General features: G+C 30.5%; 5 protein-coding genes across 6 annotated transcripts; 2 read left to right on the forward strand and 3 right to left on the reverse strand.

The window, feature by feature from the left end:
- The first annotated feature begins 658 nt into the window (after positions 1-658).
- LOC112593020 (pyrroline-5-carboxylate reductase 1, mitochondrial) lies at positions 659-8,813 on the forward strand. 2 transcript variants are annotated; one of them, XM_025337234.1, is made up of 7 exons: positions 659-958; positions 1,063-1,251; positions 1,398-1,468; positions 1,577-1,759; positions 5,289-5,501; positions 7,217-7,382; positions 8,593-8,813. In XM_025337234.1, the coding sequence occupies exons 2-7, from the start codon at positions 1,182-1,184 to the stop codon at positions 8,703-8,705; spliced, it is 816 nt and encodes a 271-aa protein (XP_025193019.1). In that variant the 5' UTR covers positions 659-958; positions 1,063-1,181; the 3' UTR covers positions 8,706-8,813. The 2 variants fall into 2 exon arrangements, with proteins under 2 accessions (XP_025193019.1, XP_025193020.1); XM_025337235.1 differs by having other exon boundaries at positions 659-953.
- Positions 8,814-15,311: 6,498 nt separating this feature from the next.
- On the forward strand, positions 15,312-26,972 carry LOC112592966 (peroxidasin homolog). The gene is made up of 17 exons (XM_025337145.1): positions 15,312-15,583; positions 19,407-19,547; positions 20,317-20,393; positions 20,516-20,606; positions 20,726-20,917; positions 20,984-21,180; positions 21,251-21,424; positions 21,521-21,745; positions 22,386-22,513; positions 22,577-22,690; positions 22,788-22,920; positions 22,985-23,315; positions 23,680-23,849; positions 23,931-24,039; positions 24,128-24,227; positions 25,119-25,714; positions 26,210-26,972. Exons 1-17 carry the CDS (start codon positions 15,561-15,563, stop codon positions 26,883-26,885), a joined length of 3,477 nt encoding a protein of 1,158 aa, XP_025192930.1. The 5' UTR covers positions 15,312-15,560; the 3' UTR covers positions 26,886-26,972.
- Positions 26,973-27,110: 138 nt separating this feature from the next.
- Positions 27,111-28,208, reverse strand: LOC112592967 (eclosion hormone-like). The gene is made up of 2 exons (XM_025337146.1): positions 27,758-28,208; positions 27,111-27,670 (listed from the first exon to the last, which is right to left on the reverse strand). Exon 2 carries the CDS (start codon positions 27,635-27,637, stop codon positions 27,386-27,388), a length of 252 nt encoding a protein of 83 aa, XP_025192931.1. The 5' UTR covers positions 27,638-27,670; positions 27,758-28,208; the 3' UTR covers positions 27,111-27,385.
- A 3,939-nt stretch (positions 28,209-32,147) lies between these two features.
- On the reverse strand, positions 32,148-32,685 carry LOC112593001 (eclosion hormone-like). The gene is made up of 2 exons (XM_025337190.1): positions 32,592-32,685; positions 32,148-32,515 (listed from the first exon to the last, which is right to left on the reverse strand). The coding sequence occupies exon 2, from the start codon at positions 32,486-32,488 to the stop codon at positions 32,234-32,236; it is 255 nt and encodes an 84-aa protein (XP_025192975.1). The 5' UTR covers positions 32,489-32,515; positions 32,592-32,685; the 3' UTR covers positions 32,148-32,233.
- Positions 32,686-36,055: 3,370 nt separating this feature from the next.
- LOC112592979 (putative uncharacterized protein DDB_G0267716) lies at positions 36,056-56,427 on the reverse strand. The gene is made up of 5 exons (XM_025337159.1): positions 56,323-56,427; positions 39,679-39,774; positions 39,395-39,552; positions 39,162-39,297; positions 36,056-38,853 (listed from the first exon to the last, which is right to left on the reverse strand). The coding sequence occupies exons 2-5, from the start codon at positions 39,737-39,739 to the stop codon at positions 36,926-36,928; spliced, it is 2,283 nt and encodes a 760-aa protein (XP_025192944.1). The 5' UTR covers positions 39,740-39,774; positions 56,323-56,427; the 3' UTR covers positions 36,056-36,925.
- Positions 56,428-72,089: the final 15,662 nt, after the last annotated feature.

Genomic DNA, 72,089 nt, shown 5'->3' on the forward strand with positions numbered 1-72,089 from the left:
ATTCTATTCTATAAGCGTAGATTATACTGACTATTATTATTTAAACTGTATAATGGATTGTACACTATTATACCGATCGCGGTGACGTATTTTTTACTGTACTAGTCAATATTGCGATAAAAGTATAATACTAGGTAGGTAGTATTCATAAAATATAAGTTTATTGTCGAAACAATTTATTAAATAGGTAACGAACAACGGCAGTCAGGAAATACTCAATATAAATTACAGTCTCAACGTAATTGTACAATAATAATATGTTACATGACAAGTGTAAGCTTATATTATATTATTTTAATCAGTGGCGAATGTTGTAATGATAAATAAATTTATCTATCGGTTTAAACGGCGGTCGATTCGAATAAAAATTTTAGAAGGTAGGTAGGTACTCGTTAAAATATTATACTAATCAACCAATATAGGTGTCCCGTACCGTAACGTATTCGCGATATTCCGACATTCAAAACACTTGAAATAATTAAATGTAGGTTTACGTACGCGTACATTGTAAAATGTTTTTGCGTGTTTATGGTCCGCGTTTAAGGTATGTATATATATATATACAATATATAGGCTTTCGATGCGGTGTAATCTCAATCTTATGTATTTTACGAAAGAATCAGTCAAACTATATACTACCTATACCTATTATATTATATACAAGCGAGCGCGCGCACACACATACACACAAACACACTCGCACAAAATTTGATGCTATTAGTGAAAAACAAAAAAAAAAAAAAAACACTCGTTCGCAACTTGTTATCGTAAAAAACGTACCTACGTATCTACTTATGAATATAATTAGGTGATTACTTGTATGTTTAACGTACGTTTGTTATATCCGTGTCCGTGCATAATATATTTTATTATTGTACGGTCATATATCCAAACGTGCTTATCGAAAACCAACAGAAATTTTAAACGGCAGGCGGCACGGCTATCTGAATAAGGTAAGGTAAGGTATACTGATTGCGCTAATCAAAGGTTATAACTTATAATAAATAATAATAATGTTTTTTTTTTTTTTTACACACACACACACACACACACCACACATAGGCCACTACCGGTGTTTCGTTCATCGTCACGCGTTCAGGCCGTAGTTCACGTTTAGTAGTCAAGTGCCGTTGAATCAACATTGAGTAACAAGGAAAAAAAATTATACATTTACTGCGAATATGTTGAAAATCGGATTTTTCGGTGCCGGCAAAATGGCTCAGGCGTTGGCCAAAGGCTTCTTGACAGCCGGTGAGTTATTTCGGTAAATCCGGCGATTTTTCGATGTCCGGTCATATTCATTTCTAGTATCATACTCATCGCTATTCACACACACAAACACACAAACACACACACATATAAATATATATATTGCATTATTATTTATTTCTACTTAGGTCTCGTCAAAGGAGAAAACATCACAGCCAGCTGCGCTCCACAAGACACGCAGTGCGTGAAAGCTTTCGAGGTGAGTGTTGCGAGAGCCGTACCCGAGAATTTGGTAACCTAGGTACCCGTAAGTCGAATATTAATACTAATCACGGTATCGGTCGAATTCGACATTGATCGATAATAGGAATTCGGATCGAAGGTGACTTTCGACAACCGGTCGGTGGTCGACAACGCCGACGTCCTACTGTTGGCTGTCAAACCGTCCGTGGTCAAGACGGTGCTGGACCAGATCCGTCCGAATTTCACGTCCAGCAGACACCTGCTGCTGTCCGTTGCCATGGGTGTCACCGTAGATCAGCTGGAAAAGGTGCGTACTATCAATACATTTTTCCTTCTTTTAGTCATCGCCATTACACAATATTATCGCTTGAATCAAGTGATTTACTATAACGGACACCGTAACAGAGATTTCTATATAGGACTGAAGAGGTCGCGTTCTGCGAGCAAAATTTCTTTTAAGTGGCGCAAAAGTTTATAACTGAACCCGACGCGCGAACGCACAGGTGTCGCATTGGTCGTGTAAATTATATAGGTACGTAAGACGATCGATGATCATTTCGCCGTTTGACTGTTATGCTCGCGTATGCATATGTTACTATTAAGCGTTATACGTTTTATATGAGTGTTTTCTGAAATAAAACAATATTGCGGATGTCGATTTGAAAGTTGCGGAGGGGAGAGCGCCCAAACCATATAGGATATAGCGTCCCGATGATATCAATTAAAATATTATTGTTTATTTTACTTATGCTTGCACGTGCACGAGGATAATTTAATTCAATAAAACTCTAAGGGTGACTAATTGAACGATAAACGTATATTAAAATATGACGCGCGAGGTAGTTAGCGTCTGTCATTGTTGATTATTAATGTTATGTTTTCGATAAAATCGTGACGTGTTAAATAGGCCAAAATTGGTTTATGACGCTCGAAAGTTTATATTCCTCACGGTAGATAACTGAAAAACTTTATGTACCGACCAGTAACCAGTAGGTAATTATTATAACGATAGAGACATAATATTAAATAAGTTAAACCGATAATTATCTAAATAATTATATTTTATCCTGTAGTCGAAGTCCTCTCCAGAGTGTTGACAGGCATGACGGAAAATTATTGTTTCCTAGTAGTAAAAAAAATTATAATATAGACATTAATATCATTGAGATTTAAAAAAAAAAAACTAAATTTCATAGTGTGTATTTTATGTTGTAGGAATTTAAGTTAAAAAAAAAAACATTTAACCCTATTTCTGGTGTCGAATCTCATAGTTATTATTATATGTATTTGTTTTTACAGTCTATTATTTTGTAAACAAAGTCGATTGACGTCAATGGTATGGTCGATTGAGTGTATAATCGATAGCGTTAATTAAAAGGTTTAGGTTACGGAACCGAGACAAAAGTGGTACACGTTAAAAAAATAATTCTTACAATACGTAGGTCCTCGATAAGTTTACACAAGTTAGTAGGTAATAGGTATTGTCAATAAAATTTAATTAGTTATAAACAGGGCTGTAAATTATACGCACTAATAAATTGTTGAATATATTGCATACATTTATACGTATTAAAAATTAGATCCTAAGATCCAAAATTAATTGTTTTCAAATAGAATAATATTAGTTAGTAATAAATTATAATGAATTTGTCAAGGTTATTGTTTTTTACGATATCTATCTCTTCTATTTTATTATTTATAAAGTTATTCTATGTTTAAAGATATCAATTATTAGTATAATATGTAAGTGTATTACGTGATATTTTATCAGTTTTTTATTTGCCGACAATAAGCACTGTTTTCAATAACAATAATTTTTATTTATTAAAAAAAAAAATATTTATTAAAATTAAAAACAACATGTGATTAAACAACAGTTATTAAACAGAAATGTGAACTAAAGTTTGTATTTACTATTTTTATTAGGTATATGGTATAGGTTTATACTTTCATTACACTATATAGTAATGTAATGTAAATTAAATTTTTATCATATTTGATCTTATATGTTTAATGTTTATAGTAACGAACACAATATCTCATATGAATACATTTAATTCACACCCTAGATTATAAACGATGTAAGTTGCTATTTTTGAAATATTTTAAATTCCATATAAATATTTATTAATACAAGGCTTATTGAAACCATATACCTTAGTAATTTTCTTATTATTTATAATATGGTTGTTAATCTAATAATCTAATAGTTATTAGTACTATAAGTATTAATTATAATGAGTCCTAATCATGTACTCGAGTATTCAAATTCAAAACTTATTTTGCTTTGTTTTGAGTATTATTAATTATTTGTTTTATGAATATTTGTTTTAGTAGGCAATGGAAAAAAAATACAAATAAGTTTAAATTAAATTAATTCCTATACCACTTCCTTTTGTGGTATCTAGTACGTAAAAATAATTCGACTAATTTCTAATAGGTTTTACTTAAAAATATTTTATTTGGTACATATTATTATCTATGTGTTATTAAGTACTTATTATATGTACTATTTAACCGCATAAATACACCAATTGTAATGCTTGAGAGAACGTGGAGTGTTAAAGAAACGATTTATTTTTAATTATTTCTGTATATAGGTACTATATACCTATAATGACAATACAGCATGCAATAACAGTTTGAAAAGAAAACTATTCTATTGAGTTGAGATTTTATAGACTATTGTTAGACATATTAAATGTACATTATGATAATATAGTGATTTTATCTGTGATAATAATTTATAAATGACTAACAATATTGTATATGCAATTATACCTGTTGGTATATTTTTTTTCGACGGGAGCCGTTCGGAAATCTATCTGTTCGTAAAACCTTTTTTGACGAGAGCCGTTTGGAAATAGGAGATTGTAAACTGCGACAAAAAAAAAAAAAATTATCATTATACAATCTGCAACAACCGATAAAATATACATTGTATAAACTGCGACAATTCATTATATATATATAATATATAATATATATAGATACTATGTACACGCCAATACGATAACACATATACATTAATTATTTAATTAAATATAGTGTATCTAATATCTTAATATTTAGTATTAAGAACTAATACCTTAGTTATGGTATAGCTATGTACCTACCTATAGGTACGCATTTGATCTGTGACTAACCTTCCTGATCGATAACGTTTGTACATCGTTTGATATCTTGTAACATACACATATTGTTTTTAATAGATTCAAAAAATTTAAAAATTGAAATAATAAATTAATAATAGGTACTATAATAATTGTTAACTCTAATTTATTTAACATGCATGTGTATACTTAAATATGTTATCGTATCGGCATGTAAATAGTATCAATGCATATATATATTTATAAAATGAATTGTCTCAGTTTGTATAATGTATCTTATCTGTTTTGTTGCAGTTTATGTAATGTTAATCTTTTTTTTTGTCGTAGTTTACATATAGACTTTTAGAAAAGGTGTAATTTTGTCACAGTTTACATACAGCCTTGGAAATAAGCAAACAATAGACGGGAGCCGTTTGGAATCCGACAATGGCCAAGCCACCAATAGTCTCCTCGGGTATTCCAGTTGTATCGATGTACATAAACATAATACCATAGATTAAATTAATATACTAGTTTATTTAATTTATGATAGTACTGTCAAACAAAATAAAAAACGAATTTTCGTCAAATAAAGAGTATCGATGTTTTAGACATATTATAGGTATTCTCGCGTTAACCACTTATTGACTAAGCAGATTTTCGTTTTATCTAAGAATATATTAGCGCTAACGCAATTTGATTACTTATACTTCAACATCATACATTTTTTATGATTTTTTTCAGCTCTTACCGGACGACTCGAGGGTAATGCGAGTAATGCCCAACACGCCTGCGTTGGTTCAGTGTGGTGCTTCCGTGTACGTACCAGGTAATCGGGCGACGGATGAAGACGAGAAGCTGACGGCAAAACTTTTGTCGTCCGTGGGCACAGCGGAGCGTGTGCAAGAGTACTTGATGGATCCGATCACTGCGCTCAGCGGTTCCGGTCCGGCATATGTAAGTCTAACGTGTGAATCCATATAAGCATATCCAGGAAGAGCACAATGAAAACGGTTTCCGGGGTAATTCAAACCGTCAAATATTTCGGTTACATATTATACTCATATTATACAGTAATTTGTAAATGGTTCGTCGGAATCTTATTTAATATTATGTTTTGTCATGAAACGGTATTGGAAAATTATTAGGTGAAACTATTTATTACGTATTGATACAACAATAATTAATATATTATATCGATTTTTTCGAAATGAAACAAACAATTGCGTGTAGGTCATCATAAAGATTATATGTGGCGAGCTATGCATGTTATATATTATAATATCTTGTTAAGTTGTAAGTATCCTTTATTTTATACTCTTTTATAACGCGACTTGATAATATTCTATATTCTGACCGTTTATAATTTTGCGCATTCTGTATGAAGTATACAATAATAATATTATTGTAAAGCGTTTCAGTCGTTATTCTTATGACTTGCCAAATCATTTGACTTTAAATTTTAATATTTCTTGACAGTTATTGAGATCATAACGAATTTGAGAAGTATAACTAACTTTTGATATTCATGCTCGTGCGACATACGGGTTTACATAATACATATCAGTGGAATTTGAATTTTACAATATAGACAAGTAGGGAGAAAATCAATGGAAAAAAATCGTTGATTGTAATATGCTCAGTATGATATTGAACTCTTACGCCAAAATTAGTATGAATGCTTCAATACTACTTGAGTAACTTTGTTCGATCAAAGATCATTATATTGTATACGACACGTTAATTTATACGAGTATTTGACATACGTGAAATCGTGTCCATGCTAATGACATAATCGCATGTAATGTCGATGTAAGTAATAGCATAACGTTTTTTAACGACTTAAAATTATTAATATTCTAACTAAACTAAATACTGAAAATTTATGTTTTAATGATGGTCATATTATTTATGATGGTACAATATAAATACACGATACGTTCAAATCCGCCGTTGTTGCTTGTCGGGCGATGCTCCAAAACATCGAGTGCAGGTCGATAGTATACTGTATAGATATTATCAGTTACGCGATTATAAAATCGGTTATCAAAAAATTATACATGTTTTATTACGACAGAGTACCGAAAAATTTCAGCATGTGTCTGGTTCCTGTACAATTATCATTTTTGACGAATGTAAAACACAATAGCTGTCATTATATTCATATTATATGATTTTTATTATTGTAGGTAATAAATGATCTGTAGTCTTACGCAAGGACTGTAACATGATAACATGCAGGTTTATTATGTGTGTACACCAATATAATATAAACATATGCGTATGGGTTGTATGATACATAGATAATGTATACCGAGTGATTAATTTATAAATTAATTATATAATTGACCAAACTATAATTTTCTCCGACGATTTTCTGATTTTTTAAATTCTAACAAATTATGCTTATTTTTCATGAAAACAATTATTTTGAATAATTTTTAAAATTATTAAAATTAAATAACATTGTTTTGGTTTAGGTATTTATTTTGTAATTAAGTACCTAATGTATATTTTTTAACTTCGTAAATCGAAAGCAAAATATTTTTCTAAACACTATATCGATACTGATATCGAATACCTATACTCAACAAATGGTTTTTCCTTGACGAACATCGTATGGCGTGATTTAATATTATATTTATATATCAACGTACTTGCTATACTTACAGGTATACGTTATTATCGAAGCGCTGGCCGATGGTGCCGTTCGCATGGGCGTGCCTAGAGACATGGCTTATAGATTGGCGTCGCAGACTGTTCTGGGCGCGGGGACAATGGTTCGAGATACCCAAGAACATCCTGGAAAACTCAAAGATGACGTTACTTCACCAGCGGGTGAGTTGGGTTTTACACATGGAATTCGATTCTGTTTACAGCCAATAATCGTTATTATTTCAATAGAGAGTACTACAATTTGAAATACGCACAATTATTAAATATAATCACGTCAATTTTCTTTGATGTTATTTTTAAGTTTAAACACGTGGAGGTAGAAACTAGACGAATGTCATAATACATTAAAATAGTTTGTTGGTAATTGTGTATGAGGATTAAGCTCATCACTATGTGATCTATATTATTATTATTAAATAACATTATTTTATTATTCAGACAGTGTAAAATAATATGCCTTTACAAGTAGGTATGTCATGTGCACGAATGATTCAGTTGGTGCATGATACCACAAAATCATATTATATCATCAAATATTTCACGTCTGTAGTTATATAATTTCCAGACACACGATAAGTGTACCGTTTTGACACGGATTAACCATCAATTTTAGAAAGTATAGGAATTACTGAATATGGTTTAAAATAAATGTAGTGCTCTGAAAGTTTAATAAAAGAAATTTATTTATTGTAAGTACATTTAAACGCCTGATTAATTACAACTATAAGATTGAGTCTTGACTAATATTTTATGATCGATCATATTTAATTTTTGCGTTAGATTTATGTATTAACGTTTTAATGCAGTTGTTTCAATTTTATGCTTTAAATTTAATTCAAAAACACAACAGTCGCGGGGATTTACACATGCATTTTTCCCGTCTAAAGCTAAAATGAACAATAAATTGTAAACTGTTGATGTGTGATTAAATAAAAATTCGTTGACCTACTATTGATGTATTGATATTTCTCGCGTTATTTTTTATGCAAATATATAATATTTTCCATATTGTGTTTCAACAGTTCAAGTTTATTCGTTATGAATTATATTCATTTATTTTGGTTAAAAATATAAATAATTTTTGCTGTGTGTTTTTAATGAGGAGAAAAAGATTATAGATTTACAAGTCTTAAAATAGTAGTATATTAAAATAATATTAATGATTTACAATACTAGAAAAAATTAAAATTATTATAATACAATTTTTAGTTTAAAGTTTCATTTATGATTTTAAATTATTTTATTTTGAATTGTTTGGATTATGATAAAATCTTTATGATAATAAATAAAATTATTTATTATTAATCATATAAATGTTAAAACCGATATTACAAAAAATGTTATTAAAATAATTCGATTATGATTCTTATAGGTTCCACGGCAGCCGGTCTCTGTGCTCTAGAAAACGGTGGCCTAAGGTATACAATTATCGACGCTTTGGAAAAAGCTACCGCAAAATGTAAGGAAACATCAAAGGCGCTTTAAAAAAATTGACTGTGGTAAAAATTTATATTTAATGTAATATCTAGTCTAATTGTCTACGCCTTTTTCAAATGATTTAACTGTTTAAATTTGTATCATAATTATTCATTATTTTTTATTTTATTATTAATTTTATTTTATTTTTTATGATTGTGTTTAAAGTACATTTGTTCTTATATATTATTTATTGTATATTTTCTTGATTAAGCAAATCACCTACTTATATAGTTCAAGGTTCATCAATATTTTTTTCTACAAAATCTTCAGAGATATATTAATATTTTATAAATGTTATAGTCATAGAGAAAATGGTTATTAGGTATACTGGATTGATATTTAGACGATAATTATAGTTATAAATCGATAACATACAAATTGATGAATTATATTATCTAAATAATGTTTGTAATTTAAATTATTTTTTTTTTTATTTAAAATGAACGCGGATATTGTTCATACAATAATGTTTAATTTATTATCTAATTGATATTATTGCAGCCTAAGATATTATTTTGTAATGAGTATGTTATTGTTGCATTAATTACTGATATATAATGTTAAGGTTGAAGTCACAATTGCTTTAATATTTATTATCTAAATGAACTATACGGTCATCGTTGGCCATGACAAAAATCAAAAACAATACCTCCGGAACAAATACTATACCCATAAATATATTTTTTGTTTTTTAATTTTCAACGAACCTACCTACTAATGTTATTATAATATATATTTATAGATAGAAAGATATCAATTCATTATTTAAATTTCTTATACTCACCTAGTCATCTTTATAATTTATATCAAACAATTAATATAGGTATATTATAATGCCATGAGTCATGAAAAATTTCTCAAAAATACTCAAAAGAGTCGGATCAATGTCATATAAAAAGATCTAAAAAACCTAGGAGTGTGGAAATAAAAGTATATATATAAATAAAGTACAATACAAATAAAAATAAAATGATTTAGTGATGGCAATAAAAAGAGAGTACTAAAAACTGAAAGAAGAAGAATAAGAATAATTATTTTGAATATATTTATCAGTGTAACTAAAACTATTAATTAAGTAATTTTTGTGTATGTTTCCCTGATATTAGTTAACTAGGTAAGTATGCTATGGGTGATATGTTCTGAAAATACTGCGAGTTTTTCACAGAAGAAAATGTCAATAATGTAAAATTCAAAATATTGTTTAATTATCGCCTTTCTTGATTCAATTTGTTGTCATACACAAGATGGGTCACAATATTTTCCATTTTCCATATGATTGATACTTATAAGGAAATGAAAAAACATGGCAATTTATATATCAGAGTTATTCGCCGAGCATGTAAATACACCTGAAGTTTTTCTTTAAAATACATACATAATATTTTTGCTTTAATGAGTAAACTAAACGGACATTTTCTAATACACGGATTTATTTCTATACTTTTATGAGCGTTTTGTGTTGATAAAAGGTATTAAATTTCTTTCTTTCAAACAAAAACCATTTTTTTATTTTTATTTTTTACTGTTGATCGTCGAGCAGACGATTTATAGAAAAGTATAAACGTTTCAATGGACATAAATCAAAATACGGACGATCGTTCCTGTGCGTGGCCACAACAACAATATACGAAATTCATCTAAATCCGTCGAGACGTTGTTCACCATTGCGTCACGGAAAAAATTGGACGCGGTCAATATCATCGCGACAAACTGTAACAATTCCGTCAGTCGTGTACGTCATGCGTGATATTATATTATTATCTGTATTGTATGTATGTGTATGTGATATGTTAATTACGTCGTTTAGTCGGCAGGTAATGGCGGACGTCACGGGAAAATAGTAAAATCGAAATGAATTATGATTATAATTGCTTATTTCTAAAGTGACGTTTTCACGCGCTTATACTCACACACACATACACACAAAATTTAACAACGTATTTATGTTGTCGGTGTACCTCCACAATGACATAACGATAATATTACAGTTCTATGTCGACACACGTCGTATCGTAACGATACAGCGTCGTGCGTATATATATATGTATTATTATAATATAACAAATATATATTATATTTTCAACGATGAATAATATATTTATATTATGTTATATACAATAACAATATAACCGTCGGTTAGTGTAACAGCAGTGTAGTATAATAGTAGATAATACTATGTTATATATTATATTGATCGGTCTTATAACCCGCATTGAGAAATCCTACACATAGTCGTTTCCGTTGTGCAATCGACTCGGATTTACGCAGACGTGGAAAAAAAAACGATCGAAAAAACAAAACGGATTTTACGGACTACTTGGCAAACCAACTGAAATCGGGTGACGCGTTTCACGTGTCGTCCAATAGGAACGAGACGCGTATTACGAAAGGGCCGCCAGAACGTGAGACGGTGTAAAAAAAAAAAACAAAAATTAAATTAAAAAGTTTTTCGTATATTTATTCTCTTTATCGACGACCTATTATTTATTATTTTCACGTGTGATATTGCACGTTGAACCCAACCACGTAAAATCTCTCTCGTACACTTCGTCGTATTATAGTGGATATATGTTTGCTACTTTACAATAACCTTATGGTCTTGTCCATGGGTTAAAAACCAAAATATTCCAATACAACGAGAAACGTTGCTTCGCGAGGGTTAGCAGAGGTTTTGTTCAGTTAAAATATGTATCCACTATACCTATCATTTTAGTCTAGGTACGTGTTTAACCATGTCAGGTTAGGTTAGGCCAGATCGAAAACAATTCAAAAATTAATAAAAATGGTAATCACTGTTAATTGGTTGTTAAAATCTTAAAAAAAGATAGATTTACCTTTAAGAATATATTTTAGGAAAAAAATTTATTTGTACACTTTGAATGCATTATTAATATAATTAAGTATTTGGATAACGTTTAAACATGACAAAAATTTATATTTAACAAAATTGAGCTTGAAATAAGAGATTTTCTAGATGAAAAAAAAATTGAGCAAAATTAAATGGAAAATACAATATTGTTTAAATCACACATCTTATTATAATAATGTATGACATGGGTACATTGTAGTCACTTGTCACTGCAAAACGATGATGGTACTGTCAATTTTCAATAACGTCCAAATAGTAAATAGTAAATACCGTCAACTTTGCAAGTTCGAGAGTTAGCCTATGAATGTTTTATTGTGAACATTTTTTATCGATTTATCATCGATTGCGTTTTGTTGCGAATAGAAGAGAGAGCAATATAAAATGCGTGCACTGTGCATGATCCATAGAAAGTACGGGAACTAAATATGTGTATTACAATATTATGCTGAAGATTTGTATTTATTTAAAACATTATGGTTTATAATATTCCGTCGGAAAAGTGTATTGAAAAATATTTAGAGACTTAAAAATACACATTTGTAAATTATAATATAGTACAATATAAATAGGAGAAACGATTCGGTTAGTATTAATGTATTTTGTATACAATTTTTAGCGTATTTATTCTCGCACTATGCACGTAGATATTATACTTAATATATTAAAATAAGTATTATGGGTTATGACATTATCGAATATTTTCATAATATCAAAGCGATTATTTTCCTCCAGAAACGACTGATAATAACGCGGAAAATTCATCGGTTCGTATTCTTATTATATACCTACTCTTATTTATTATTACTCTGCCGTCGAGAAATTTCTATTCATGGATGAAATCATCATCTGCAATATAATGATTATATTAATATTAACGACAAAAATAAAATTACACCGATTATTTCGATTGATGTTTGTAGGATATTTTAGATCATTGCAATACGATATATTATTATGACACGTTTTAGGCGTCGTACAATTTAACGAAATACCTACTAGTGCTGAGAAAATAATTTACAATAATATTATGTAAGCTTATAGGCGAATTCACAGCAATATTAAACACAATAGTAAACGTTAGAAAAATTAATGGCAATTATTTCTAATTAGCAGCAAGTGATGCTTTTAGGTGTGAACAAACGATTTACTCGTGGTAAATTGACTATTGAATACAGGAATATTTAATTGTTATTTAAGACCATTCCATTGTGCGTGATCAAATTAGACAAACGATTGATTAATTAATAATCAATAGTTATGTATAATCGTATGTATGATACATTAAAACGTATGTTATTAACTTAATGGATACATTTTCAAATTAACAGGAAAAAGTCGAGTTGCTATAATCAATAAACTCTAAATAGTTCAGTACTTAGTTATTTAAACTAAAAAGTTAAAAGTTAATTTTTCAAGTGGTTATCTAATGCAATTCATACTTGACACTTTTATACCGCGAGATATAAAATTAATCATAATATGTTGCGACACGAGTGACTTACCTAATTAAAGTCCTGTTGTGTAGACAATTGCCTATTGAGCGGTAAGTTGTTTGTGACCATAAAATATTGAAAAGACTTTATATTTTTATAACGTATACTTCATATTATAATTGTTTATGTTTATACAAATTATCAATTTGTATTTATATGCTCAGTAATTATTTTCAATGTGAGTACTATTGCTTCCATTTAATAGTTATCGGCTACTCTAAACTAGTGTTTCATAAACTCGTGGGTGATATAATTTACTGTGTGATGGATGGGCGTTGATGTTGTATTTTAGAACTGTTTGTTTAATAATAAAGTTGTTGTTGTGGGTGTAATATTTAGCTATACTGAACTGCAGATAAAATCCTTACGCGTTTAACTGTATTTTCCTATGATCTGGTCATGTTTATCGTTCCTATTAAAAATCGTATCGTACAATGCTGAATGCGATTAAGTTATTTTGTGGGTCAACAGAGTTCGGTGTTAAATTATTCTACGTTTATATCCTACGGATACATCGTAAGACGTAAGTCATAACGATATTAACGATATTAAATAATATTTTCGTAATCTCGACACTGTATACGCGTGCACTTATGTATATTTATGTATGATGTATATATATATACCTATATCGCGCCACGCTCGGCCAATCAATTAGACCAGCTGAATGGCCAGTTATACAGCTGCAGTGCTCGGACTTGGAATTTTCCTATGTATAATAGATATTAATATGATATAATGTTATGTTGCTAAACATCCGACGAAAACAATGGGCTTTTGTAGTTATTTGTCTAAAGTCTTAACTGGCAAAAACCACATCTGACGCATGCAAAGCCAAGCGGTCCGATAAACCAAAACCGACAATTTAGGGTCTAAGTGACATAGTGTAATATAAGATATACATATATCTGGTTGGTGGGGCATGTGTGCCATGTCTAATGTCTAGTGGTCAAACGATAACAATTTTATGATTATTCAATAAAGATATGTTACGTTTTAAAATTTAAGATATACATATTTACGGTATTTTTTAAAACGGTTGGCAATAGAAATGAAGTTTAAATGACAATAAAGTTTACTGAGGTCAGTTTGACTTGGTTTTCTCAACAATCATTACTCGAGCTTGGACCTTCTTTCGGACATTTCTTAATTCGGACCAGTATTTCATCTCCGTTGTTCCATCAATGTTCACATATTTTTCTAAAATACGTGATAAAAAAAAATGAATAATACAATATTATTCCGTGTTGTTATATAATGAAACATAGGTATAATATTTTAAATTTGCATAAAGAAACTATAAAACTGTTGTTTATAACAGAAAATATTATGTTAGTACATTGTACCATGACCCAAAACCGTCTGAAATCATTAATTCAACTAAAGGTATTTGTAAAATAATAATTAATGACTTCAGTCTTCAAGTGTTGATTTAGATTTTGTCATAGGCATAAGTCGTTTAACATTTTTATATTATATATAATTTTATTATTGTTATTATTATTTTAATTTCTGAGCGATGGATATAGATTTTACAATGATGAGATGTGTGTATTTCTTGTACGTGTATAAGTTTTATCGTAGAAAAAAACATTTTGATCATCAATTTTGAAAATAATTTCTGATAGAAAATTATAATATCTAGTTGGTATTTTTGGGAAATCAACATTGGAAATTTATAGTACCTCAGTACTTTTCAAAATAATTGAGAAAATCAAAAAAACATAGTATGAAGGTAAAGCATGTTTTTTTTTTACGCAAAACAGTTTTTGATAAAATTGATTTATACATATTACGCTGTATTAAAATATGAATATCCGTTAATGCTTGAATTTTTCGTGAAATATTTATATTATCATTTTTTTGAATATGGTATAATTTAAAAAAATGTTGACTCTTTTGGGGTTATTGGCATTTGAAAATTTCTGTAAATGTCGATAAATATTTTTCACTTAGTAAAAAAAAAGCTTTAGTAACTTAACTTAATCAAGCTTCGTAATATCTTATCCATTATTATTGTAATACAAAATCTATATTGGCTATTATAGTTATTACCAATAATATCTAATTATAAGATTTTTTCTTTTTTCCCAGTCCCTTTCTCATAATAATAAATGAAATATCTAATTCGGATTTTCCCACTCTGCCATCCCCCCTTTTTCTCACTGGGGTTTACGTATCGAAATCAGGCGCGAGAAGTACGGGAGGCGCGCGCTGTACAGCCACCAGTGTAGGGTCACCTCCGGACGGAATATCACGACAGTCTCGTTGCTATCGATCTGTAAACGATCTACCAATCGATTAATCGTTTTTCACCGACTGTACGTCTGTACGTTTATGCATAGATCATTTATTATCATATTATAAACGCGATTTCAGACAACTGCCGTTTCCGGTTTTACAAATACATCATCGGATTCGCGGGCATTGATTACGTCAATCGTGCACACGACCGGAATCGTCCGGGGAAAATTACTTAAGCGATTACTTTACGAGCGGATGGCCGCCATCATGGGGCTGCGGTAAGTTGAATAATATTAAATTGTTAATAATCATTATTAATTTATCATGGTCAGCCGACCAGGGCTCGAGACTGTAGCACTAGAAATAACGAAATGTGTACTTCGTAAAATTACCAAGTTTAATGTTAAACAAAATACATGGAATTAAAATGGTAAAAGTATATAGAATAGGTATATAAAAAATATGTATAAATCGCTGGATCTGGAAAGTTTAACGGAATAGAATTTACCCAATTTAGGTTTAAGCTGCTGTATTTTTCAAGTGTAGAAATTACTCAGTCAACTAAAGGTGGTATCATAAATTCATAAGCTATTAGTTTCTACTATTTAATTTAACTTATAGGATAGTTTTGCCTACAGCTATTTAATGCTACTGTGATAACTTTTAAAAACAATAAATAAAACAAGTAGAACAACAGTAAAGCTTTATGGGTAGGTAGTTAAATATATCCATTAAGATATTGGTACCACTCTAAAAATTAAATTAGTTTGGGAATTTTTTAGTTACAAAAAAATGATTTAACACAAGCATATAACATTATCTGTTTGAAATAACTTTTTCCAAAATTTTGTCAATTTTACCTTTTTAGTAATTTTTTTGAAATTATTTGAAAGCAGCTATAAGAAATTTGAAATATTACTTTCAAACCATCTCTGATTTCATCAGCGCGTCTACCAAGAAGTATAAATTTTAAATTATAATACTAGAGATAGGTTAGGTTACTTTTAATATAAAAAAAGAACATTATATTTTAACAATGAATTTTTAATCTCTCAACAATAAATTTTTTGAATTTCTGATCTTATTGAAAGGTTCATATTTAAAAAATACGTTTGATTAATCAACCATGAGCTATATACATAATTAAAAAATTGCATGTGTTATATAAAATAATTTATAGAAATGTTACAAACAAATTTGTTAAATAAAATGGCCATTTTAGTGAATTAACAGCGTCATAATATAGTTAATCAATAATCTTGACCTAACAAGGTTTTAGTTCTCAAATTGACAAATTTATTCTGATTAATTCTACGGAGGTTTTCTGTTCTATATATAACGTTTTATAAGTTCGTGTGTATGTCACTATTATTGAATTAATAATCATTAATATCAGAAGTCTTGAGTTTTTATTTTTATCTCACTTATATTTCTTATAGATCCAAAATGTCCTGTTCAAATTATAAAATATCTTTTACATTTTACATATTTATAGGTATATATACAGAAAAAATTCAAATAACACATTTTCGTATTTTGATTTTTGCAACTATACTGTGAACTTTGAGCTTGATTATTGAAGTTCAAATAATGTCACTTATGCCCCTCGTGTTCTAGACGTCTCGTTTATCACGAACCATATATAGTAACGTGTAATGCCTTGTTTTAAAAATTTTTATGAACGTTAAACTGACACAAGTCACTGGTAAAATATAGCTGTAAACATATGTTTTGATTTGATTTCCGTGAACAACTCGACACGAATTACGAGCGCGGCGCATAGTTCAGAGGCGATCATTTCACACATTAACACGTATATAGTTATGTTACAGTTTCTGCGTAAACGTACAATATTATTGTTGTGACGGAATCGCACAATAATTCGGCGCTATCAAATCGTAATGCGGGTACGGTGCGCGCAAAACGTGCGATTGAGGGTGAACATAATAAATATACTCGTAATATTGTATTAGAAATCGACTAATCGTCTCGCGCGGTGGTTGGAACGTTGTTGTTGAATCGTCGCGGATCTCCGTCTACGTATTATTGAGCGAGTGCGCGGGCGCGTCTAACCGCAATAAACGCGCTCGGGACGTTTTTCCAATATTATTTGCCGTGCGAGAAGAAAGAAATGCAGTGGGATTTTAGAAAACTTTACGATATTATATCAGATGCGTACAATCGCATCACACTGTATAGTCGTGGCGGAGAGTGAAATTTGAAACGCATAATAATAATAATAATAATAATAATATGAAAACAAACACGCGCGAACAAGTGAACGTTGCGAGTTTCCCGTCGGTTCGTTTTCCACGTGCCGGGTGAAAAACGAATATTTTTTTTTTCTTTTTTTTGTTCACGGCTGAATGACCGGAAAAAATGAATATTTCGCGTGCGCGCGCTCGCGTATTTGGTCGGTTACGCTCGTGATGCGTGTATGACTTGGTATATATAGTATATACCATTATGGTATGATACGTATAAAATATTACGGCAAAAGAAAATCAACGCGACACAATAATATATAACACTCGCGCGAATTTGTTGCGAACCGATGTATGTATAGAACGCTGTTTGAACGATGATAATGTCTGTGTGTGCGCGCGCGCGTGCGTGTACACACGTGTTCTTTGAACGTTCTGTAAGACTCAAACGTTGTTTATGAATTCATGATGTAACCGCGGCGGTTAAAACATTTGAATACAATATTATATTGTTAGCGCACGTCAGACCTAACCTATGTCAGGCGCGGTTCCGGGACGTATTTACGGGGGAGCAGGGGACACCTTGAATACGATTTCAGCCCAATTCTAATAAAAATACGTAGTGCAGATGTAAATACGTATTATGTAAGCGGCTAATAATATAGGTAAATACAATTATTTACATTCCGGCTTATCGGTACGATAAAATAAGTGAAATAAGAGGTGAATAATTCTTAGGTTAAATTAATTTTACATGGAGTATAGAAACATTTTTGAAAAAGTTTAAAAAATTAGAGTCTGCAGGAGCGGGGCAGCGGGGCATGGCCCCTTGGATCCGCGCCCGGTACGTCGTGCTATTATTATATCAACAAAAACGGTTTACAAAAATATGATAGAAAAATCGCAAGAGTAATAATTATTTTCATCCGTAGCTATTTGCACGTTATAAACTTATAAATTATATCTCATCAATATTATTTGTAGACTAATCGTCAAGAACAGAAAAACAAAATTAATAATAACGATAAAAATCGATAAAAGCTGGTGAATATAATAGTAATAACACTCGAAATAAAAACAGAGACGAACGGTTCACGTACAATGTTAATATAATACAGTAAACTCAAGATGAAACGAACTTCAAGGGACCGTGAAAAAAATTCGTTATATCGAAAGTTCATTACATTGAAATTCGTTATAACGAGATTTTAAGAATAATTCAAAATTTAAAACAATAAAAAACAAATACATTTTTATTTAATAATTGTATTTAATTGCATACAGCTTATGTATAAAATTCACGAGTAATATAAGTATGTATTTATTGTTTAATTTCAGTTTAAATGTATAATAATATTGCTTTTAATATAATAATATCGCTGTGCATTATACATGCGCATTTATTATTTTTAAAATAGTAACATATTTATTTTTATATATTTTTCATAGAGTTATACACTAGAGACATGTATAATATCTTAATTAAAATTTAAAATTCGTAATAGCAAGCTCCAAACTTGTACATTTCGTTACATCGCAAGAGCTTTGATCAAAAAAGCTTCGCTATATCGAGGGGATCAAAATACATTAAATTTTTTCTAATATCGCGATGTTTTCAAGAGACTGGTAATTTCATTCGTTATATCGCGAGTTGATTGTAATTACATTTTCAAGCTCAATTGATGAATGTAATTGTAATTGACTTTTATGTTATTATCGGAGGGCAGAGGAAAAGTTTAAATCAAGAGAAGAAAATAGATAATTTATACGGATTATTTTTTTTCTAAATTTCTACATGATTACACCGTGTAGTTGCGTATCATGTAAAATACATTTTAAGAGAATATTTATGATCCCCACCTCTAATTAATTATAACCTTATTACTACTGATTACAGAATGTTCGTGCTGTGTTCGTTCGTCTGGTATTTTGGACACGCCGCACAATACGCACCAGTCGAAGGCGTGGACGGCAACGATTGCGCCGTCGTGCTAGAAGGATCGAAGCATTTCATTTATAACAGCGGAAAAGGTTCACCGTAAGTTTCGAAAATAACGTGAAAAAAAATTAATTGTCTTAACATGAGATTTATTACGGGTAGATTCTTTTGATGTATGCAAAACTGGTGACATCAATATTCGAAATTTGAGTGAATTTCATTTATGATTTTAGTTTTTTACACATATATGTTGTACTATTTTATTATTTGAATTTTAAAATGTTCCATTAATACGATATCTAACTAAAAAATGTTTTTTTTTGGAATATGAAATTATTTTTTATTATTTTCAAACTATCAAAGTATAACAAAGTCTAATAACAGTAATAACGATATTTCCGGTAGTTTACCGATTCATGTTGAAAGTAATGCAGATAGGGATTATACATTATCATCATTATTGGTCAAAAAAATTTTATGATTGATGTGTAGTGTGTAATAAATTTTTATTCAGCTATCGTTTAAAATTTATAAATTTAAGTAAACAAAATATATATGTATTGAATTTTTTAATATAATTTGTTTAAAATTTAAAATTATATATTTTATAATGAATACAAGTAACACTAAATTGCTAAACAAAATGAATCGATTATCATGGATTACGTTAGAATTTTGATTATTTTCACTAAACGATGGGTTTTCATTGCTAAATTATATTTATTTTTTCATCCATATAAAATCTCGATTCTTTAATATGATATAATAATGCTATGATTATAAAATTTAATCATCGATAAATCATAGAGTTTTTTACCTAACACTGATCAAAATTATATGTTACATAATACGAGTGTTTTCTTGACAGGCGCCGTTCGGCGGCTCACATGTGCATCACGTACGACACGGTCAACAGAGCTTTTTTAGACGTCCAAAACCGTCACAGTGAGTAAAAATACACACGGAAGACGTTCTAGTTTCACTCGATCGGGAATTCCGACGATAGATCTTTTAATAAAAATAATTATTATTCACAATGCATATTGTAATATAATAATATGTTATAGCGCTGCTGGAACCTAATGAACAATGGAGCCCGGTGCACTTTGCCAGACTAGGAGAGTTGCTGCTAGACGTGTCGCAAGTGCTCGCAAAAATGTAAAGCCTTAAACGACCAACATGATAATAAATATATCAATTTTTACACTATATATGCCTTTAGTATAATACAGATGCAGATTATTTTTTATTTGTAACTGTTTTTTTATCGGTCGCAGGTATGACTTGAACGCCGACGACGTGAACAAATTCTTGCCTGCTATTGACACGTCCAAGACGCTCATCAGGAACGTGTGCCCGTCGTGTATGACGAGAGTAGTGTGCAAACCCGGTAAGTACCGTAGGCCCGACGGGCTTTGCAACAATGAGAAAAATCCAACGTGGGGCGCGGCTATGTCAACGTTCAACAGGTATATTTAATCACCACATTTTTGGCTTTATACTAGTTTTTATGGACCACTGTATTCGTTTTTCAGGTTGATGACACCACGGTTTTCCGACAAGTTGTCCGCGCCCAAGATATCGGTTTCCGGTCAACCATTACCTATGGCCAGGGTCGTGTCCCGAACCATTCACCCTGACGAAGGACTGCACGAGCACGCAGGAACTGTAATGTTGGTTGCCTGGGGACAGTTCATGGATCACGATTTGACCCTGACAGCCACCCCGTTAGGTAAGCATAATTCGATTACGACTTTATTGATTTTTATTTGATTTATATTATTTTTCATGTGTTAACGCAGATCCGGTGAACAGAAACGAACCTGAGGAGTGCTGTGGTCGTCCGGACCACTTGAAGAACAAATATTGCTACGAGATTAAAATACCGGAAGACGATAATTTTTATAGGAAACACAACGTCAAGTGTCAGGATTTCGTGCGAGCGTTTCCAGGCATTAAGCCCGACTGTAAATTGGGTAGGTGTAATCGTATATTAGAAATGAACAACCCACCGCTCTGGGCTGATAACGTTTTTTTACTCTATTTAATTCCCACTCTACTTCGTATTGTAGGACCAAGGTCCCCGTTTAATCTACTCACCCCAGTGATCGACGGCAATACCATTTACGGAGTAGATGAAGCGTTTTCCCAGTATCTTAGGTCTGGATACACAGGACAGCTGAGGATGAACCCGGCATTCGCGAATTTGGGGCTGAAAGAACTGTTGCCCATGAAGTTGAACATTCCGGACGAAGGTTGTATCAGGTCGAATGCTTCTCAGTATTGTTTTGAATCAGGTTCGTAACGTTATTTTTTTTTCTAATACTTTTACTAAATAATTCAATTTATTTATCAGATTTGTAGCAATTAAATGCACGTATTGGTTGTATACTATAACATAACAGAGTAACTTTTATACGAATTAGAGGCATTTATAAAGGGAATACGAGGGCTAATATTTACAAAACATTTAAAAACACGTTTGGATAATAGGTATATATTTTTTCATAAATCTGAACTCTCTACATCTACCCATCCTGTACAATATTTATGTATAATACACTAATAAAAATACGTATACATTTAAAGTATGGAGAATTAATAGTACACACTAAAAATATATTACATAGTATACACGAGTATTATAAAAAAATGTTATAATATGCATGTGTTTTCAAAGAAAAATATTATTAGAAAAAAAAAATTAAAGTTTTTGTAGTGTGATTAAAAATTACAAAAAAAAAATTCAGTTACCAAATATTTTTATACTTATAAAAAGTTATAGGTGATTTGTTCATAGTAAGTATTTATTTTGTAAACTATTTTTAACTAATTTTTAGTATATTAACTTGTAACTTTTTTAATTGTGTGGGAACATGTTTTAAAAGAAAACAATCTTTCTTCGTTGATTAACTTATGAACAAATTTATTATGTAGGTGAAATTAGAGTGAACGAACAGCTCGTTCTCACGTGCATTCATACACTGATGGCCAGAGAACATAACCGGATAGCTAAGGAACTGTCGCAAATAAATCCACATTGGAATGACGAAATGCTCTATCAGGTAAGCGGTTTGGCCTAACGCATAATTTACGGCGAACAGTTGATAATGTTACTTTGATTTTAGGAAGCCAAGAGAATTGTCGTAGCTGAAATACAACACATAACGTACAACGAATTTCTGCCCATACTTTTAGGGAAAGACATGATGGATAAATATAGTCTGACGAACAAAAAAAAAGTAAATGTTGTTTTGATAAAATCAATATAAAGTATTATCAATAAAACGCTATAATAATTATTTATTGTGTTGTTATAATATTGTTGTCGAATTTTAGGGATATTGGGACGGATATGATTCACATGCAAATCCTAATATATTGGCTTCGTTTTCGGCGGCGGCCTTTCGTTTCGGTCATTCTTTATTGCCGAATGTTATTGAACGCTGGAGCAAAGCTCACGGTTTTATCGGTACAAACCATAATAATTTAAACTTGTGACATCGTTTGACGTGATGTATTTTGTACTGTTTCAGCTTCTAAAAAACTGTCGGACTTGATTCGGCGGCCGTTCGATTTGTACAGAGCCGGCGCTTTAGACGAGTACCTAATGGGCCTCATGAACCAAGTTGCACAGGCAATGGACGATTCGATAACGCAAGAGGTGACAAATAATTTGATCAAAAAGCCGGGAAAAGGGTTTGGTTTCGATCTAGTGTCGTTCAACATTCAGAGGGGTAGGGACTTCGGATTGCCCGGTTACATGGAGTATAGACGCCATTGTGGGTTGACTGTGGCCAACAGATTTGAAGAAATGGTGGGATTCATGCCTAATTCCACTATACAACGCTATCAAACGATCTATTCGTTAGTCAAAATTAAACATAATAATTATTTTTTATAGTTACGGTCTACCAAAAAACAATTGGATGTTTAGTAAGGCAATATAATCATAACTCGATTATACGGCAATCAAACAATCTTAGTTTTTAAATGTTTCTCTCTAAATATATATTAAATTGTTCGAGGTTGAAAATTCTTATTTTCCCTTTTTTCTTTTATATCATTAAACTGATCTAATTTGCTTAACTTCAACTTGGATAAGAAAACATTTTGGTAGTCCGCATACTAAAATACAGTCATTACGCGGTAATGCACGTATATTATTATTGTTTTAAACTTAAAATCAATTTTTTTAATGTTTAATTATTGCAATTATTATAATTATAAGATCACCGTTCGATATCGACTTGTGGTCAGGCGGAGTGTCGGAAAAACCAGCTCCAGGAAGTGTCGTCGGACCGACGTTCAGTTGCATTATCGCATCGCAATTCAGTTTGTTGAAGAAGGGTGATCGGTTTTGGTACGAATTGCCCGACCAACCGTCATCGTTTTCACCGGGTAAATATAGCTAAAATACCTACGTCTTGCTTAATAAGTATTTTGCAGTGATCATGACATCGTTGGCGTTTATTATTATAGATCAGTTACAAGAGATTAGGAACGTCCGACTGGCGCGTTTGGTTTGCGACAATACGGACATCATTGACACGGTTCAAATGTATCCAATGGTGTTGTCGGATCACGAATTGTACGTATATTGTATAATATATTAGTACATTACATCGCTATTATACACCATTATAATTACTTAATCGATGGCTTTAATTGTGTTATAGAAATCCGAGGGTCCCGTGTAGGAGCGGCGTCATACCTAGGATGGATCTGAGCAAGTGGGCCGACACGACATTAGATACGGCCGAACCCAATGTTAGACTGGTTAGTACTTAGAATATATTTTATATTAATTTTTCTAAATCATAATTTATAATATGTAAGACGAAGTATCGACATTGTCGATGTTTAATATGAAACTTTATCGCCTAAATTAATTTGATTCTAAATGATATACCTAGTAATAATAATATTTTGTTTAATAAAAACACAGCCATCCTCTTTTCTAAGTTATATTACTCAAAAGTATAAGTACTGCAAATAATTGTAAATTATTTTTTTTTTTAATTTTAAAGTCACGTATAAAACAAATTATTTATTTCCATTATTTCCATGAGTTAATATTATTATTTTTAAAAGTATAAGTTAAATTATTACGTTTTGAGTGGTTAAAATTCAAAATAATAATTTTGATTGTAAATTTCAAAAAGTGATTTAAAATCAATTACCGAATATTTGGCATATTTTGGATTAATAAGAGATGGAGTTATTTTCAAGACAAGTTAAAAACTTATTATTATTTTGCTATTATACAGCTATACATTGTAATGTGCACGATGGTTGAAATCGGATTCGACATAAATACGTGATGTGTTGTTTTATCGTTACGATGCAGATACTTATATGAAACTAAAAACGGGCGTTTTGTAACCTTAAAAGATGTTTTTAATTTATATAAACTGCGTTTATTATTTTATTTTTAACCTATAGGTATAATCTAAACATTAGTACATCAAATAGCAATTATTTTTAAATCATTAAACCTATCTTTTGTTTTTTGAAAAACATTTTTTTGCGCTACTGTCTTATTTACTGTAATTTTCTAGAGTCTTACAGAGTTAAAAAAAAAAAAAAACCTATATCACGTTTAATCATATACCTAACTATACTGTATACGATACTTTATTTTTGCACATTTTTCCCGGTGTCTTGCAGTCGAACGTGGAGAAAAATCTCAAATCCAGCATGACGGAAGCAAAGATACAGTTCTGCGAAAACTGCAACGCCACGGTCGTGGACACTGGGATCGGGTTGACGGACGCAACAGGAACGCGGGTGATCACGATCATCGAGGCGACGGACGAGCTGGACGGCAACGCGGTGATGAACTCGAACGCCATATTCGGCGGCAACGACAAGAGGTTTAAACGGGGCACCGAAGTCGCTTCGCTGGCCGGCAACGAGACGGCGGACGGGAACAACGACCCGCCACTGTCGGACGAGATGGTGCTGGTCGGGCTGGACGTGCCCAAGACGACGCCGATCAAGCGGGACGCTACGGACGGGCTACCGGACATGACGCAAGCGATCATGGAGCAGCGTGTAGACTACGACGTGGACGAGGAGTTCCAGGCGGCCAACGGGCACGGGTTCGAAGCGCCCAGAACCAGACCGGTGAACAACTACCGCGGTTACAGCAGCCGGCGTCCGAACGAAGAACTGGAGGATGATAGCGACGACTTTGACGACGGCGACCACAACTCGCACTACGAGTACGTGCCCATGGAGTTCGACCACAAGGGCAACCACAGGTGCGTGCGGCGACGGCAATAAAACCATATTACGATTAAAAAATTATGAGATGATATTCATGTTGATATTTCGATCTCAACGAAATATTTAAATCCGTTTAATATTTTCTCGAACAATGTTCAAGCTTTAATGCCAAGCCCGTTAGAAATGGAGACAATGCGTTATGTCGTACAATTTAATTTTTTATTCCCTAAGTTCTACTAACTCTAAAAAAAAAAAAAAACATTAGAAACGTTATGCCATTATTTGAGTCGATTAATATTTCAAGTAAAATTACCAATATTGTTGTTACTATTTTATTGAATCAGTAGTTTGAAATACAAACATTCCACATTATAATTTATTATAACCGTAAAAACTGTAACGTATGAAAATATAAACGATAATATGTTATACCATAATTACATATTGTAGCATATATTAATATTATTAATAATATTATGTAACTTTGTTGCGTTACACGTATTGACGTTACTTTTTTTCCTTTGTCACAGGCCGTTAACTCTACCAAACTTTTTGGACTCCAAAAAGCCTGTCAAGTCTAACAAGTATGGCGCACCCAAGGCACCAACCTATCATCCACGGCCATTTGGTTACAAGAATCACGGGAGCGGCAGCAGCAGCAGTTCTTCGTCGGCGCTGCACGGTCATGACTTTGTACCGCTGCGCGGTGGGAGTAGTGGGGGAGGTTTTGGGGGTGTCCGTGGAGGTAGTCCGGCGTCAAAATATTCGTATGGCGTAGGCGGTGGTAAACAGACTGATGGTGAATTTGACGATTATCATGACATACCGTCGCCATACTCCGGTCGCCCGTTATCGAATAGCGACGAAGGACCCAAGTCGTTCGTGTCAATGACGCGCAGCAACTCCGACGACGTCGATCCCGCAGACGTATACAATATCAATCACGGGCAAGGCTCATATGATGTGGTCGAAGACACGCCACGTGATTACCATGGTCACTTTTCCGCGGACAGCGACGACGAAGACGATGCGTACCATGGTCACGGGTCCTCAAAATCGTTACCGAAGTCACCGTATTTCTATCGTTCTGGTGACTACGCGTACGAACCGTCATCGACTTCCGTTCAGTCCAGGTTACATGACGCCGACGACAAGTCCCCGAAGTCGAAAGCCTATTGGAGGATGTCGTACGTACAGGACGTCTAGAAACCGCCACGCGATCATCACCGATTATCACCAATAACCTGCACCAGTACTATCACTACCATTTCAACCACCACCACTAATTGAGGTTTAACCCAAAATATTCAATGATTTTACGAATATTTGTCCACGAATAACCCTATATGGTACTGAAAATAAATTATTTAAACTCCGAAGCCAAAACAAAATGTAATGTGCTATCATAATATTATATCATTGAACATGACATTTTTAATTAGAGGATTTGACCAAAAAAAAAAAATTTTCACGGGTCAAGTCGTTCTAGAACGTACCACGTGCTTCGTATATAATTATACCTACCGTAATAATCAACACGATTTTATTTTACTCGTAACGAATAATATGATTTATTTCTAGAACGTTTCAATAACCAAAAACCGCGTACACGTTATAAAAGAATCACAATAATATTATCCTATCAACTATACATAAATGTTTATTGTTTAACTACTATACTCGAATTGCGAAATCGCTAGCGCAGATCACTCGAGCTTGTTGAGGAACGGTGACACGGATTCGATGTTCTCGCAGTCCGGTATCATCTTGCCTTTGAATTTGACGCAGGCGTCTGCGCACAGCGATCCTTCGAAGTAGTCGCCCAACATCTTCTTGCACTGAGCGCAGTTTCTGATGCACAAGCCGACATCCGCCATGTTCGCAGACGTGTAACCGACGATCGCGATCAATACTAGTGCGGCGGCCAGTAGGGCGATTTTCTTGGAAGAAGTGTTCATCGTTTGAGTTTCAAAAAGTTCCAAGTTTATTTCCTTTGGAAAAAAAAAATAATAATAATAATCTACCGTCAACGCCTAATAATGAGCCTTGCTCTGGAAAAAACCCGTCACCCAACTCACCTTTGAGATCGTAAAAGCTTATGTGCTAGTCGTAGATCCTCGTAAGTCTGAACTTATAACACTGACGAAATCGGTACCGGTGCCGGTCATTTTATACTCGCAGTTTATACAATTTAATCGAATTTTTTCGTTTTGAAAATTCCCACTGCCCGCCGCGCACTAGCATGTGGCTAATTTGACATATTATTATTATATCGTCGAAATAGAGACGACTTAATTATTCTGGTGCGTTAGACACGTCCATTATCGAACATTTCGTTTGCAATGGTTTTATTAAATATAAAAGTGTTGTATGAGTATAATTCAAATTATAATATTATGATATAGATGAATGATATACTTAGTGATAATATATCGCAACAACATTTTTATTTAGATTCACTGTAGAACAAAAATTACTTATTAACCGTATCTAAGTATCTTAGAATAAATCATAAGTAATATTTATTGTTATTATTATTAAAATGATGCAATCTAGCTATTGTTATACGTATTTTTATTTTGTAAAAAGTTTTAATATTTTTTATTATCCTTTATATATAAATAAATGATATACATTTTATTTTTTTATTTGTCAATGCAAATGCGATTAATGTTAAAGTTAATGTTAAAAGAGAAAAATTTTTCTATTTTTTATCAAAATAAATCGAACATTTTAAGTATCGATTTTAATGTAATACGAAATAATAACTGTTTTCAGCCTGTCTTGACTGTTAATAAAATTATTACTCGTTTGAGATAATAAATTGGATATATTTTACTGAGATCATTGTTAATTTATTTGTAAAATAATGATTTAGTTTTCAAAACAATGGAATTAGAGGGATTGTTTTTTTTTTATTTTGAATTGTCGATTTACAATACATTAAATAGGTATATAGCCGTTTAGAATATACTTACCATAATTGTTCAACAATAACATTGAATCTATGACAAAAATAATTCAAATTAATATAATAACTATTACTGATACCTTTCATATCAATAGTATTAATGTGTATCAATTGAAATCACTATGATAATTTAATAAAAACAAAACTTATTAAGCAGATATATATATTTTTTAACCAATTGGCAATTATCTCAATGGTAAATAATTTTTGTTGTCTTTGACTGTACATACATGCCTGTGGCGATAAATTAATGATTATTTAGTAAATTTTGAATTTTAATGTAGATATATAATATTCTTAAAGTTTATATAAAACAATATTATAAATTTTTTTAAATATATTTTAATAACAAAGTAATTTATTTATTTTTAATCTGGTTAACTATATCATACAAATTTCTAGAATTTAAAAGTGTTTGAAATTATTTTAAATACTTTTAATTTGATAAATATTTTTTCTACTAGAGTTCTTACTTTTTTAATAACAAAATGAATACTTTAGAAGAAGAATATACTCTAAAAGTAAACGAGTCAAATGTCTATGAAGAAGTATATAGAAAATCATGAAAATTCAAACGAGTGTATCAAAAAACACAAAAGTAAATTTTTTTTAAAACATTAGTATAGAATTTATTATCAAAGTGATTTAGGTGAATGAGTATTAAAAATAATATTCGTATTATTGACCATTTTATATAGATATATTTACATTATAAAATACAATCATATATATATATATATATATATATAATTACACCTCCATATAGTATGAGAGTATTTAAATAATGAAAAATTATCAGGTATTATGTAAGTTTAAGATAATTTTAAATACGGTCAGGTAAAAACACGAATTAGACAAAAATATAAGTATAAAGTGTTAAGTCTATCTTATCTATTTTTATCGACAGACTAGTAAAGCATCTGTTATAAATAATACTCTGATCGTTTGTAGTTTGCACCATTGTAGGTAGCCGAAATTAATGCTTGTTATTTGCATTAAAATACAGTATCTATGTATTGATTAGAAAATATTCGATTATTTTGTCATTACTCATTACCCTCGTTGATGTGGTCATAGTGAACGAGACTTGGTGACTCAAATGTCATAAATAATTTTTTGAAATTTTTAACTACTGGTCGTCTTATCTAATAATCATCATCAAGTTTGACGTCTGATCTGTCGTAATCGCATTATTTCATAGTACTAATAGACAGCAAACAAAATTCGTAATTTCATCTATCTATGACATATCAATTTATTATTTTGATTAAATATTTTAGTCTACCCGTTTCATCGTAATAGGCAGTATAATACAATTATGTAGTGTAGTTTTTAATTGATTTTTTACTGTATGGAAGTTAAAATAATAAAAATGAACTGAGGGGAAGGTATTTTAAAATATAAAAATCATACTTTTTATTTTACATCTAAAACAAAAAATAAAAAAATAATTTATTTGCGTTGGACACAAAGAAAATGTTTTACAAAAGTTTTTATTAGCCATATAACATTATGAATCGCCTTGATAATATAATTACTGTATGACTTCAGAAGTTTCGTCAATTTCTACGTAGGGAAATTAGCATTATAGCACATTGCATTTTTTAATCATTTTTAAAATATATATATATAGGCCTTGTTAAAAAAAATCAACAAATGTAATTAATTATAATGATTTATAGAAATGATTGGAAAAAACGGACGAGTTATTGAAATTGACAAAAAATCAAGATTTATGTTAGATTACTTATATGTAATGAGTTTGAAGAACACATAAAAAATCTTGTCGAGGTAAAAAAAATTATATGTCGATTAAATGCTATTAAACACAATTATTAATTGAATCGTAATTACTATTACCAAATCATAAAGTATTAACATTCTAATTTTACTAGTAACATGTACCATATTGCTTTAGTTTATAGTAATATTTTAAGCCAGACTCACAGCTACGCACACTATCGTTTTGTATCCGAAATTTGAAATCCTATCAATTCTAAACATTTCCTGGTAGTTCATGGCTTACTAAACAAATGATGTCGTTGACGATGATAATGATGCCGTTATTACAACGGAGAATTAGTATACGATAAAAAGCACACGGCATCACGGCAGTGAACCATGCAGCTTTAAAGCTTTTTTAGTCATGACAAATACCTATTTGAATTCTAGGTACCTACGACAGTATTTATACATTTTTTTCTCGAGACATAATATTTTTATATTTTCCGTGTTTTCGTAGTCACTCAAAGTTTTTATTCGGTTACGTGGAATCCTATAACTCAAAACGAAATTACGATGATGATTGAAGGACAGGTGTTCTAAATTTCTAAAACATACTATTATTATACTTACGTATAACGTTTAATACTCTATATGTGATGATTTTTCGTATATTTCGTTTTAATTTTAAGTTTTAACATGCACTTAACCGTTTTTGTCTTATACGTTTTTAATTTCACTTAAGTATTTTTGTATTTGACAAATTACACATTATCGGATACACCCATTGTCGCATTGTATATCTATATGCTAAGGGTTTAATTAATATTTTAAATGTAATGTGGTCAATATTGAACTGTACAGTAACGTACCTATTTTGCCTATAGGATACGCCGAAAAAAATTTTATGTTGACGTGTTCTATTTTATTAAAAAATAATAATGTAATACTATTAATATATTTTATATTATGCCATTCATTTTTTTAGTATTTATACGAAAATTTGCTAGCTCAGTCCCGCCATAGTCTCATAACCTGCGCAGTTAGGTATTAAATATTTTACAATAGGTTTTATCGTTTATTATATTTATATAATATAATAATAAGCTTCAATAAAAATTGTTTCATTGTAGTGCACTACTGTATTGTTTGATTTAATTTGAGTATTTTTATTTCACAGTGATCAAAATATATTATTTTTTTTATGATTCCCAGTACCATTTTTTTACAAAACGATGTTAGAAGAAGTACCGTTGAATATTTTCTATAATTCATAGAAAAATACGTAAAATCAAAATACTATTGAAATTTCTCAACCTCTTTATAAAATAAGACCTGTTTTTTTTTTGTATTCATAAATTTTTCATATTTTTCACTTTTAAATTTAACTGATAGCTTAGATTTATTTAAAAATATGTATTGTATACGTATTTAGTGTACCATTAGTAGTATAATAATAATAATCATTTTCTAACACATTTCTTCATCGTCAGCCTTAAAACATCACGTCAAAAGTCCTCGACAACACTCTGAGACCAGAAATAAATCACTGGAAATATTTTTTTTTTCGTGTAAATAAAAATAATAATAAAAATCGTATAATAGTATAAGTATCGGTTTAGTATATTAATTATCGTTGTTGATTACAATTATACCATACAATCGCATTATGAGTTATGTTTTTATTTTAAACGAATACATAAAATGATCTCGCAATAATAATCATTAACACTATATTTACTAAATAATCGGTAAGTATGGCTGCAGCCTGTGTATAGCGTGTACAATATGATTATTTATTTTCGAAATGCATGACGTATAATATAATCGCGGTCTAAGGGTGACGGGTGCTAGGCGCAAATCACTCGAGCTTGTTGAGGAACGGTGCCACGGATTCGATGTTCTCGCAGTCCGGTATCATCTTTCCCTTAAACTTGACACACGCATCCGCACACAGCGGCCCTTCGAAGTAGGCGCCCAACATCTTCTTGCACTGCGCGCAGTTCCTGATGCACAAGCCGACATCCGCCATGTCCGCCGCCGTGTAGCCGACGACCGCGACCAATGCCAGCGCGGCGGCCAGGAAGGCGATTTTCTTGGTTGAAATGGTGTTCATCGTTTGGGTCGTCGAGATGAAGTTTTTCTGTAAAACGCGTTAAAAGTATAGAATTTTATATTTTGTTACCCTCGAAACCGAATATCTATCCGACAACCCTTACGCAGCTTTGTGTTGCACGGTAGACCCTCTGGCAGATCGGACGACACACTGACGAAAACGGCAACGGTCCCGTCGGTTTTATACACCGACGAAAACACTTAATCGAGTTTTTCGTAGTACACCCAGCGACGGCTAATAACGCTCCTCGCTATTACTGCAAATGCGCGTTGTTGGCGCCGATCACAAACTTCCCGCCGAGACGCAGTTCCGTGGTTAATTCGATATCCGTCGTCGTCCGGCAGGCGAACAAGACGCAGCGTGTATATTACGTACAAATTAATTGTGTTGGGCGGCTTATAGAGAAACAATAATGTTGAAAACGAAATTTTTATACGGATAATTATGTTATATATATATATTCTGCGTTATACGCAAACTGCAGTCTGCGTATATTGTATTTCGTTACGGTAATTTAACGATCGTATTATTCAATTGAAATGAAGCGACGAAATAATTTGTAAGTGATACTGTCTACTACAGCTTTAATTCTATAGTTATTACTAAGTGATAAGTGAATAGATTAAGTTAATCGTACTGAGGTATACGAGTATATTCAAGAGAAAAATAGAAGTTTTTAATGTGTATGTCTTGGACGACTTAGGGATTTTCTTTGAACGCGTTCGAGTAGACGACTGTCTTCCAAATCGTGTGGCCGCGTGGGTCCCAAACGACGGAGCAGTAGCGTCATTTTTTGAGTTATTTTCAATAAGGTGTAGTCGACATTTAAGCAAGCCATTTTTTGTTTCATTACTCCGCTTTATTTATCATATAGTAATTACACGTGTTTTAGACATGTATGACATATGCGTATAGGGCTGAAAGTTTATAGGTATATGTTTAATATTTCAATGAATTAAAAAAACTGTTATGACGGCAATTGGAAGTAGCTTTAGTGGTTGTGCATAAAATATACTAATAACGCCTTTTAGGCACGACTTTAAACAATAAATATACATTGTGTCCGTACATAAATGAAATTATATATTGTACTATATTTGTATCTATTTATATGCACTATGGTTTTCGTAATATTTTAGCTTTTAATGCTTTTATACAAAAATAAAAAACCATTGCGCGTTTAATTTTTGCGGCTGGTTAATAAAATGCGGAAAAAAATAAAAGTACCAAATAGTACTAAGCCTTGCGCTCCTCCAAAATTACTCTCTTGAGGTAAAAAAGATTATAAGTAGCTATATGACGATGACAAATGTCAATGTCGTTAAAAATTTCATGAAATTAAAAATGAATTTCTTGATTAATATTTATTTTTTTTTTTTTTTGAATCACTATACAATTCAGACCGGATTCATTTTTTTTTTTAAACCTAGATATAGCGATACATATACTTATTACTTCATATTATAAAATTGATATTTTGCGATATTGACTCAGAAGTTCTGTATGTTAAAATGCTGAAAAAAAATAATAATATATAGACGTAAGACACGTGAGGTTAAGTCAGTAACATATTAGATTCAATTTGACGTCACTGTAGTGCATTTTATCGTGTATCATAATAGGGCTAGGGAGTTCTAAAAAATTGCATACATTTTTAAGTAAGTCTTAGAAAATTCAAAGTAAATTACAAATTCGTTTTACACTTCATCGATGTTGTATACAAAATTTTATATAACTAATTTTTGTATATTTACGATTTTCAATTCTATTTTGCTAATTTAGAATTTTAATTGCTATTTATACATGAAAAAAAAATAAACAAAACTGTATTAAAAAAAAAAAAAAGAAAAGAAGATTTCTACCCAAGCACATACAAATACGAATATGGTAACGAAAACAAAAATAGTACATTTCAGTTATTATCGAAGCTCACACTTGGTTAGGTTTGTTTCCAATAATTTAGTTCTTAATTATAATTTAGCAATTATCAGATTGATTGTAGGGCACAGCTTTTTCGTAGTATTTTTTAACTATGAACAGATACAATGAATTATTTTAGCTTTCGTCTTCTTTTAGATGTATTACTTGTGCGATTGATCGTGAATTATATAGGTAGGTAGTGTGTTATTTACACGACTGACTATACTCTCGTTATTTTATATTGATTTAAAAATGCCTAAAGTAAAACAAATTTTATCAAATCGGCTCTAAATGTATGGTATTTAATTTGTTTCAATATTACTTCAATTGATACAGACGTATTGTGTTTGTAAAATTTGTGAAATCAAAGTTAATTCCGACAAAGAAATTAACGTATCACATGTAAAAATAGTTACAAACGTATTAAATGCCTCGTCCGATGTAAATATCAAATAAATCGGAAGCATCGTCAGTTATTGATAGCGACAAGTAATTATAGTAAGAAATCGTAATTTAACAAAGATTTGTGTGAGAAGGAAAAATCAGGAGAAGTACTAAAAAGTCTTTACTCAAAAATGTTTCGCATAACAAGTGTTATACATGGATTACAAAGAGTCGCAAAAGAAGTAAAAAGTTGACTTCGCGCACTAGATAAAGTTATTTCGCGAGTAAAACGTGAGATAAAAAGAGTGGAATATAAAGCGCTAAAAATTTACTCTATAACTTGTTAGTGCTATAACTTCCGAGCTCTGGTCACAAATAAACTATTCGGGCAATATACATTCTAAATATCGACAATTTATTTTTTTAATATTTCTACTCTACAACCATACTTATGATACCTATCTAAGTAATTTTATGGAATATAAAATTATTTTGCAGTAAAATATATGATATGGTTTATTTTTTATTTATTATATATTATATTATTATTAATTATTTTTAGTTTTTAGTTTAATAAAAATCATTGGAAAAGTTGATATTATTTTCGATAATAATAATTTCCGTTATTGCAATAGAGCATATTTAATATATCTTGTTGATTGTCTGCAGCGTCCACCGATGACAAGTTTCGTGAAATTTTCACTGCATGTATTCATTTAAAAACAATAAGAACTTGGCAAAATCGCGAAAAATTTGAAATTATTTTGGGAAATAATATTATTTGTTATTGTCAAGTAATTTTCAAAACATAAATAATTTTAAAAGCATAAAACAATTTACTATTACTGAAACTATTATATTTCTTGCACAAGGACGTTTTAAAAATATTTAGTTCAATTTTTAACTTTTTATAGGCATTTGTTATAATTAAATTGTCTAAGAACTTTCATAAAGATTTTTTTGAAATACTCAACATTTTCAAAATCAATAAATTATGACGTAATTATACTCATATAGATTAAATAGGTTGAATATCATTTAAATTATTAGATTTTGAATTAATTGTATTACATAACAGCCATACCTATAGGAATTTTTTTTTTTGTTGCGCTCAAAATCTAAATACCATGTATTATAAAAATTCAAGGTAATGGTCAGTATAAAAAATTATAAATAAAATCACAGGAAAGAATAATTTTATTTCTAAATTACAAAACATTCATACAAAAATCAAATGTACTTATCATTTTAAATATTAATTAACAATAGGTTGTAAGGCTAATTTTTACAATGACACTCTATACGAATGAGATATTATAAAAATTTTTTACTTTATTATTATACAAAACATATATTTTTAGTTAAATTTTAACACTGATTAATTTTAGATGTCGACAGAAGCTTAATAATTAATTATAATTAATAATACTTATTAAAAAAAGTTTTTCAGCTTCTGCTGTTGTACGATGACTTTTTATTTTTCTTAAGTATTTACTGCATTTTATCCATATTTTGCTGCGTTTATTTAATCCGATTTTTTTGTTTTTATTCATAAGTCCAAGAGAAATACGATAAAAATAATATTTTGTTTAAAACCAATAAAATAAGTTAGCAGTCATTTGAAAAATACATATATATATTCTGCTGAAAAAAAAATAAAAAGGTAATATTTATCGCACACTACTGCCATATATCTGGCACATTCGATTGTTAACCGATAACTGGACGCAGTAAACCATCCAATACTCCAGTCATACTTGCCGAAATTTACTGAGTACTAAAATTGGCACTTGAATGATTACTGGTAGTTCGAGGAGTTTTCTTAGGGTAATGCAAGACGAATACTTTAACAAGACTTGCTGGACTTCTTGGAAGTTGTTCGGTTAAACTTCCCAAGTCTGCTCGAAATCTACATTTGACCGATGTGTCGTAGTATAATATGACAACGTCGTAGAGTTGATTGGCACTGAAGAATTTGCTTCGCGTAGTCGAAAAATTTATACGATTATAACGTAATTTTATTTAAAATTTTATAATATTATATTTTAGACGTAAACCTACGATTTATTTACAAAAAACTTACACATTAAAGGCTTTTGAAAGTTTGTTGAGGGGGGTGTATTTTAAAATTTGTTAGTTGTGAATTCTGGAAAAGTCTTCGGGCACCACGTCGGTGTAATCGTTATGGTTGCTGTCGTCGTAGTACGCATAATCGTACGACGAGTCCTTGTCTTTGGTAACGGCCTTTTTGGCACTGCCAGTCGGTTTTGCGGTCACGAAAGCCGCGGTTGAACTGGCGGGGACAAATTGCGTCGTCGAAGAGGGCTGTTGCGTGGTGAAAGGCCTCGGCTTTTGTGTGGTCGGTGTCGGTACGATGACAGTGGACTTGGCAATTCCGCCATCCAACTTGTTAAAACTAAATCCGACCGACAGCGTTGCGTTTATCGACTTAGGTTTTGGCTGGATAAGGGCGTTGAGTTCGCTCGGCCTCAGATTCGTGCTAGGAGCAGTCTTCAGCGTTTCACCCGCCTCCTCGTTTGTACTCTGGTGGTAACTGTTGTACGGGTCAAACTTCGCTTTGAAGTCTTTAGAGAAGTGCTCGGTGGTGGATTGGAATTTTGGTTGCTGGGATGATTGCTGTTGTTGCTGTTGGAACGAGTTTCCCACGTTGTACGGTGTCGATGACTGGAACACGTTTGTGGTCTGTTGATATGCGATCGGTGACGACGGCTGATACGAATTATACTTTTGTGTAGTAGGAGTCACGGTCTGGAAATTGTTAGCCGGTTGGAAAGTGTTGGTTTGCTGGAAATTGTTAGCTGGTTGGAAAGTGTTGGCTTGCTGGAAATTGTTGGCTGGTTGGAAAGTGTTGGCTTGCTGGAAATTGTTGGGTTGCTGGAAGTTATTGGCTTGCTGGAAATTATTAACTTGCTGGAAATTGTTGGGTTGCTGGAAGTTGTTGGGTTGCTGGAAATTGTTTATAGATTGAAAATTATTTCCTGGTTGGAACGTGTTACCACTCTGTTGTTGGAAGGTGTTAGTTGTCGGGTTTTGGATGTATTTTTGTGTTGTCGTGAAGATCTTGTCAGACTGGAAGTTTGCTGGGTTTAAGTTTTGTGGAGTTGTAGAATAAGTAGTTTTGTCCGATTGGAAGCCTTGATTATAGTTGACCACATTTTGTTCAAAATTTTGAGCTTGATCGTTTGCCGTACGGAACGCATTATTCGTCTGGAAGTTGTTGGTTGGAGGTGTTACATTGATCCGGGCTGACTGGAATCCGCCGTTGTTGTTGTTGTTATTGTTGTTTGCTGGTGCGATGCGCAGGAAATCGTTATTTTTCGGCCGATTATTTTGTTGCACGGCATTGGTTACCTGTGTGGTCTGATAAGTGTTGTCAACGGTAGCGACGGTCACGGTCGGTTGTCTGTTATATGTATTACCAGTCGATGGAGCGAACGTTGTAGACTGGATAGTGGTGGGCTTGGCCACTTTTTGATAGTCAAATTCGTCAGCTTTGGTTTGTTTGTCTAAGTACGTCTTGTAGTTTACACGGCCGCGGTCCTTGCTACGGTACGTGGTCGGCTTGTAATTAGGCTGCCTGACTGTGCTTGTGCTGGTGATGGTGGTGGCAGCAACGGTAGTACTGGTGATGCCGGAAGTGGTACTCGGAGCACCCGTTATTGATTCGGCAACCGGTTTTTTGCCTGTTAACAGTTTCCTGAACGGCGCTTTAGTGTTTTTCTTCGGCACGTCTTTAGATGAAACAACTATCCGGCTATCGTCGTAGTCGTCTGGGTTTTCGACACCCCTGTTCTTATTGCTGAAGAAATTGCCCGAGCTACTGCCCCGCAAGAGGTCGTGTTGTAACCGACTATCCGTGGAATCACTCCTCTGTAAGTAATAGTCGTCGTCGTTTTCGGACACAGCGTTGTTGACAGGGGCAGATAGTGAAGGTCTCCTGGGACTGGGTTGTGGGCGGGCTACTCCGTTTGGTGATGCGCTGGATGGGCCCAACGGTATTGGTGTAGCTTTACCCGATGTGGTCGGAGCTCCGCTGAAACCTGTGCGAACATTTATCGATTAGTATTTTAAATTGGTTCTCAGTTAAAACTATTATTTAAGTATTTGAATATTTTTTAGATAATTTAAATAATTTGTTAATATTTTTAATTATATTGTAACCATAAACCAAACACAAATAAATATTGAGATTTTATTCAGATAAAAATGTTTAACTTAATATTTAACCATAATATATTTTAGTTGTATTATCGCATTTACCAACTTTGAATTAATTTCAATGTGAAATGTATTATAGAAATTTATAAAGCTGAAATCAATTTTTATGAACCAATGCCTAGGTACTTACCGAGTTTATACAAGTCGAAATTATCGCTGTAATACAACGTGGCCGCTTCGCAATCGATGTTATACCAGTCGTCGCAGATCTGATTCTCTTGGTCAAACGCTGTGTTGTTTGGGCATAAAAACCGGAAATCTTGAACCTATAAACGAGATATTATAGGTCGTCGATTTTGTGTAAATCATGGCGGCTTTAGTATTAATAATATGACGGAAAAAAATCCACTGCCTTCTACTCACCCCAGTACCGACGACGTTCACACAGACATGGAACATTTGACAAGACGTTTCGGGGTCTGCGTAGTATCCGCCCACGATTTTGTCTTTGCAGCTGAAACTGGTCGGCGGCATTTCATTTTGCTGGTAATTCGGTGGTTTTCTCTGACCATACACCACACCTGTATGTGTAAGAAACGAGTGCATCGACGTATTTTAATAAAATAGCTTTGATACGTGACGTTAGACTTAGGTAAACGTCACAATCGTTATTTTTAATATAATATTATCACAAAAACAATAATTACAGGCAAACAACGTGAGGAACGTCCAAGTTTTGATAGCCGCCATCATATAATTGGACAACATGACGTATATATTTCTGTATTATCAATATATAATATCTGAAACACGTTAAAATATAACAGCAGATGAATTATTAATGTACGCAAAAATGTGAAAGGTAAACCGCCACCGCTGCGTTCGCGTAATATATTATTACTATACGACACAGCCAACGGATTGAGGATGTAATTTTTTATTATTATTTAAACGTTTTATCCATATTATAACCATAATGTGACTCGCGCTAAACATCGATAGCAATTCCCAGTGTCGTAACATTATATTACTCGGCATACCAACATACCGTACGATACACGAGACGAATTGCCGCCGCAATTCTCGTTTATGAATATAATTACGTATAAATAAATAATATATGTTTCATTTTCGGAGAGGATCGAAGACCAACAGCCGTCGATTATAATTGCATAACAATAGAACCGGAGTGGCTGCCATTATATAACATACCGGCGCGAGTCTTCTTCGATGTACGCCATCGACATGTGACTGTCGTGTAGCATGAGCAAGGCGTATAAAAATACTCCTACGTTTTTCGTATTGTTTTTATCTATTACGATTGCATCATTGATCGTTAATAGTTGTGGTCGTCGTCGTCATTGTCATCGAAGCTTTCACCTTTTGAACAACACTACATCCGTACCGAAAGTTCGCGAGCGTGCGTCAGGCGATGAATCGAAAAACGTAAAAAAAAAAAAAAAAAAATCAAACAGATACGCTATGGGAAATGTCGCGTTTCAAATGTCACGGTCGTCCGGTACATATAGCTAAGTACATAATACATGTTATATAGGCACGCATAATAATCGACGCGAAACTGGTTTATATAAAGATTATGAATAGACGGAGCACGAAGAAGAGATTAAAACGCGAATAAGAAATTAGTAAAAACAACACGCGATCATTGATCGTGTGATCCGAGTCGAGTCATCGTTTCCGACAGATTTACAAGCTATATCCGCTATGGCCTGCGCAAATTCCGCGTTCGGCGGATAGAGGCAAAAGGTCGATTCGTATAGATCCTGCGCAAAATTTCCCGAACGAAATCGCGAATGGAATCTTTAGTGTATAGTCACCGTAGTCGTCGCAATTATTAATGTTATATAATAATATGTGTAGCTTGGAGATCTATTTATCGATCGAATAGCACCCGTCGTCGCCGTCGACGAAGAGAAGACAAGATCGTCACGACGAACGGATTGCGGGCGGGCGTCTTCTATATAGTACCGTGAGAACGCTCGCGCCAGTCACGAACCCGACCCCCCCAGGGTCACCGAGCTCAGGACCCGCCGCAGGAATAAAATCCTTCGCGGTAATATTTTACAATAACAGCTCCCATAATGATATTTTTATGTTATTTCGTCGTCTCAAGTCCCCGAATGATTTGAAATTACCCAGTGCCGGACTAACGGATTTCACATCGCTGCGGCTATTAGTTAATAATACTGTATAGAATAGGTAACAATAATATTATTTTCTTAATCAGACCTTAACGTTGAACAAAACTGAATTAGAAGAAATGATATATACATGTGACGATCAGATAATTATTTCTCAATGACTGTACATATAATTATTATAACTACAATGTATACATTAATAAATTAATAATAAATTATAATATACCATTGCACAATTTCCGAAGAATCAGAAAGTATGCTTCGATGCAGGCATTTGGAAAATGATTTGAAGGAGATTAAATGGTTTTTTAAATGCATTTTTTTCTTACGTTACCTAGTTAAAATATGAGATCGTATGGATTAAAGTTATAGGAATAAATAGTAATATTGTTGTACATTAAACCATTATTCCAAATCAAACTATTTTGTAACGTACTAAGTGCTATTTATGTTCATTATTGTTTAGCTCGGAGCACATTATATTAATCTATTTATTTATACAAGTATTTTCTATTTTGTTCAAAAATAAAATAAAACATGAACAGATCATGGTATTAAAATAGTAAACACGCATTATTGCAATGAGATATTTTACTGAAAAGGAAAAAAAACAGAAAAACATTCCCTCGCATAACCTTCGTGTTTATACTATATTAAACACGAAATGTAGTCGTCGGCTGTTGAAATAAAATAATATAATAATTGGCCAACTCGAGCACGAGTGCATTATTATTTATCACAATAACTGCTGCAAAATGAAGAATGGAATACATATTAATATATTATAATAACGTTTCGACAAAAGCAGACTTCTATTATAGCGAACGTAAAAGCGTGCTTAGAAAATAATGTCGTATATTTAAAAATTAATAAATATATATATACATAAACATTATAATTATACCAGCTAAAGTGCTACATAAATATATATATATAATTGACATATGATACTGAGTGTCAGAATGATAAGGATGTAATTGATGATCGTTTTATGTGGATATATATTATAACGAAAGTTGAAAGAGACTGTCTGATTTACTCGCGATTGCATGGTTACGGTTGTAAGTATATTATAATGACGAGTATTGTCTATATTTAAATAAATATGAATGATCCGCCGTACCCACAAATTTACCAACGACATTCCACTATTAAGATGTTATAATTATTAGTCTAGTAACTATAGTTACATGCTTTTCAATCCGATATAGAATAATATTTTATTATACGCTGTAGTCACTTCAATCAGTGTCTATATCTGTAGATACCATATCCTGCAATATAATATCAAACTAATATTATGTATATTTCAATATTTGTATTTTATACGTCATGATGTATTTACTTAGTGTTTGATCGTCAGAGTAGATCGGTGGAAGACGAAAATCGCTTATATGGGATCTGATCGATCATATAGGCTACAACGGTCAACGACAACGACATCGACGTGTTAGATCAAACGCGGGATTAAATGATTTAAAGTATTATGCGTCAGTCTATCGTCGTCGTCGTAATCGAGAACTACTAAAAACTACAATTTAATAGGTGGTGTTTATCCCCAGAAACCTTTAAATATAGATCAAACGCGATTTCTGAACAGATATCTCGGCCCCAAATGTTATGCGTGTACTGAAATGTATTATTATTATTATTATCATCATATATCGTGCTATACATATAGTACAGCCAGTGTATTGTTATCTCTGGTTGCACAAGGTTTGCTAATTTTATTCGTATTGTCGTCGTACATGTTCAATCGTACGAGAATTCGATTTTAATATTTTTTGACTTAATAGATTATTTTTCACGTACAAGATGCGCACATGTATCGGGCTCTGCACGCCTACATATTATTATCATAATTTTATATCATATATGTGATATATATATATATATATATATATATAATATATACACAGGTAAAACTATTGCCGCAATATCTGCAGTTTGCCACCGTCACAGATGCACTTTCACCTGCCTTGCGTCGTCGTGTCTAATGACGCTATATAATAATATTATTATAATACAGTGGTCGCTCGATTAATGTATAATTTTATTTTTTATTTTTATCAGCTCATTGTAGGAGTCAATAAATTTTGAGCTATTGAAGCGCCCACGTTTGCGAGATTAAAATAAAGAGTATGATAAAACTTATAAATTATACGACACGGCTATAATAATAATGCGCAGCGGCGGTATTTGGCAATTATTATTCGGTTTAACGATTAGCTATGGTATAGAGGACCGTATCGATTCGCGAGCATAACAGTCGTATACAATAACGTAAATATTAGTATAAATATATTATATTATTGTATGAGCTATTATATGGATTGAGGTTTTTTATATTGCGATTGGAACGTGCATATACTTGTATGCAATGAAAGTTAGATACATAAACTAAATACAAATTACAAATGGTCGCGGGCTAAAATGGATCTAATTCATTTACAATATTTTATTTATCATTATTTTGGAATCAATAGTTTGATCAGTATCTACTTGTCTTAACGTTAACACTAGCACTACTATTGAAAATATAAAAATCTGATTAACATATTTTGGGAATTTTAGAGCATAATATATTTTTTTAATAAAAATAATTATTTGATTCATTTTTACAACATATAAATTATCATAAGAGCATGCTCATATTTACAACAGATTTTACTGTGTAAAATATTTAAATTCGTAGCTCTGATAATCAAATATGTGTATATAATATTTGTCCTACTCTTACAACTCACCACCGCATTGAATAAATTCACGTGGTTTGGAATATTATGCCTCACACCAGTCATACCTATAACCTACATATAATACGATGCGGTCATCATTGGTGGGTCAACCGTTTTACATTTATAATTATTATGGCGATGACCGATGGCGCGGGTGACTTAAACGCGTGTTGTTAGTTGTTACCTAAGTGTATGTATATTATGCGTTTCGTCACGTAGTTCGAGGTATAAAAACATGTTGTTACCGTACAGTTTATTCCGAATAATTGAAGAATTTGATTTTATAATTCGTCTCGTCGATATATATATATATATGTATAGGTATCTACCATAACAGTATTATGTATCGTATATATGCACAACTGATTTCATCTGTGTATATACTACGATTATACAGCGCGTCCACAATCAAATGAGAACGATTATGGCTTATGAAATAAATCGTGAAGTGTTATATAGGTATATTTGTTTTTTTCTTAAATTTCGTAATTCCATGAATGCGGTTTTATTTGATAATAATTATCTTATTGAATCGCTTTTTAACAAAATAATATATGGAAAAAACAGAAATAAAATAAAAATTCTCTGAAATATATTTTAGATATTCATCGATAAAATGAAATAGGTCTCAATAACTCTCAACGAATAATATTCATGGTTAGTATATTATACTATATAGGTATTAATTTAAAGTTACAAATAAAAATATAATATATATATATATAGGTATAGGTATACCAATGTTAATATAATAAAGCATTAACATATGCTATGTAAGTTACCTATTGGACGATTTTGAAACGAAATAATAATGATTGAATAAGTTAAAATTAACTAAAAAATATATAAATATATTTTGTGTGTTAATGTTTGCAAATTCGTTCAGAAATTAATTGATTTGTACCAAACGTGATGTAAATATACGAGTATACGACATATTATGCACTGTATTCACGAATTACTGTATATTTTCAACGAAAACAGATCTATAGAGATTATTATATTAGAGATTATACTATTATTACTCCTCATTTCTATAGACGATATACTCTCACTCATATAGTACGGACAGGCGGACTTAATCAGAAATAACTGACTGTGATTGATAGTGGTCGACCCGTACGTAGTAATAGACAATTTTAACCTTTCTCCGAAAAACAACGTCAAGAGTACTTACGTCTAAGAGTTATTGAAGAACACTGAAGTATAGTCCAATTGCTCATTAATTCTATACGTCATATAAGTGTGTTTATACATATTGCACACAGTGAAAAATAAATGTACTATCAAAATAAAGGTTTTTTTTTTTTTTAAATGATAAGCAAACATAATTTATTGTCTTGTTGAAATAATTCATAAAAAATATAATTATTTAGATCAATAATAGACAAATTAAAAAAAAAAAAAATCCATAATCAACAAAACCTATACTACGTGGATTTAATAAATGGTCAACGATTGAGTATAATATTTGAATTTAGTGGTGAAGACAGTAATTTCAGATAAATTATTATTATTAATTTATCCAAAATCATTGATAGTATTATAACATATCATAACACAAATAAAATATTGTAATATTTAATTTCTAAATTTGATTTTATTTGCGGGTATATTCAAAATCAACTGATACATCGAAAAACTTCATAGACAAATATTACTTGATGTGATTAAAGGTCAAAAAAAAAATAAAACTAACAAGGTATGATCGAAGGGTAAGTCGACCTGAGGGTAGAACATCACGGTGGTGTGAGATGGGTTTGTGAAACGACCGGAAGTTCTTCCACTATACTTTGGAAGTTTATCAGAACCGCATACTGAGATAATTACATTGTGTAGCTTTAAAGGCATTAAGTCGGGTACGACTTGCTAGTGTTGCTGGATCACCAAGGCACGACGGCCGGCGGCGGGAAAACAGCGCGCGCGAACTGGCACGAAAACTCGTCACTTTCACCGCAACAATAAACATCGGGGCGCTCGCGTGTGTGAACCGCTCCGCGGAAGGTGGAAAACGGATGGCACTTTAAACAAGCACAAATTGCGAAATTCAACGGGTCTGATTACCCAACTGCGAGTTCCCACATTAAGAACGGAGATGATCCGACCGGCGGCGGTGCAAGGACTCGACCGTGCTCAAAGTAGGCCGCATACCTACAGCTGCATGTTTATATATATATATACCTAATAATATTATTGTAATAATATATAAACATCGTAGCCTTCGTATACCGGGGCCGCCGCCGCCGTCGCGGATTCTCGATATTATCGTTCTGATAACATTATTATTTTTTTATTATCACAATCGGAACGTCGTTTTAATACACATTATATTACGTTTCAAAAACAATATATATATGTGTGTGTGTGTGTGTGTGTGTGATAATAATAATAGTAGAACATTATTGTTATACAATCGTTCCACGCGCGCGAGCACTTTATTTTGTGTAGGTACGCGTTTTAACTCTTAACCTTTTCCACCCGAAATCACGACGAAAACGAACGACGACGACACCGTGTAATTATTACAATGATAACGTGTAAGCGTATTTTATATAACATTATACATTTTATACGTCCGTGCGCATCTATATCAAGGTCGGCCACGTGCAACGATAACGCGCCCGAAACCGGTGAAACGCATCACCAACGTCATTATTGACGACGAACGCGGTACAAATACGTTCGGGCGGTCCATTGTTTCGTCCGCCGTCTCTCTTGCTCTGCACATATACAACACGCATTACAATACCGTCTCGCGTTTTTTCTTTCGTTTAGACGATATTGCTGTAATATTTTAGTATTCATTGAATCCGTCGTCTCGGTCGCGTATATATTGATATCAGGATAATAATAATAATAATAATAATAATAATATACCTACTTATACGATAATGCGATCGTATTGTTATACGCATCGGGAATACCTATCGGTACACAATACGTAGGATAGAGCCGATAGAGGTATCAGACGGCCGGTATTAATATTATAATGTTACATTTATTTTTCGAGAATTTTGAATTCGAGTTGGCGTGAGAATTCGCAAACACTATACGTATTGTACACAATATTATTATATATATATAGCGCGTGTGGCATTGGTCGCAGAAGGTTGTCCCTGCATGTTTTGCACGCGGCCGAGGTCGCCCGGCTCGAAAACACTGCCATCACGCAGATACCTCGATCTATAAATGTAATATAAAATATTGAGTACACCAGAGTATAATATGCACTGACATCGTCGTATTGTAACACTCGTCTAACCTACATTATATTATTATTATTACTGTTGTTACAATTATTATTATATTCGTTAATGGTGCGGTGCCGGTGAGCGGGAGTTCACGAACGCGACTTTCGTGTCGGCGGCGCGTGTGATGCAGTGCAGATGCGTTCTTAAAATTGAAAAAAAAAAATAATAATAAACTCGTTTGAATTTTCACAAGGACTTGTGTTTCTCGGATGCTGTGACCTCTGATCTCGGACCGTGGGTGATACGTTTTTCGATCCCGAGCACGCGTCGTACCTAATTATATCACGAAATATAAACACGTTGTATGCATATGGCACACTGGCAGGGTTCGTGTCGTATGCAATTATGTCTGTTTTTTTTCGTATAACGAATGCGCATTTTTTAACCCTAGTTATTATTATTATTATTGTATGGATTTTTTGTTTGGATTAATCAAAACAATTGTAGTGTATACCTATATTTAAAGGCCGTCGTATAAATTGTTGTGTCTTAAGATTTTTAAACATTAAAAAAATAGTTAAACGAACGCACGTATACTATAAACCCAATGTACACGTGTGGAGGAAGTAATTTCAAAAATTTTTTTTTTCAATATTACGAGTATTGCATTAGTATTTTTGTTCCGAATCGTGCGTTGCATCGTCACGCTAAGTAACTATTTTGAACTGAATATTTTCCGGCTCTTATTGTTGTGGAATTTAAAATAATGTTATTGGTGTACCAATATAAATTACCAAGCAACAGTTAACAATAATTTATACTCGATGTCTCGATATTTAAACTGAAGTCCGATTTCCGTTCGTCACGCGGAATCGCGCCGTAATGATATTGTTATATATTGTTATCATTTCCGATCGGAAATGCCAGTTGCGAGTTAAACGGTCAATGTTTTGCTTTAGTTGCCTTTTATGTGCGGATATACGTGTTTGGGCGAGAGGGAAAGTCTGTGCGTGCTTGTTTTCGTTGTCGTCATACTCTTTTACTGTATATATTCATGAGCATTATGTGGGTACCCATAAAATATAATATGCAATGGTAGTGTAAAATGAGCGCGTTTTTATTGCGAATTAGAAGATACTGTTTAGCGAACGCGAGAATAGAAATGTTTTTTATTTAATTATAGACACTATTTTTACACTATATTATTTTTATAACTATTTCATGTACCTACGTGAAAACTAGAAAAGTAATAGGTACTTTACCTATATATATCATAGCTTCTGCTTACATTTAGAAGTAAAATTAATTTCAAAGTTACTCGCTTGTCTTCTTTGTATTAAACTTTTTATGTTGAATATTGTACAATCTCATAAACATACTCCGCTAACATATAATAATGTTATGATTTACCGGACAAAAGTGAACCGATTTGTATTTCAGAGAATGGAAAGATGCAGGGAGAGATCAAGTGCAAATATCCTGTGGCGAATTACGAGTGGTGGTAGTGGCGGTGGAGGTGATAGTGGCGATGGCCGCAGAGAAAGGAAGATCAAAAAAATGCCGCCGTCGTTTACGGATACGGTCGCGATGATGACACACAACCCGATAGTCACAAAGATGACAATCGGTCTTCCAATTAGCGTTTACTAACGAACCGCTGAAAGTTGAAAGTTCGAATGCACGACGTTAATATTGCTTAAGTCAAAAAGTTTTAATAAGTTGGTATTTTATGTATAATTTTATTATGATTTATGATAAACTGATAATGAAAATGAATGCAACTAAAAGACTACAAATATTCATAAATAATTTTAAAACATAAAAAACTAACCTTTTTTGACATGGTTAGGACAAAAATAATTATTATATCATTGCCCTATAAATATAGAACAGGAGTCTAATTCGTTTTTAAATCTAGTATTCATGGAACATAAGAATTTATACATATTATTACAATTTCAAATATGAGGAGAGATATCGTGATTGGACTATTGCCGATAGTCTATCGGGGTGCGCGATAAGTCGTCAACTTAAAAATAGCATTTGATCATATGTAGTATGAAAGAATATAATCTCAAAAATTATAGTATGATAATATATACTAATATATGCAATGTCTGTACAACCTATTATATGTAATGTTCTTCAATTTATGTTTAACATGTCGTATGATTGCGTAACACAAAATAACGTTTTTTAATAGGCTCACTAATTTTGAAAATCTATTCTGAACTCCCGATATATTCGTATAGATCGTACGGTATGATATGTGATATACGTATACTCTGCTGCAGTGAGTGGGATTAGTGATTGTATGTTACATTATTGCTGATTACGTACATTTCGAAACAACGATAGTCGGATATATGAAAAATTAAAATGACGACGGATTTGGCACAATATTTACGTATATACATATATAGGTATATCATTATATTTGATTTTTATCTGGTCGCGCGCATCGCTTAGTGGTTGTTGGCGAAGGGGGGAGAATTCTTGGTATTATATTTATTATACCTACTTCAACACGTGGCTGTGGTTTTCTAAGTCATAGAAAGGTTAATGCTGTCTTAAACCCATCATTTTTTTATATTTATATTTTCTTTTTTGTTATTAATGATTATTTGATTTGTATTCGATTATAAATTGTACATAAATATGTATTTCCTTCTTGCAGCGGAGCATATTATATAAATCATGGTTGTTCATAGTTCAAAAGTATACTTACTTCACTAAAGCGAAAGCGACATCAATATTATTCGAGCATTAACAGAGGTGTTGAATAATAATATAAATATACCTACTTACATTTCGTGTTCAAAAAAGGCAAGTTTAATAGCAAATTATTTTTTGTTGCGTTCAAAATATAACGCTCTGTTATAAACTTAACCGAGTCCGTTCGAACATTTTTTGAATTTCCATATTTCCATACGTTCACGAAGATCACTTGTGAAAATGTAACTATACCTACACAGTTCTATAACCTATATATTAGTCTACATATTATACTTTAAATTTTATTGTATGATTTTTATTGTTACTATATATCATATTATTATATTGTAGGCATACTGTTCTCACGGTTTGTCGTGTCGCGTTGTAAAGACAAACTATACATAATATATTGTTTCGTTAACACTCGTTATCGTACATAAAATATAAGTGGGTATTACGTAGACTGGTCATAAAAAGCAAAAAAAAAAAAATTATATTATTTATTATGTGGGTGATTTGAGATGATCAGTGAAACTATAGTTATACCGCGTGTTATATTATACTGATCGCATTAGCGCAGCCGTTGCACAGATTACACGTTTCCGAGCTAGTTGATCGTTACGATGATCGAACGGAACCTGCTACAGTATACGGTTTAACGATCTTCGTCGTGCGACGGTACTAGCGTCCTGCAAAAGTAAGAAAAGCAAAAAAAAAAAAACTGATGCCGAAAACTCTTGGATGATGGTCATTATTTAGTATGACGAGCATGATCATGTCGTGTCCCTTATATATACGTGAGAGCAAAACCTTGAAAAATTCTCAATTCCTTATGCCTATATCATACGTTTTACATATAGTACCTACTCGTAATTCAAAAAATGTGAAAACACGATGTTTTTCTTATATAGGTATATATATTATTTAAAACACCGACATAAAATCGGTGCACAGCTCGTGTTACGACGCTGCTATTATTGCTCTCTAATCGTGAACTTCCAACCACCGACGCCGTTTCCCGACCCACCATGTCCCGACGACGATCGGAATGTTCTGAACCTACTCGTTTACGTAATAATAAAAACGGATGCGCGCGCGCACACAGGTATTATAATATTATACAGGTACAATCATCGTCGTTGCCTTTTTCATTCTCCTTCCATGCGGTCGCGACCTTTGCCCCGGTGACTTTCGATTTCGTCTCTCACTGCAATGCGATTCGGCTCCTCCGGCGAAAACGTGTGACCGACGAGTTACACACCAACAACGCGCATAATTTTTTCACCGATACAGTATATTATAATAATAATAATAATATGTAACCTACAGGTGACGAACTGCGATATTAATAGCAACCGCGCGTTTGACCCCGAACCGTGACCCTTCCCCCCTGCAAATCAAACTAACCGACACCGTCAGCACCCGACAACTAGTGTGTACATACATAATATTACATACACTTTGACTACGCACTCACGGTTTACATGTATATAATATGTAATATCTGTATATAGAAATATAAAGGTTCACAATAATAATGTAGGAGACTCACTTTCTCTTATTTTCCTCTAATGACTGCCGTCCGCGCGCGTCTTTCCGGAAGAAAGTACCTATATGTACAATATTATTATTATGCGTATATGGCACATGTGTGTTCCGATGTAATACGAAAAACACAGACGGACTAAAAAAAAATCAAAAATCGTTGAGTCACCTGCTGCCGCCGACACCATTAACACGTAATTAATAATGCTTTCGAACGAGTCATTTTAGAGAATTCCAATACGTTTCGCCGAGTTGATGATAATATTATTATAATGTATCATATGTGTACGTTCGACAGCGGCTGGCATTTGGAGCTTTGAAATAAGACGAATATTTCGCGCGTATTTAGCTTTGAAAAAAAAATAATTGCATGTACAATATTGTTTATACTTTGCGAATAAGATTTGAAAGTCAGACGGAAATGCATCCAATTAGCTGTGTATTATATATTTATATATACTAATAAGTTTTTCATTATTACGCGGAAACGCATTTTACTGTTTTTTTTTTTTTTTTTGTATAGAGACGTATAGCTACGTCGAGATCATATAATATGTACACGTAATATAATTAATAACACGTCCTTTTTAGTTCAGTGATAATATTACTTTTTCACCGTGCGTTGTCTTTACACATGCTTTCCGTGTGATTTACAAGTTCGAGACTGTTTGTATAATACTCTAGCATATTAATAGTTCATATTATTTTAATAATTATTGATAATTTTATCCGTATGTTTTATAATGTATCTATATACCCCCTACGCGTTTCTTTCAAAAAGACGACACATATTATACATTTATACGTAGTTAAATTCAGTAGGGTAATTTTTTTTTTGGGGGGGGATTTACCCCCATGACAATTTTGTGAGAGGCAAAGGTATCATTTTATCCTCTCCCCAAATAATCCAACAATACAAATATACTGGGTTTTGACCATGTCAAATAAATTATTTTGTCACCCTAGATTTTTTCTCAATTACGCCACTGGTTAAATGAACTAATTACTGCATACTCTTTGAATTTTTCATATTGTAGTTTATTGTAACTATTGTCTTTTTTGAACTAGGAGAACACAATACCGATTACAAATTTTATACAGATAGACAGGCAAAATTATATTCATACGATGAAAAAATATCAATATACCTCATGAACACTTTCTCAGTTACATTTTAATAAATTAGTTATGTCGTCTATATAGACGGTATTACGTTTAAATATCATTTGGCCATAATAATAGTAACACAAAATTAAAAAATATATGATGATCAGTTTTACAGCTATTTCATCATAAATCTATCACGAACAAAAAGGCTAACGTTGACATCCTTTTAGATAAGCACACATTAATTTATACCCCACACGCATTTCGTATAATAACATTGTAATATTATTTAAAATGTTCACGCGTACCGCCCATTCGTCGGTTAGCTGCAAGGACGACTTCGTGAACTCTTACCGACTTTTCAACAGTGCTGGTCGTACCTGGTATCACAACACTGTGCCATGTACTCATAATAATTATATGTAACAAAATACACACACGTTAAAAATGATAATTTATTTTAGATTTGCATTCGTTAATTCTGTTGTACGTAGGTCAAATATGTTAAGTTATTATAAAAGAAACAATAGGATTCGGCAGTACTCATCGAATTTTCGAGCGCGCATGGACCCAACGAGGAGAAAGTATAAACGAATAATATTAGTTGAATTTTAACGTCATCGATTATTACAATTTTCATTGTGCGAACAAGATTGTGAATTAATTTAAGAATTCCAGAGTTTTATCCTTGAATTCTCTTGTCTTAAGTCCAAATACATAATAATATGTTCTTTCTTATACTTTAACAAAATATAGCTTTTTTGCCTATTGCATATCGCGATGAGCTATGAGTTATTTTTTTTACATATTTTATTCCTAAACATATCATCAATAATTATTGTTTAGCTATTATTTTTTGAAGATAAATTACTATATTTTAAATGGTGGCTATCGTCTATATATTATATTATAAGCGCTTTTTGATGAATACGCAGATAAAAAGTCTATGCTATTGTCAAATTGTTGACATTAAACACTGAACTATACACTTAAAACGATACAATTATTATGTAAATAAGGGGTAAGAACCGTGATTTTTTATTTTTATAAAAACTATTTTTATTAATTTTTATCATATTATTTAGTATACGTCTTTTGAATTTTAAAGTGCTCGTTTATGCGTATAATGTATATTAACGGTTTTAAAGCAAATATTTTATCTATTTTTAATTATTCTCGTACAAACAGTATTATTATTAAAAACGTTTACTTTGATATTTGACTGAATACCTACTGGAACACTGTGAATTTGCCTCTCAAATGGAAAGGGGGAGGTCTTCGTACTATGTTAACATAATTTTGTAGACAAATCTAACTATACGATATTATATTTGTGTTACAAATCGCGTTGATTTGGACTATTATTATAATATATACAGTGTATTCTACTCGATAATGAACTCAGCTATGGTATTATTCATATATTCATAACCAGAAATCAAACGAACGTATTTGCAACATTTGTATTAGGTATTGTTGAAACTACAGTGAGATTACAACACGTGAATATTAAAATAATATTTAAATGAAATTATCTCTACTATCTCTATAGACTACAGTCATGTATATAAAATATACCTAATATATGTGTATACATAGGTATGTGATGCGTAAAATATAATATGGTTTCTGCCGTTCGACTCCAAACAATAAAATATAATATAATATAATATTATTATGTTATATACATAGAAGAAGACCCGATTCAGTTGCGATTGAAGAAAAAAATTTATTATTGTCTTAATTCGTTCTGACGAAATGACTATATGCGTTCACTCATTGTTCGTTTTAAATACACACACAGGTTACTCACACATTTAAATACGAACGACCGCAACGCCTCGATCGTGTTATGTAAACGCGTGATCTGCGGTACCTAGATGTTTGGGTAATCTTCAAACTAGTTCCATTATATTCGAATTAATCGAACAGGAAACGATTGCGCTGACCAAAATGACGGCTACCGCTATTAGAATATTACACACAAACATAATATATTTAAATATTTTACATAATTATTTATATCGCGCATCGTATACCGATAAAACTACTATTAAAAAAAAATATATGTTATTAATTAACTAAATTCATAAAGAACAGCATATTAATAATATTATGTATAATATAATAATAATTTTATGTCATAAATTCATAAATAATAATATATTCCGGGTATAATAATGATTTTACGTGTTTACATAATCTATATAGGTATTTACTGTTGCTCAGATGTTTTAAAGATTTAACGATATACATCAATTTGAAAAGGAGATATGTACTTATGTTTAAAGAAAATTGACAGTCGTATAACGTAGTTTTAATCTTCATAAAGATTTCAAACTAACTAAAAAAACAGTATATTCGTTGTTGTTTTTTATAGAACCGAAAATTACTAGTTTTCTTATATACGTATCAAAATAAGCTGTCTACCTACTACGTGCATATTATATAGGTAAGGTAAGTAATGTAGATACATAATTTAATAATAAATGCGCATCGTATGCCGTTCTGCCGAATTACTAAAATGCAATCGATAAAAAATCCATTAGATTTCGATAAATTCCATGGAAAATTAAATAGTTAGACGGATATAATTAGTGGTATTAGTTTTATCATAACAACCCGATGAAACGATGAATTCTTTATGTTCTCACGCAAAGATACTTTTTAAAAATACAAGCGTCCAAAAACTAATAAATCGTGTTTTTTTTGTCTTCTTTGCCGTTGCGGCAGAGTAGAGTCAACGCACGGCATCATATTATACTATTATAATGCACCGTCATCTGGTTCAGATTTATAGTTGACATTTGTATATAGGTACACGAAATCGAATTACGTATTCCGATCACGCTGATGAGCCGTCGGACCGGTATACGCATATTATATTAACGAAATTTTTATAATTTAATGTCTATCATACCCATCCATACACCGCATGCAATATAAAAAAGTAATATATAATATATTATAGTGTCATCAGAAATATTATTTACCAGAGACCCTAATGACCAGTGTTCTACGATATGTCATAGTACATATTAATAATTATGGTTATTGGTCGTTTTATGTGATACTTTCGCGGTTTTCTTGTATTGTATAAAATTATTTCATGCGTACATGTATATATAATATATATACGAGTATGTTTTATATTTGAGCTACGCGTCCCATAATGATAATGTACGACGACGACTATTGTGACCGTCGATAAGAAATTATGCAACAAGTCTCCTTCTGCTACGTCGTAATAATAACGGTCGCGTAAACAGATGCGGCGGATGTTGTGTACAAAAATAAATAAATATATTAAAACGATGAATTATGTGTATACGACAATTCTATTATATAAATGTTATACTAAACGAACAGGTTATTTTTTTGCGACAAGTATACTAACATAATATATACTGATGTGCAAACCGATAATACACTCGCGCAGACTAAACAAATTTTACCTATATAATATTATTGTCTGTTATTGTTAGCACCGAGTTTTAAATAGGATTAAAAAACTTAAGGAAAAAATTGCACGGTGATCACTTATATTATTCTTACGACGACGCTATACGAATCGTACGCAAAATATTGTATTTTTATCGGGTTCAAAAAAAAAAAAAAAATTATACAATTATATTAAATTCTATTATTGAAGAAAAATTAATATTTTCTATTCTATAAATAAAATTTTGTTTTATTTTGTTTTGACTGTTTATACTCGAAAAAATATGTTTTTCTAATATTTTAGTAAAGTTTAAATGTATTTATTAAATTTTAAATTTTAAAAGGTTTTATTTAAATACACACACACACACGCACATATATATAATATATATACATAAATCGATAAAAATAAAAATAATATTAGTAATATAATGTTTTCTGAATTATTTTACCTGTGTGATTCCTTTTAGCGTGTACAGCAGTGCATTTGTAAACTCACCCGGCAGCGCGCACGTACTGAAGATCGTTCGGGTAAAAGTGATGATGAGCAGCAGCAAAGGGTTCCTTCTGCTTCTTCTTCTTCTTCTTCTCCTCCTCGCCGACGGTCACTATATGGTTCCACCACTCTCAGCGGCAGCGGCAGCGCGGCGGGGCCAAGTCCTCTCGTGCCACGACCTATCTCAAAACACGACCGTCGCCGACATCGTAACGATTGTGTTGAACGTTATTAAAATAATTTCGTTTTCGTTTTTTTCCCATATGCCAACAGCAAGCGCCCATTACCTAATAAAAATAATAATATGGACATCGTTTGCAACCGAAGTAGCCGAAGAATGTGTGAACGTGTTTAATCATAGATCAACTGAGGTAATGCTGCACTATTGCCCGTTAGGTATATACTTGTACATACTGTACATAGCGCTGTCAATTTGTGCGCTAATTATTGTAGTACACGCATTACTTTTGTAAAGGAAATCGTAAAAGTATAGCCCGCGAATGTCGTCAACGCCATCATCGTTTCATTATAATATCACATTGTGTCGTAGAAATCCGATAATTCATCATTTTGAATCGTATTGGATTAATAACTTAATATAAAACGTGTATTATGCATGTTATTCTTATTATATATAGTTTTGTCCGTAGCAGCATAAAAACATAATATATGGGTGTCGTAGGTACTATTACAACTGTGGTGTTTCTATACGGTTTTTGACGTTTTTGTTCAAAAATATTTTTTTAAAAATAATTTTTTTTTTATTGTTAAAATTGATTTATGTGCACAACTTGTAACGATTGTATTTGCACATTGACACATTTAGGAACAATAATGTTTACAAGATTTTGTGTAGCTTGTACCAAATAATATACTTCAAGATACTCTGCATATTTACAGCGTGCAAATTGTATTTCGCTTCGACCAAAAATAAGTTGGTACTTCACCGACGAAATAGAAAAATTCTTGTATTAGTCTATATTTTATAATACACTGTTGCAGTAGGCACTGTATTTTCATTTTGAAAAGTGACTGAATAAATAGAGTTTTCTGGTGCTGCTTTTGGTGAAATTTAAGATTTACACGTCCCTATATTCTTGCCACACTGTACTATAATGAGACTGTGAAGAGTTTTTGTTAATTTTTTGAAAATGTAAGTGTTTATAGGTATAATGTATTTTATTGTATTTCCATATTTTTATCATTCGTATACAATCTTTTTCTGTCAAGCCGGTACAAATCATAAATACAAATTGTATAAAAAATAATAATATTTATATATAAATTTATCTGTAATAGGTTTATATTTTATTAAAACTAAAGAAAGTTTTTTTAATTTTTACTTATAAGTTATAAATACACTTTACAGTAAAGGCCAATCAGTCGAATAGTGTATTTACAAAATTTATACTTACAAAGTATACATTTGAATGATATCGAAAGCGACTATCGCTAAAATAATACTATAATCAAATAACAATGCAATTTTTTATTTTATATATGACGGTCTTTGAATCGAATATCTCTCATCATTACTATTATATTTTATTATAATCGTTCATATATTATGAAAATTTTACACCCACGTTATGTATTATATACAGAATAGAAACTTTTTATTATGAATATTCCTTGGCTATTTTATTATTGTCGCCATAATAATGAAATTAATTTCGTATTGAATAATTTATTATAGAATCCACTTACGAGTACTATATCTCGTGCATATTTAGTCAATTAATCTACAATACTAATACTATGAAAATATGGATTTATAAAAATAAATGTAATTGAGTTAGTTATAAATGTTAAGTTTTTTTTAAACTTTTAACAAATATTTATTAGAATTTGATAGTTAAAAAATTACAATTTATAGTACATTACAATAAAATAATCACATAAAGTATATAGTACTTATTTGAAGATTTAAAACCGATCAGACAATATCTAATAGGGTGCTATACATAAATTCGGCACCCTAATGCTACCATAAGCACCGTAAAAAATATGCAATGTACTTTTTTTTTATCGACGTTACAAATTATAGCAAATTAGTTGCAAAAATTAATGTCAATTTAAAACCGATTGAACAAAGTTGTCAATTTAACGTATCTACGTTTAATTATAAGAAACGTTTAAATTATAAATTAATGTTTTCTATTTATTTATCTAACTTTAAATGAATAGCCTATTTTGTTATATCGTACCACTTTTTCTTAATGGTTATTGCAAATTGTAATGATAAAAGTGTTTATAATAACATGCAATATGTTTATATTTACTAAATTATTAAATCAAGACATATTTGTTTTATGTTATTAAGCAAATAATATTTTATTTTTTACCAGTTATTTGTTCATTTCAACAGATTTGATCAAATGGTAATCCACAAAAAAATTAATTTGTATAATTATGATTTCAACGCATAAATTATATTTCAAATAAATTAAAAATAATAAGGTTTTTAAAATGAATAACTATGATGTTATTAAGTTACTTGTGTAATAGAAAATAAACCAACAGGCAACAAGTTAAGTTTAAAAGTTTAAAAATATTATTAAGTTTCAGTTTTTTAACATAAGTTACACCATTGCAGTCAAATTTTAATTTTGTATATTTATATCGATAAGAACTTTAACAATTCGAAAAATATTTCATATTTGAAATTATTTTATCAACTCATTACTCAAATGCATTTTTTTTTTACTTTCTCGAGTTTCGAGTTGTGGACTTGCGTAAGTTCTACACACTCAATTAGCACGTATCCTACAGAATGTTGTTGGTATTATTTATTATGCATAATGCATTTATTGACGGAACATAAAAGTTGAATTCGGATTTTTGCATAGAATATAACGCATATGTCTATGCAGTTGCAGTGTGGGTTTTCTCCGTATACCGTAAACATATACCTACGTAATTTGTACATTATAAAAAAACAAGTATAGCGATTTATTATACAAGGAACTCGGGAGTTGTAATCGAAAACAGCCAATATTATATTACAGTATTTAAAAGCTCATCGTGTACTAGCTAATAATATCATGGTGAAAATTCAAATAATTATACGACTAAGTCAATTGATGAGCGCCGCACACTAATATATCGTCATCAGTCGACGACCACGTTTCTTCGAGAATTTATTAATATAATACGCGTACCTACATAACTATCAGCACCATAAAATATGTAGCTGGTATACATAACAATGTACAAGTTACGTCGTTTCATGGCGGAAATTTCGAAATGTCCGTCTTGCTTCGCGAGTGCATCCTATAGAATATCGTTGCATTTATATAAATTTTTTATTTCGCATAAGTAATTTTGCGTATAGTAAAAAATAACTACTACGTCTTTCTAGTTTTCTTTTTACTTCCAAATAAAACTAATGATATTTATACAAAAGCTTTTCGTTCAATTCAAAATTATTTAAACTTGGATAAAATATATGCGGACTTTGAAAGAGTTATTTATGTAGCGATCTTTGAAGTCTTTTAATTCAATTAAAAGGTTTTCGGTTTCACTTAGGTCAAGAATGATGGAGGAATATACAAAAATTAGAGGTTTCAAAGGAATTTAAAAATAACAATTTCGAATAGAATGAACATTGAAATTGTTTTTTTGCTTATCATTTTTATTGCCCGAAGAAATTAACAATTGCTACATTAATGATTTAATGTCATTAAACTATTTAAAACCGATCAACAAAAAACTTAAAGAATTCGTTGATTATGTATACAAGAAAGTTATATTGAAAAATATAACTTATTTCCACCTAGAATGTGGGCTAAATATATCAATATTATAGAACGAACAATTAGTTGCTGTAAAATAATGCATAGCAAGTTCAATAGTATTGCTTCTATTCCACATATTTAATTCATTAAAATATCTTTCAATTAATCAATGTATTAAAAAAAGAAAAATCAAATTGAAACATTTGTAAAATTGCAAAGTACAAAAAAACTACGGAACCTTAAGTCTTAAAACTAGGAAATATTTTTAAAAACAGAATTGGACAAAATATATAAAAATAATAAAATAAATAGATTATTGTTTGTTTTAATATATATAAATATTTACCACAAAAACACTTAATGCTTATGAAAAAGAGAAATGAACGAATTGAAAAAAAAAATTTATGTTAATTATTATTTATTTTATATTTTTAATTAAAAATAAAAATAAAATTTATGATAAAATCCAGAATTATTAAGTTGATATGTCGAAAATATCATCTATACACTAAACCAGAAAATCAAAAATATTATTTATCGACTCTTGTTACGCTAAATGTAAGCATTAGGTAATCAAATTTTTTACACGGATACATTTTGTACGAGGAACGGAGTGCGCTGGAATAGCTAGTTATTATGTATTAATATTATACGCGCTATCAGTGATTTTGTTTTCACACAAAAATATGAATAATTTTAAAACCCGACCAACATTGTACCATCACCGCACGTGATATTATATTATTATAATAGTTGAATTATGCAGTTATTATACAATATAGATGATTGCCACGTTATTAGGTTTTTAGATTCGCATGCATATATAATCAAGTGTTTGTGCATTATACTTAAATATTATTAAACCATAATTATCTACGAAGAATACCATATTATAAATATATTTTAAAAATAAAATAGAAGTTAACATATCACATTACGTTGTGGAAAAACACGTGTAGGGTACCTACATATAATTTGTTTTGCAATATTAAGATATAAAGAATTTTATTAATTAAATAAAATTGTAGCTACAACATCCGATGACGAAACCATGTCCTATGAGTTTTACAATGATTGAAAATAAGAAAAAAATAAGAACTTGTATTACAGCAGTAGTATTTAAAATAAAAGTATAATACGCAATGCACAATATAAAAAAACTTACGGGAATAGGTCGAATAGGACGAGTAATAACAAATAACAATGCTTATAATTATTAATATTACAATACTATTGAACAAGTTTCATTGGATAAATAAACGAGAAGTTGACGTATTTTTGCAGAACTAGGTACTATTTTTTTTTTATTTTTATTTTATACATTTTATAAAATTATTCTTAGAGTGAGTACCAATTACAATAAAAATTAAAGTTAATATGTTATTCTTAAAATTCGACTATATATTATTTTCGAATTTAATGCATATAAAGTAATTAGAATAAACAATAATAATACAATATTAGGTACATTTTAAAAATATTTATGACCACATTAGATTTAAGTGTTTTTAATTTTACTTTGAAATTTTAAAATTACTCGTAGTGTTAGAAATCACAATCATTCATTTACCAACATACGCTAATGTCACTAACAGATACTTATACATGCCCGCCCACACGTTACATGTACCCTTGATATACAATTAATGGCCACGGTGTATTAGATAAGTATTTTTTTCATGTGAGATGAGACTAAAATTGTTCAGCAATAACTAATACATTGTATAATAATAAAACAAATACATAGACGCCGTCGATGAAGAATAATAATTTGTGGCAAAATAAATGATTAATTAATGACGATTAAAATAACGTCTCCGTTTCATCGCCGAGTCCTACGACAACAATACTAATTGGCCATTTAAACAGTGTTGTAGGAATGTATACGATAAAAACTATTATTGTTACATTACTGTGTGCCACTGCCCTAGGTGACGATTTAAAAAACTGGAGAACTATCTATTTTTTCCGAATAACACTTTCGCGTTATAATTGTTTAGCTATTTTTTGTCTCCGTTTTTTACAAAGCTCACGACTAATGTTTTTTCCCGCGAACGACACGTATCCACGACATTGATCCCAGATCCAGCTACTCTAACGTACATTTTCAGAGTCGTAGGTACCCATATACCATGTTAGGTAAATCTTACATTCTTATTTACTTACATATATGCTTAATATTATTTATTCACGCGTTTACGCATTAGTGCATTACCATTTCGTTTCAGTCCTGTCGAGTGACGTGCCATTCAATATTTACAATTCCATTCCTTCGATATTACTTTTTTATTGACACTTAAATTATATTTATAATATTCTACTTATATTTTTGAGACAACATATAATTACAATGGATCAGAAAAAAGACAGCGTAAGGATATTTTTCTTGTGTAAAAATTATAAAAAATTTTCATTTTAAGTTTTATTAGAGAGTATAGGAACTACATATATTTTAAATACTATATATATTTTAAATTTGTATTATATTTTTATGAGTCAATGAGAAGCAACTCCCTATATGGTTACATCAATGTTAATCCTAAATTGTTCTTGAACTATGTACTATTGAAATAAGTTACAACTAAATAATGAATGACAAACAAAAATATGATTTTTTTGATGCATTTCCGTGAAACATCTCTCAAGTTTCACTGTGTGTCATTTGTGAACGCATTATAATGAGAGCATTTTAATATTGTGATATTGTTTTAATTTTATCATATTATACTATAAACTATACATACTTCTTACATGCAAAATCATCAACTTTTATATTTTGTTATTTTTTTGATAAACATTAATAATAATTGTCTATACCTATTTATTATTCATTATAAATTATAGTAGTTAAATTTCATAAGTATAATTCCATTGAATTAATTTCCAGAAAATTAATCATTTTAAAGTTATAATTGTCGAGCTATCATAGTATTGTGTACTAGTAGTTATATAAAAAAAAAAAATCATTTTAGAGTGGTATATTCTATACTCGGCATTTATACATTAATAGATTGCACGTATAAAATTTTTATTCAAAACTCATATAATTTTCATGAATTTTAATGTATTTTAAGTATATTTTATACGAATGACATGTGTTGTATAGCTTACATAACGTATGATAGTTAAAAATTTATTTGAATTTGAATTTCAGAAAAATGAATAATTTTATGATTCCATTTTTTTTTATTTTTTTTCTATTATATTATTATATTATATAGACATGTAGTGTGTATGAATTTACAGTGCTAAATTTCAATCGATCACACACATCTATATATATACATTATACATACACATTTAACCATTGCGCATGGGAAAATTAACTGTTGAATATGTATAAAAATTAAAAACGTTAGAAACGATTTTTTTAATTTAATGATTTTCAGACACGCGCAAGTTAACTATATTATTATACGGGTATGATTTGTATTTATTGTAATTTATAACATTTAATATCATCGCACGGTGATAAAAAAACATCGTTTATAGATATATAGTATATGCATATATAGCTCTATACATATCTCATACAATCGTAATATAATACCTATATAATTTCTACACATATACTGGTATTATTATTGCTTCTGGTCCTTCAATAGTCAATGTGATATATTAGACCTTAATTCATTCACATAGCATTTGCATTTATTATTATGAGTTATGACTAATAATCGTACGTCTTGAATGTTGTGTACACTACTAGGTATCAATGTTTTTGTCACCTGTTTGATTTTATTATACACGTATCAAATACAAGTGCATTCAAGTTTTGTAATAATATCCGAAAAACTTCATTGTCCGTACGATAATGAAAGAGACGCAATGATCGCTAAGATATTACATTATAATTTTATATAGTATAATAATATTTTATTATACAGGTAGGAATATTAAGACCAGTGACACATTTAGTACTTAGATAGGAGGCGAGGCATTATTTCATTGATATTTTGTGCAGTTGAACATATTTTATACTTAAAAAATACTTAGGTATATTTATATTTTATTTACAGTTTATTATAAAAAAATGTTGTTTATTGTAAAAAAAAAATTTTAAGTACATCACTGAAAAAAATATTGTGTTCCACAAATATCTATATAGTCTATATATAGCTTTAACTTTTTAATTCCATGTATAATAAATGTGTTTAACATTTATTTATTTATTAATTTTATTTGGTAATAACGCCCTAAAAAGCAAAAATATAACATTTAATACTTTTAAAATATATTTATTGTGCATATAGATATTTTATTGCGTGATAAATATTTGTATCATAATGATTGAAGATTTATTAACAATAAATAATATTGTTTAATTAAATAGTAATTTCCCTATCGATATGATGACGCCAATACTATAATATATGTTGTAATAATGTAATACCAGTTTGTGATTATAATATTATTGTCGTCGTTCTAACTGTAATGTAATGACTATGTAATATACGAATATTATTATTCGTGACAACTGATAATCTATATAACAAGTTACTCAGATCTAGCAATTCTGAGATACCGTTTAAGCACTGTTTTGTACATTGAACTAGAATAATTGTATACGTCTGCATAATATACATATTGCGTATTACACGTATAGTTACCACGGTTATATACATACGTCACTTGTAATATTAATATCAATGTTCACCGGGTACATGTCTCGAGAAATGTATTGGTACAAACGTTTTGTATTGTTGGACATACAGTTAAAATTATCATCATAATAATTACAAGGAATAAAAAAAAGCGATTACAACAAGCAATATTATTATATATTTTTATATAAACGCGCGCACCGACGGCCAGTCTTGCAATTACATACCTCGTAATAATGATCGGAAAAGTACTGTATCATACATTATACACCTATATTAACCGTCTGTCGGAACTATCACCCATAGTGGCATATGTATGGACTTATAACAGAGTAATTTAATGTCCATATAAATCATATAAAATAAAATATGTTTATATATTATACTCTCGTGGTATTGAGATATTGAGTCGTATACTACCTATATACTACCTACTTTTCAACCACAGTACCATTATTAATACGCATCTGCAGCTACAATTTTATGAAATCAAAACAAATATAAACGATGTGTTTGAAAAATATGACATATCGGCGAAGATTTGCAATAAGTGCATATTCTCCATCCTCCCACTCATATCAGTTATAATCTTTAATAACAAATTTATTTAAATTCTAATTTTCAAAATTCTTAACCTTTAAGTATACAGTTAACAGCTATATAGGTTTATCTAAAAATAATTTTTTCACCTACTTATATATTGTTTTTGTATCATTTAAGGGTTTATAATAATTTAGAGGATTTTTTCTCACATGGTAATTGGTAATGAAAACTTCTTTTTTTTTTAAACAAAATCACATTTTTTTTACTATTCACACTAAACACATTATTCTTTTTTTGTAAACTTTGACACATCTAATAAATCGAAATTTAAACGAGTATAATTTCTGAGTTATTTAATTTTATGTACTGAAAATAATAATCCTTAATACTTGATAGTTTTACATAAAATATAAAATGGAAGTAAAACTTAGTTTAGTTCTTATAATAATCAAACAAATATTCTAACATAAAATGTTAATATTAATATTAGTTAGGTATTATGGTTTTTGAAGTCATTGTAATCCTTATAAATTCAAGTTATAATTATTAGATACTATAAAAATAACTGTTCTATAATATGTTTTGTCCAATAATAATAATATATATTATTATCATTAATAGTCGATCCACAGTCACCGCAATAATTAACAGCGAATATTTATTGTTTAAGTGTTACCAAGGAAATTAATAATGTGTAAAATAAAAATAAATTACTCAACTCACTCAAATAATATTTAATATGTATGATAAACATCTATTGCTGTAGCGAGAATGAGAATTAGTGCAATTGTGATATAATTTTTTGCCAATTAACATTCTTAATATGAAAATGAATTTTTCAAACGTCCTTAAAATTTACCTATTTGATTCGATACCTATAAGTTATCACTCATTTGCTTATTTTAAAAATGGTAATGCCTATGGGGATACTACTACCTACATACGACGAATACATAAATAAGTTCGTTGATTAAAAAAATGTTTTTTATGGCATAACATATTTTAGAAGATAATTTAATAAATATTAACAATAAATCATCCATTAGTCATATCGAATTAAACTTGAAAAATTTTGGCTATTGAAATATTTATTTTGTAATCCACTCCGATCTCAATATTGTATTATTATATGTATACACATCTACTTTGTTTGATACTTATTTGAAGAATTTATGGGATATTATTTGCAACAGTTTGAAAATCGGCTATAAATATTATTTTAATTTGTTTCTGCTCATTTAAATAAATAAAAAAACTCCGACAACGATTCGTTATTATTTGAAATCACTATTTTGAAGTGTAAAAATGTAATAAATACTATACAACGGTTTTTTAATTACAACAAAAATACACTGATACACTACAAGGTTTCAATTTAACATTACACGTACAGGAGTATATAATTTGTTTCATATCACGACATTTTGAACATTTTGTTTTATCTATAACTATCCATAACTATTATAGATACTACAAAAAATAAACTTCAATAGAAATATATTAATAAATTACTATATTTCTTCTTGATAAATTATTTTTTTTACTTTTGGTTTACATGGTGAAAATATTTATTATTATTATTATTTTTTTTTGGTTTAAATAATGACAAAATATAAGTACTTTACAAAAAATATTGATTCGAGTTTATCGAGTTCACCTTGGAAGATGGATGATTACTAACACTAACCAACCATGTATATATATTTTAACTAAACTCATGAATAATTAAATATAATATTGGTTTAGAAATAACTATCAAAGTGTAATGCTGTATAATATTTATTTTACCTACATTGATTAATTAAGACAAACGACTCCGATTAAAAAAACTAATTTATTTTTATTTTATGCTAAAACGGCCCCCAGGCATTAAAAACGGTTTTAAATTATCAGAGTAATATAAAAAAAATATTTTATACTTAATCCGTTGCCTAATTATTTAGTTAAAAGAAAAAAATAGAAATATTTAAATTAAAACTGAAAACTTTTTAATAACTTAACTATGTAATTATAATTTTTATTATTACACAAAGATTCAATTTTTTAATTATGTTAAATATATTAGCCTATAAACTATAATATTATGTAAAATCCATATATATATATATATATATATTGTGCATATTAATTAACAATAGTTAACACTATCGATAATGATATACCTAGAGTGTGTACTTGCTGTGCTTTTATTTTTAATCACATTTTTTTTTCAATATTTGCGAATTAATTCTTTTGTGTTCACTATCTATTTCTGATCGATGTTGGAAACATATACGTCATCGTCTGAATCCAACATGAGTGATATTTATTTTAAATTTATTTCGTACTTATTAAACTAGCTAGTTAAAATTGTATACTACTAACTGACTAATAATTTATCTCATTCCTTACGTAAATATAAAAAAGACGAATTTATGTCAAATTAGTTGTAGATATTCTAAATATTCTTAAATTAATTATAATTTATCATTAATATATACTTGTAAATATATCCTATGAAAAATTTTAGTAGGTATGTCATAAAATATACATATTTTTCTTGTTTGTTTAAAAATTGCTGACAATTATAATAAAATAATCTCTAATATAATAAATTAATAACCATAACACAATCTCACTAAAATAAAATTATTGTTTGATAAATATTGCGTATATTTTTAAAATCAGTCAAAAATAATCGTCTTAATCGTATATTGTTTGTTAAACAATTTCTTACTTTTAAACTCTCCCGCCATCACCAAAAGTGTACTCATACATACAACAGATTATGCATAACAATAAATCCAGAAATGTTATTAATTATTATGAATTAACAGTTATTATTTGTTATACAATAGACAATAGACAATAAATCGGCTATTTATACTAACTTTTGGTACTTTATTAATTTAACTTAACTTTCCAGATTTGCCTTGAATAGGTATATTGAAATTACATACATTACGCCAAAAATATTGTATTAGTTTATTATATTATTTATTATTTGATTTATACATGAAATAAAAGTTGTTTTTCAAAATTTTATTATCTTCTTATTATTTTTTTTTTTTTTTATTAGATTTTTATGTAATTGCAATTCTACAACGTAATGATGAATAACTTTTACAAACTGTATACATATAAAAAATGGCATTATATGGCATAGGAAACTCAAAATCGTATAGTTTCATTATGCAGTTAAGATAAATTAATAATAATTATACTTTATTATTTCGACTATTTTATAACTTCATATACCTTGTTTCAATTTCAACAATAACTAAATTTCCAATTTTGTTTTCGTTATACAGGAACTAAGACATAAGGTTACTCTTTAGTTTGTATATTATCCACTGAATTCAAATAATATCTATCAAATTTAAAAAAAAAAGTACTAGTTTATTAGATAATTCTTTGGATTTCAATACAATTACATTTGTTTTTTTTTTTTTTTAGAAAATAAAAAATTTAAGCTACATGTGATTTGTAAACTGTTTCAATAGATAAGTAATTTTAATTTTTTCGGAATTTTCTCTTATTTGGGTGAATTTTTGATCTTTTTTAGAAAATAAAAAAAATTTATTCGACCTACTTTAAATTTAAAATTAAATATATTTTTACTATATTATATCACGTAATCTTGTTTTTCAATAAAACGGGTCTTGGATTTATTTAACGACCGCGTCATCACTACATCAGCCGTCAACTAACATGGAATCGATGTACAGTTTTATATTACCTCTCGAACACCAGCACTAATATAATAATTATCTTACATACACACTTTTAACAACATTTATTGGCTAAGATTTGACCTAAAAATTATATTATTTTTTTATTAAATTTTTTTAAGGAATTTAAAATATTATGTGAGTCCTGTATGCAGTAAAATCAATGCATTCAACTATTTAAATTTAACACTTAGTGAGCTAGCAGAAACATGTTCTTTAAATAAAATTAAAGTACTCATATTTTTTTAACTTAACACAGTAGTCAGTAACATGCTTAAAAAATAATAGCACGTGTATTATTGTTTATGTAGCTAAAGAGAGATTAATAAAAAAACGCATTGCAATTTTTAATACGATTTTCAGTTATGTATAAAACTCGCACATATATGCAGTACACATTATACTGCAAGTCCTATGTATAATGTTAATACAATGTGTGCAAATATATTACATGAGTAAATTTGATATCTAGGTATGTTATTAATGTTGAATGTTTTGGAATTTTTCTAACAAAATTATTTTTTAATTTTCTATTCTCTAAATTATTTTTTTTGTCTTTGTCGAAGATCAAGAAAAAATTTATTGTGGTTTTTCACATAATTTTGAGTTTTATTAATACTTATGTTACCACTTTATACTATTAAAAAATATTTTTTCACGCCAATGACAAAGATCCAGCTTCGTAATAATTATAACGTTAAAATGACCTAACGCGCACGCGAGCATCGCGTAGGTACCCATTTATGTTATCAAACGTCTGTTGTAGACTGTAGTTTATATATAGGCTTATTGTGATAATAATTCTTATATGTAACGTTATACACCTGAGGAGAACGCAGTTTAATGAGACGTCTCGCGTGGACATTAATCTCGTCATTAACGACGGCGGCGATGGCGACGTAAGTAATAGGTGGAGGAGAATTTGCCAAGGCGATCGTGCTCTCGCACTATACATACAATATATTCTATATTATTATATTTTCTTCCCATCGTTGAATTTTTTTATTCTATTTTCCTTATCTACTTTTAATTTGACGAGTGTCCTTTACCTAATAAAATCGTCCCGCACGCGTGCATGCATAATTCGATTTGCGCGCTCGCTCTACGGGAATTTATTTAAAATAACACCGAGCGGCGCCGCGGGTATACACTGTATTGAGTGCTATTATATATTATATTAATGTTTCGGTCAATTCCTCTCTACATCGCTAACAAATCGTTAATATAATAACACTAATAGTATGGTATACGGTTTCGTGTTGAATATCGTATGCGTCAGAAATTGTATTAAAATTGATACATTTAAATATAGATAACAGGTATAGCGAGTAACGCACGAATAAAAAATATAATATAATGCAGATTACTGCAGGCAAAACGACGAGTGAGTCGTTTTCCGTGTACCTATTCTGAAGTTATATGCCAATTAACATTCGAAAATATTATTGTAATATTATTAAAATTTTTCTATACAATATAGTATTATGCAAGAATATATAATAATATGTTAGACGCATTCTTAAAATGTTTGTAACGTTACATCAATTTTATTTTCTAACCTCATTTACTAGTGGATAAAACTTTAAGATAAAAATATAAAATACATCAATTTTAGACAATATTATTATCCACTCTATGACCTCACTGAATAAAAGCACTCTACTACACACACGCTAATATCTTGATTTCTTTTTTTTTTATGTATCGCGTAAAATGAATTCCATTTATTTTTGTACTTTATAGTTTCATGATGCAAATTTAAATTGTATACGATTATTAGATGCATTGTACAACGCACAATTTTTGTAAAAATCTGGAAGATATATTGCAGAACAATACAATCAAAAGGGTTTGAGACTTTAAAAGTATATTCAGTATGACTACAACGTATTTGTTTAAATTTATACATAGGAGTCACATGGCAGCTTTATATTTTTATTAATATATTTAAAAGATTTTTAAATATTATTTTATACTTATGATATCTAAACACTGTAAATGACTTTATCTATAATTTACTTGTTTTATTTTCGACGATAATTTTTGAACTAAACATAATATTATATACTATTCTTTCAGTCATGAAATTTATTTCATGCTAAAATATGTTGTGTATTGATGCTGTTAACTAAAATATACGATTTTATGCAACATTTTAAAATAATATTATTTTATCTATATAACAACGCATAACTAATTATTGGTATCTTGATTTCTATCAATGAGGTAAAAAATTTATATCATATAATTTGTATTCCTTACATTTGTATGCCATATGAACCTTGTCGGTTTTGCAAAACAATGTGTGCAATATAAATATAATATGAAATTTAGATTGGATTTAAATTGAAACGAAATAGATCGCGCAAATTCTTACTAATTACATATGATTATTATTGACGTAGAAAAAATACGAAACAAGTGGTTTTATCATATTGAGAGGGGGGGAGTAATAAAGAGGAAACGCTTTTAGTATTTTAGACTTTTAGTGTACAAAATGTAAATAGATCATGCAAATTTACGCTAATACGGTATTGTGTTAAGAAAAGTTTAATTCTATTAATTTTATTATATTTGTGATGTTTACGCATTATTAAATATACACCACCAACACTGATAATACCTATAACTACAATGATTAAGAAAATTCGTCTTCTTTTATTGTTAACTGTACATAATATGCGTATTTTGTATATGTATATATTCTTTACAGCGTGGAAAAAGATATTTCACATAACGTTGAAGATTCAGAATGCTAAATGTTTATTTAAAAAAGTTATGGGAACATTTAAAAATATTTTCATAATTCGATAAAATATAAAACTCTGATACATATTTAGCTACTTATTTATTTATTTATTTTGTCCAATGACAATTAATAGTGTGACATATTTTTATTAAACTATAAAATATAATGCTAATAATAAAATATTAATAGACTAAAATTCTGGAAGGGTTAAAATTTCCATTGGAACTTTATTGAGAGAATAATTTATAATATATATCCATACTTCATAGCTGTCAAATATATTATTGACTAAGACGAGATTCGTGTATATAGTTGCAATGAATATCCGACATAACGATCGTATAATGATATAATAATATGTGTACACTACTGTATACACG

This window comes from Melanaphis sacchari, unplaced genomic scaffold (genome assembly GCF_002803265.2).
Source record: "Melanaphis sacchari strain LSU unplaced genomic scaffold, SCAv2.0 Contig19_pilon_pilon, whole genome shotgun sequence".
Lineage (NCBI taxonomy): Eukaryota > Metazoa > Arthropoda > Insecta > Hemiptera > Aphididae > Melanaphis > Melanaphis sacchari.

Coding starts and splice junctions, on each gene's coding strand:
- LOC112592979 (XM_025337159.1), bottom strand. CDS start 39,739: ATGTTGTCCAATTATATGATGGCGGCTATCAAAACTTGGACGTTCCTC. Junction 39,553..39,678: donor GTTCCTCACGTTGTTTGCCT/GTAATTATTGTT, acceptor TTACACATACAG/GTGTGGTGTATGGTCAGAGA. Junction 39,298..39,394: donor TGAACGTCGTCGGTACTGGG/GTGAGTAGAAGG, acceptor TCTCGTTTATAG/GTTCAAGATTTCCGGTTTTT.
- LOC112592966 (XM_025337145.1), top strand. CDS start 15,561: ATGGCCGCCATCATGGGGCTGCG. Junction 22,514..22,576: donor ATGACGAAATGCTCTATCAG/GTAAGCGGTTTG, acceptor CTTTGATTTTAG/GAAGCCAAGAGAATTGTCGT. Junction 24,228..25,118: donor CCGAACCCAATGTTAGACTG/GTTAGTACTTAG, acceptor GGTGTCTTGCAG/TCGAACGTGGAGAAAAATCT.
- LOC112592967 (XM_025337146.1), bottom strand. CDS start 27,637: ATGAACACTTCTTCCAAGAAAATCGCCCTACTGGCCGCCGCACTAGTA.
- LOC112593020 (XM_025337234.1), top strand. CDS start 1,182: ATGTTGAAAATCGGATTTTTCGGTGCCGGCAAAATGGCTCAGGCGTTG. Junction 1,760..5,288: donor CCGTAGATCAGCTGGAAAAG/GTGCGTACTATC, acceptor GATTTTTTTCAG/CTCTTACCGGACGACTCGAG. Junction 5,502..7,216: donor GCGGTTCCGGTCCGGCATAT/GTAAGTCTAACG, acceptor CTATACTTACAG/GTATACGTTATTATCGAAGC.
- LOC112593001 (XM_025337190.1), bottom strand. CDS start 32,488: ATGAACACCATTTCAACCAAGAAAATCGCCTTCCTGGCCGCCGCGCTG.